General features: G+C 38.5%; 4 protein-coding genes, 3 long non-coding RNA genes and 1 pseudogene across 22 annotated transcripts; 1 reads left to right on the plus strand and 7 right to left on the minus strand.

The window, feature by feature from the left end:
• Positions 1-11,546: 11,546 nt before the first annotated feature.
• LOC147478539 (uncharacterized) lies at positions 11,547-14,008 on the plus strand. Its single transcript, XR_015208616.1, has 2 exons — positions 11,547-13,114; positions 13,147-14,008. It is a non-coding gene; the product is annotated as an uncharacterized LOC147478539 (long non-coding RNA).
• A 54-nt stretch (positions 14,009-14,062) lies between these two features.
• Positions 14,063-17,480, minus strand: LOC147478540 (uncharacterized). Of its 12 annotated transcripts, none has more exons than XM_086583888.1 (9): positions 16,843-17,480; positions 16,432-16,649; positions 16,263-16,320; positions 15,832-16,169; positions 15,631-15,713; positions 15,211-15,521; positions 14,976-15,108; positions 14,705-14,893; positions 14,063-14,501 (listed from the first exon to the last, which is right to left on the minus strand). In XM_086583888.1, exons 2-6 carry the CDS (start codon positions 16,549-16,551, stop codon positions 15,470-15,472), a joined length of 651 nt encoding a protein of 216 aa, XP_086440014.1. In that variant the 5' UTR covers positions 16,552-16,649; positions 16,843-17,480; the 3' UTR covers positions 14,063-14,501; positions 14,705-14,893; positions 14,976-15,108; positions 15,211-15,469. The 12 variants fall into 12 exon arrangements, with proteins under 12 accessions (XP_086440014.1, XP_086440013.1, XP_086440021.1 ...); XM_086583887.1 differs by having other exon boundaries at positions 16,432-16,736; positions 16,843-17,417; XM_086583895.1 differs by having other exon boundaries at positions 15,832-16,166; positions 16,266-16,320; positions 16,432-17,417.
• Positions 16,854-17,496, minus strand: LOC147478541 (uncharacterized). Its single transcript, XM_086586260.1, has 2 exons — positions 17,406-17,496; positions 16,854-17,305 (listed from the first exon to the last, which is right to left on the minus strand). Exons 1-2 carry the CDS (start codon positions 17,494-17,496, stop codon positions 16,854-16,856), a joined length of 543 nt encoding a protein of 180 aa, XP_086442386.1.
• A 101-nt stretch (positions 17,497-17,597) lies between these two features.
• Positions 17,598-19,976, minus strand: LOC147478542 (uncharacterized). Its single transcript, XM_086586261.1, has 4 exons — positions 19,583-19,976; positions 18,508-19,354; positions 17,766-18,027; positions 17,598-17,651 (listed from the first exon to the last, which is right to left on the minus strand). The coding sequence occupies exons 1-4, from the start codon at positions 19,974-19,976 to the stop codon at positions 17,598-17,600; spliced, it is 1,557 nt and encodes a 518-aa protein (XP_086442387.1).
• Positions 19,977-25,319: 5,343 nt separating this feature from the next.
• On the minus strand, positions 25,320-26,491 carry LOC147478543 (uncharacterized). 2 transcript variants are annotated; one of them, XR_015208873.1, is made up of 2 exons: positions 25,870-26,491; positions 25,320-25,607 (listed from the first exon to the last, which is right to left on the minus strand). It is a non-coding gene; the product is annotated as an uncharacterized LOC147478543 (long non-coding RNA). The 2 variants fall into 2 exon arrangements; XR_015208872.1 differs by having other exon boundaries at positions 25,320-25,615; positions 25,870-26,477.
• Positions 26,492-27,844: 1,353 nt separating this feature from the next.
• On the minus strand, positions 27,845-29,791 carry LOC147478544 (uncharacterized). The gene is made up of 2 exons (XR_015208520.1): positions 29,582-29,791; positions 27,845-28,562 (listed from the first exon to the last, which is right to left on the minus strand). It is a non-coding gene; the product is annotated as an uncharacterized LOC147478544 (long non-coding RNA).
• Positions 29,792-29,918: 127 nt separating this feature from the next.
• LOC147478545 (F-box/FBD/LRR-repeat protein At5g56420-like) lies at positions 29,919-33,032 on the minus strand. 3 transcript variants are annotated; one of them, XM_086582512.1, is made up of 4 exons: positions 32,809-33,032; positions 30,902-31,801; positions 30,591-30,743; positions 29,919-30,500 (listed from the first exon to the last, which is right to left on the minus strand). In XM_086582512.1, exons 2-4 carry the CDS (start codon positions 31,784-31,786, stop codon positions 30,465-30,467), a joined length of 1,074 nt encoding a protein of 357 aa, XP_086438638.1. In that variant the 5' UTR covers positions 31,787-31,801; positions 32,809-33,032; the 3' UTR covers positions 29,919-30,464. The 3 variants fall into 3 exon arrangements, with proteins under 3 accessions (XP_086438638.1, XP_086438637.1, XP_086438635.1); XM_086582511.1 differs by having other exon boundaries at positions 32,805-33,031; XM_086582509.1 differs by lacking the exon at positions 32,809-33,032 and adding an exon at positions 32,440-32,778.
• Positions 33,033-52,384: 19,352 nt separating this feature from the next.
• Positions 52,385-54,050, minus strand: LOC147478546 (GDSL esterase/lipase At4g10955-like; annotated as a pseudogene). The gene is made up of 2 exons (XR_015209880.1): positions 53,607-54,050; positions 52,385-52,772 (listed from the first exon to the last, which is right to left on the minus strand). The product of XR_015209880.1 is annotated as a GDSL esterase/lipase At4g10955-like (transcript).
• Positions 54,051-71,483: the final 17,433 nt, after the last annotated feature.

Below are 71,483 nucleotides of genomic sequence, written 5' to 3' on the forward strand. Positions count from 1 at the left end.
TGGTTAGTTTTCTTTTCACCTTACCGTAAATGGTCATCATGACACACAAACAATGAAGGGACAAGACCAAAATTAATTTAGAAAATGAAGTGAATTTTGACCCTTTGTCAAACCCAATGTAATTCATTTGTTGCCATATTAGAGGACATGCAAGTATGCAACTCGACTAAATTACCCCCGAATTAACCCATAAATGGACCCTAAATGGATTGAATGAATAATTTGGGTACCCATATATAATTATCAATGTACAAGAAAGTTACTTGATAGTCTTAAGGCCACAATATAGTTATTCATTGACGCATCTAATATGAATATCATTATTTTGGCGGAAATTTGAGGATTGACATGTGTCCCCAATTTAAAGGCAATCAAACCCTTTTTTTTTTTTTTTCAAATACCCATGTTTATTTCATGATATCTAGTGGCAAGCATGCTTCGCATGTTAAAAAAGCTTCATGTAGAATGTTAATCTTTATAATCGAATTTCTTCAATTTTTTTTTAACCTTATTAGAATTAATTATTTAGACAATGTATAGTAAAGTTGCCGATAGTTCTAGGGTAGTAATATGTTTGTTCATTAGATAGAGGAATCAACATGGACATCAAAAGATTTTAAGGGAAATAAAGTTGGGTACCTAATGAAGTCTGACACGTGGAGGGAAATGACCTTGGAACGTACGTGTTACATTAACCAAAACTTAAAGAAATCAATTGGGAATTAGGGAAAAACCGTCCCCATCAAGCTCAATTAAATTTGGAAACCCTAATTTTTAGTTTCACTTCAATCTCCGTGATTATAACCCCACCCTCATTTTATCTTTACGGTTCAATTATTGGTGGAGAAATGAGGAAGCTTAACCCGACATGTAGAATGTCATTAGATAAAATGCAGAAATTATTTGGTGGATTTAGTAAGGAAGAAATGGAGGATTTTGAGAATTCTGCTTTGGAAGCTTTTGCAAATCCAAAAATATGCACGCAACAACTACTCTAGTTTGTGCCATAGTTAGCCATAAAGTTGGTAGACTTTGCTATCGAATTGGTAACAAAGATTTGGTATTCAAGAAGAGTGATGTTGCATTGATTATGGGTCTTAGTGTAAACTCTTTTGCTAACTCATTCTACACCACCGACGGAAGAACAACACATCGAATTTCGTGCTAGGTTTTTAAAGGAAGCACCTTAGTGAGACGTAAATATTAGATGCTTTAGTGGTGGCAAAATCCAAGTGGTAGTGAAGATAAAAGTGATATATTTAGGCTCAATAGGTTGTATGTCTTTGCCCAAGTTGTGCTTCCTGGATCTTCTAGGACCTGTAGATGGAAGGTATGTTGATCTTGCAGAGGACCTAGTCGCTTTTGATCGGGCCTCCATGGGGCACACCTTGCTTTGAGATGTTGGAATACTTGTTTGGATGATATTTACAAAAATGTGTTAGATGAGAAGGACTCCTTTGCAGCTTTATGGTGTGTTATTTGTTTTGATATTTGGGCATACCTTCACATCCCTCTTGGGGCTCGTAGGGCATTGAATGGTAAATTCCCAAGAATACTAGATTAAGGTTCTGGTTGCCTCCCCAAGAACTTACATCTCCGACACACGAAGAAGAAGCTCGAGCCTCTTAAGGGTAAGGTTGTTGCCTTTGACACTTTGGATATCAAGAAGAAGAAATGAATGAAGATGTAATGAAGGTGGGTGGCTTTCCAACAACAGCCACACAAAGCCACCGCTCGGTTTCGGTTCGAGGAGATGCTTGAGAGACAGCACACCTACCGAAAGGCCTTGTAAGCATATGATTGAAACTCGCTGATTGTTGATTATAAACTCTACATTGTTGATTATAAACTCGCATTGCATTGTTGATTATAAACTCGCATTGTTAATTATATTCTCGAATCGATACATCAGCAAATGCATTTGACATCCGCATTGCATTTATAAGAGAGGTTCTTAAACCCAAAATATCGAAGTATATATTACATTTGTGTTGACTCACGTGGATGGGTTCTTAAACTTGATATATCGTAAACTCTATGGTAGTTTTATGTTAACCGATAAGATAGGTTCAGAACCGGATATATCGTGAACTTTATGTTAGTGCTCATAAGGTAGATAGGACTCATAAGATAGGACTCTATGATACACCGCAATGCTTACTTCAACTAACTTTTGAATACGTGTTAGGGTGGCTCTAATGACATCAAGTCTGAAATTAGGGACAGTATGGAGACAATACCGCAAAGGGGTTTTGCTGTGGTGGGAAGAAAAGTGGATTGGGTGAACCATCATCATCCCGGGGTTGTGAAGGGACCAAGAACAAAGAAAACAAGGGGAAGAAGCCGGTCTACACACCAATGCTAATGCCGTTGTCAAAAACCTACTACACGGTTTGTTAAGAATAAGGTTAAAGCCGTTGTGGAAGAAGTTTTTGCGTCTACCCCACCTTCTAAGAGGAAGTCATCATCCCCACCTTCTAAGAGGAAGTCATCATCCTCTAAGAAAGTTACATTTGATCTTTCACATGAGGTTGAAGAAAATAGAAAAGAGGAGTGAATGCGGGGTTTAAAATGGTAAGGAGGAGGAGGGTGAAGAGAAACATAGTATGCAAAGAAGTGAGAGTCCAAACCAAAGGTTAAGTAAAGTAGAGGTCAGTAAAGGCTAGCAAAAGGCAAACACTTTTGAAAAGAAATCAAGTCGATGAAAAAGAAAAGACATGGAGGCTAAGAGCAAGGAAGCTAACAAACCAAAAAGAAGAAGAAATTTGATTGGTTTAGGTGAGGAAGAAGAAGATGGAGAGGGAGAGGGTAGTGAAACCGATCTTGTTGCAAAGAAATGATATTTTGAGAGATATTAGTGAAGAGTTACCCAAGACTCCTCATGATGACCAGGTGATGGGGAAGACCATGTACATGGTTTTTCCCAAGAACCCGAACATGAACATGAAGGCCCTTATGATAATGATGAGGGTGCTCCAGAGTTTTAGTTGAGGAGGTTCAAGAGAGGGTTGTAAATACCTACAAATGTCAAGAGAATGTGGTTCAGAGTCTTTGAGCAATGAAGCAGCGAAAGAGGGTGTGAAAGAGCCCATTGATGAGAATGTGGTTGGCCAAAGTTCCCTAGTGGAAGTCTATAATATGGATGTTGTTGAGCATGTGCCATTTATTAGTCCCTTGGACATTGCTCCCGGTGATGGTCCCCGGGCTACACATAATGTTGATGTTCCCTCCAATGATGATGTTGATATTGATGGGGAAGAAGTCCCGAACTTCGAAATGGAGAAGGTCACATTTTCTCGCTTTTACTTTCTTGCAAGATCGACATAACCGACTTGCTCAGTATTGTCACCCACAACCGCCAAACCTTTGAGGTAGATAGTCACTAAAATCTATTGTTGTTATGAAATCTAAAAATGATAATGTGATGTTGGGAGAACGCGATAATGATGTAGATGATGATGATGCCGTGGAGGGGAAATGGTGGCCCCTCGATGTGAGCGATACAGAGTCAAATGGCAAGTGAAATGGAAAAAGAAAACTCAAGAAACACACCAAAGAAGAAAGAAGAGAAGGGGATGCAAGGTCACCATGGGAAGAAAACATTGGGACAGAATGTGATGAACTCGATCAAGTCCGCTCGCCAAAACATTTATCAAGAAAACCACCACCAAAGGTGACCTCCTCGCATTCAAGATTATTGGAAGATGTTCACAAGGTTGTATGCAGTCCGTAAAAAATTAGATGCTAGAGTGTTTGGATACAACCGATTATTTCAAGGCAAAGTTTCCATTCATTGCATGGAAGAGAGCAGGTAGATGGGGAGGTCGATACACAACTAACATATTATCTTACATATTAACTAGCAAAGAACTAACATATTAACCATCAAAGAACTACCATATTAACTAGCGTAAACTAACATATTAACCATCGAACTACCATATTAACTAGCAAAGAACTTACATATTAACCATCCATCAAAGAACTAACATATTAACCATCGCCAACTTCGCATAATAATTTTTAAAATTCTATGACTCGGTGATCACCATATATGTGAAGTCGCCGATCGTGGGTACATCCAACATTGTAAGGAAAATGGCATTCCGTAAGAAGAAAAACATATACTATCATTGAGGATGTATACTTTTCTCAGTAAGTTGTATCTCATTGGTTGATGGAATTTGTTTTGTATAGTTCACCTTATCGATGAAGTACTTTATGATTTTGTTGATGTAGAAATTCATGAACGAGAGTATACAAACTTTAAGAAGAAGATGGAAGACCAAACCTTCGCAGCAACTCCCCGATGACGAGTAGATAGTGTGGTGCGTATCATCCACATGAAGTTGTTAAAGAGTACTTAGACCCTTTATGAAGGAAGAATTAGAGATCAAGCACACCCATCCGTGGCAATGGGTCTTATCATTCCTCTTCAAGTTGAAGGTAGCCACCGGGTTCTTGAAGTCTACAATTTTGGAAAGAGAAAAAATCTACAACTATGATTCTCTTGGTCTCAAGAAAGTTTCGATGAAAGCAACTTGCTATAGAGACTTGTCTTACTTTATGTCATGAGGTGTGGCCGATCCATCGTCACCTCATGATTTGGGAGCCCCTTGGGCTCGTGAGTTTGTGCCTCGCTACTCAACAACCGTGATACAAATAGTTGTGGCCTATTTTGCCTAGCCTATCTAGGATCGCTTTCCGAGGGTGTACCCGAGGAAGTAAACAAAATAGATATGCAACCTCATCAAATGAGGAAGAGGATTGGAATGGATATAATTAATTGTGGGTTGAATCCAGATAATCGCTTCAAAAAGCGCATAAGAGCAATTGCAGAAGAGTTTGGAGGATGCTAAAGAAGTCGGTACGTGAGCAGGGGAATCACTATGAAACAGCTTGGTGGATGCTACTTCTTCTATTTTGTGTTTAGTTGTCTAATTTTAGTATGGTAATATCATTTTGTGGTGCCGTTAATATCATCAGCTACGAATTTGTGATGATGGAATTTGTCATTCATTGCTTCATGCTTTCATGGAGTGATGAGTTAAGTTTTTAGTGAAGCATTTTTTATGGAATTAGTTGCTGATAGGTCCTGCAATGCAATATGTTTTTAGTGAAGCATTTATTATGGAATTAGTTGCTGATAGGTCCTGCAATGCAATATGGTTATTGGAATATTTTGTTTCATCAAACATTTGTGTATAGTTTAGGCGGGAAATGTTCTGGGCGGGAATAGTTTGGCTTTGACACCACTCAAGGGGAAAATAGTGTGTTTTCCTTTATAAGTACAAACCTGGTTGCCTTTCTTGGTCCATCCCATTTCTTTTATTTTCTCGCTCAAAATGGGTGGGGGTGAGGATGGTGAGGATTCTACCAAGAATAATACAAATGTTGGTTCATCATCAACCAACTATAGCAAATGTTTTGAGTGTGGGGAAACCGGCAATCGAAGATCAACCGGCCCATGGGCAGCACGCACCGGTCCGCTATGCTTCAAGCACGAAATATGAGGTATGGTGTAAGTACAAAGCCACATAGTCTAGGAAGAAGGTTTCTCTCATGCAGGGCGGTCCATGCAAGGGTTTTGAATGGATAGATCTAGAAGGTGAAGGGGACACATAAGGCTAAAGCACCGCTAGTGAAGCAAAGGTAACAAAGGAAAACCAGTTGCAAATCACCATTGATGGTCCTATTAAAATGAAAATAGAGGGCGTTGTTGATGATGTTAGCCTACTTGTAAAGAAACTATCCATTAGAGACTCCACCATGTCCTTGTTATAGTTACCGATATTAATAGTACAAGAAGATGTCCGCTCAAACCAAATTAATTATGAAACCAAAATTGCCAACCAATACTATCCAAAATAAAGCCATTGGTAACAATTTACCACTAACATATATGCAACCTGCAAGTGCCAATTTCAAACAAACCAAAGCTACCAATCGAAAGATCATATGTACTCTTCATATGCAAAATCACGGTGGAATCCCAAATTGAAAAATCAATCCACTCAAAGATCATCACCGGCAACCGTGCAAGTTGCCTTATTGTGGTCCAAGACCACCACAACGCTGCATACACCTTCTTCTTTGCACCGACTCCTCTCCTTTAGAGCTTTTCTTTTTCGTGGTCTTCCGGCATCACCTCATCAACGGGTGGACGGACGATGATGCCATCATAAACCCAAACCCAATCGTTTTTTTCTCTTAATGGTGTCCAGCCTCTCTCTATATGTATCCATCATTTCTTTTGTGTACCAATGCAAGCAAAAGTCATATGCACATAGCTTACGGTGATCGATTGCCTTCATAGCATGGCTACAAGGGAAGACCAACCCGTTGAAAGAAACCGCGATGTGCAAGTCTTCTCCAAAAGGTCTACGGTGTCGACGGTCTAGTGATTGCACGTAATAAACGCGTTCACTTGCCTTTGTTGTTGCCGTGAAACGCCTACTCGAATATCTCGACGAGATGAGCACTTCCTCGCCTGATTTGGTCAGTTTTGTCTTCACTTTGACGCCATCACCCTAGGTAGTCATAAAAATGTTTCATTATGTTCAACCCGATACCATTGACAAGAGATGTCACCGCATAGCTCTCTCGAAGTATCATCTTGTTCCAGCTCTCTATGTGATTTGTGTAGCAAATGCCATACCTTCTCATTGGAGCAAAAGCACAACACCACGACTCTTTCGAATCTTTACAATCTTTGCATAACCTTTGTTTGTCGGCCTGATAAATTTGGCTCATAAGTCTTACAAATTCTACCCGCTCATAAGTTTCAAGTTTATTTCTCTCACCTTCCCTTTTGTCTCTTGCTTAGTCATACAATTTGAAATGTGTTGTGCACAAAAAGCAATGGACCGCATTAGGGAAGTATTTTAGGCACGGGCTTGAAGAATGCTTACATGCCTATCGAGAGAAGAACAAAGTTTTGTTCCGCCCCAACAACAAGGTCTCTTAACTTTTTCCGTAAAACCAATCCCGGTCATTATTTTTTCCTTTGGGACTATGGCAAATGCAATTGGAATACGTGGCTATCGCCATCAGCCGCGATAGCAGTTAGTATGATTGAGTTGTACCTACCTGTCATGAAAGTGCCATCAATCATAATCAATGGACGAAGACATCTTTTGTAAGCTCGGACAGTGACGCCGTAGCTCACAAACAAACGTTCAAACTTGTGCTCAGGGGCCGATGACGTTTGCAGCTCGGTGAAACAATCTGAATCCACTCTTTTAAGTTCTTTACAATAATTTGGCAACATTTGGTACGACTGACTAAAGCTTCCCCTTATCTGCAAGCAAAAAAGCGAAACAAACATAAGTTAGTTGTTGCTACTATTGCGTTAATTAGTTGCTGATATAACCAAGGCATTGCATTGCAATTTCTTTTGCTTTCCAAGCAACTTTATACGACACATTTGTCTGGTGTAAGGCCCTTAACCTCCAACCGCAATCGCTTTGAGCCATATCAATATTGTCCCTAAGTTTCGATTTCACAACTTCTGAAACCCATTTTGCATCAGCTTGTTTATTAGTTGCAATTGCTTTATCTTGTGAACATGTATGTGCTTCTCTAAAGGTTATAATAACCCATATATCAGAACCAGTGGTCGGCTTTGCAAACAAATGAAATGTGCAACCAGGAGACTTACATTTCATATAAATCATCTCATGAGAAGTGCTCGCGACGACGCAAATCAAACATGTTTGCTATTATGCATTTGACTTCATGTCTTTTATAAGATCATCCCGAGTAGGATAGTGTTGTCCTACTTTAGGAGGAACAAACTTCAGTTCACATGAGGAGGAGTTACATCCACTTTAGCCGGTGTTTCGGACTATGGGAGAGAGCGAAGAGGATCATATCCTTGATGTAAGTCTTCCGAATTGAGATCTTCGCACCGAATAAGCGTAGCATCAACCATTCCATCCGTTTCAATATCGGTTCACTTTGGCCTTCATCATCATTAATAAATCATATCGGTTCACTTTGTCCTTCCTCATCATTAACAAATCATAGGTGTGCCTCCCCAAAAAACTCTTGACTACGGTTAGAGTAGACCATACATCACAATCATCATCCAATAATTGAACTTCATCATCATCATCTTGATTACCACCATTTACTACTCTAACTTCATCATCATCACCCATCCTTTACTTGTACTACTTCTTCTTCTTCTTCAAAATTAACTTCATGTAGTATTTCAACTTCATCATCATCACCCCCTCATTATTGTCAATATTTTGATTCATGGAAATTCTATATTCCTGGGGGCGCCCTCTCAGATCACCATATGGATTTTGGGAATCAAAGTCATCATAATCGTTGATCGAGATCCGGGTACACCATCTTGCTCATCACCATCATTGACCGGCCCCTCAGATAATATCGAGAATTAGCTCTCCACTATCGAATCGAACTATATGTTACCTTGCAAGACTATAGTGTGTACCTTCCACAAACGGAGAAGGCGGTGGACCGTTTCTTTATCCTCAGATCGAAGGTTCAGTGTAACTTCGTGAGGAAACACCCTCGGCCAAATATCTATATTTCAATGAACACTCAAGAAGTTCCACACCACTATCAGTGACGATGTAAGCTATCATCTATCAACATATCCCATTGATATCGAAGACTTACCGCCATTACCTTTTTCGAACGTTGACAAGCCGTGAGGTTGAATGTGTTCTTCGACGCCGTGAATCTCCACATCTTCCCATTGATGAGTCCCCACTCTCCCACCCGTGGTTGGTCAAGGGGACTTTCCGAAAACCAAAGATTCATAACTATCGAAATAAAGCATGTACCCACCCTCACTAATAATGACCAAACCAAATGGAACTGCATTACTTACCAATTGCTTCATCGACAAGTTTAAATTGGTTAATAGGACGCCTCGACGAGCTAGCTCCTTCGCTTTTGAAAGAAAGTGTTTTGAGGAGAAACAATTAGCTTGACTCGCGTCTTTTGTTTTAAAAAGAGTGTTTGACAGAGAAACACCGCTTTGAGTCGCGTCTTTCTTAAACAACTCGGTAGCAACTTCTTTCTTCTTAGCATTAGGGTCAGTCCATTGCTTACCACTTCTACTTCGTTGATAACCCAAACCATCATTGTTTTTCTTGGAGACTTTCTTTGTTTCATAATCATGTTCAAATAACTGCTTTCTTCATCAATTCGACACGGGACTTCTTCGTCCAAGTATCTTATAGAAAAAGTAGATCTCTTTCTCGACAACACACCTTCCACGGTACTCATGAATCCTTCAAATGAAATACCCCCATCACAAACTCTCAATTTCACCTCGCCACCAACATACTTCATCCGCCATACTTGTCCGCTTTCATCTCCCCATTGTAGTGAATAAGAACATCAAAAGAAGTACCTAACCAAGTAAGTATAAAAAAAACAACCAAAAAGCAATGGTTACAAAAAGTATCTAACCATAAACCATAAAACCTGAAAAGTAAATTCAAACATTTAAGCACAAACTAGACCCAACTAGTTAAACTAACACTTTTAGGACATTTATGATTTAATCCATCTTAAATGCCTTAATATTAAACCCAACATTAAATATAGAATCAACATGGAAACCACAACATGCTACCACAACTATATAATCAACATGCATTTATGCATGGAGACGCCATAGTTTGTCTTCAAAACCCTCTTCCTTGAAAGATGAAACATCAAACAAACAAAACACTAAACTATTGGAACAAAACCGTGAGACCCAAGGCCCTAGATAGCTTAAAACAACAAACTATACCTTTATCATGTGAATGTGTCATGTTTTCCATGTCAAACCTTAAAAAATACAAAAAGCAGAGGGACAATGACGAGGAAGAAGAAGAAACAACCAAGAAAAAAAAAAAACTTTGAGCTTTTGTCCTTATTTTTTTAGGTTGGCTCAAAATACGAGGTAAAAGTTGTAAAGGTACTGACAACAAAAATCACTGAGAGTTGCTGATAGTTTATTAGTCAGTTGCTTCTTCATTATAGCAACCACAGATACTACAACATGTTTGATTAACGTGTTTTCTTGATCAAGATCCAACGGTTGTCCATCACTGTAAAGTCAAACTCATGAGGTACAATATGACAGAGTTATGCGCAGTAGGTAAAGAGGGGAGAGAGAGTGTTGCATGTCCACGTGGGCATTGTTTGAAAAAAGGGAGAAGGGCAAAAGTGTCAAAAGTGAGGTTGAAAAGTCAAAATTGAAGAGTGGTTACTACTTGGGAACAGATTGACATTATGGGTTACTAATTGGGAAATTACCCAAGTTACAATCTAATGTCAAGGATATAAGATTTTCAGCACATATCTTCATCTCACAATCATACTCATCTGGGAAAAAGTTATACGTATCATGTATGTGCAATCTCATAAGCAAAGGAGCAAACACAAGGATAATCATGTCCGACCATGAACATTTTTCAAAACGAAACTCTTGAAGGACCGGTAATTTAAAAGTGACTCGCTGAATTGATTCTACATCGCAAGTAAATGTTACATCCTCAAGATGAAGGACCTTAAGGCTTGAAAAGGTTACCAAAGGCGGAAGCTTATTTTCGACAATGGGGCAATGCCTTCACCAGATGAAGAAACTCAAGAAGAATTTGTGATGAATAGTTCATGAACTTTACGCCTTAATACTATAGAGATCCATGCATTAACATGAGACGACCAGTAGGCCGTTGTACATGTGAGGCGTAACATTTGTATATATCATATATGAGCCGTGGAAAAGCAGACCCTATACACAAAACTTATAAACTTCTCCCTAACAATTGGATCACTACTCTTTGCTTTCGAAAAATACAAGATGTTATCGAGAAATCGAGAATGGGAATTGAGGTCCAAAGGTACCTCCATTTCTTGATAATACACTTGTACCAACTGCAAATTTTGTGGGAAGAAGGGAGAGTATATCTTTGAAGAACGACTTCAAGTAAAGAACTTCACCTATCATTTCCACCTTTCACCACCTTTTGTTTACTCATCACAAATTCCTTGTGCATGCCCTATAGATTTTGTATAGAGACTAGAATTTAACCCGTATACATTCACTTTCGAGTCATAATTAAATGAATACATATAAATTGAACTTTTACAATAGAATTACAATTTTTTTTTTTTTTGACATTTAAATTGAACTTGTTAGTGTCATTGTGATACTCTTAACCTAATATGCCTTAGAAAATCATCTTGGTCGAGTATATGTATTGAGAGCAATTTGTTCATCTAGAAGCTTCATCAAGAAGCGGAGTGTACTTGCATAAAAAAAAAAGCAGAGTGTACGTAGACAACTTTCACTGTTCATTCATTGTGTAATCCATATTCAATTTATACACGTGTCTCAAACGGTGAGCAGTCCAAGTCATTCTAGCCTCTAAGCACCTTCAACCCTTCAAGTCTTCAACATTCAAACATTGGCAATGTGCAAGGTGGTTTGAGGACTACGGGTGCAATGTGGTTTCATTTGAGACTATGAGACACATACCAAATAAAATGAAAGAAATGAGGGGTTTTTTTTTTTTTTTTTTTTTCAATTAAATTTTTGTTATTTTAAATTACTCTTTTGACAAAGGAATGATAACAAAAATTTCTTTCTTTGGAGCAGTCTCATACTCTCATCCCCACATTGAACACTTCGGTTTGTTGTTGTTGTTGTTTTTTATTTATTTATTTATTGGTAAGTCTGTTTTTAAATGAGATCAGTAACTCTTTGATGCTGGTGGCATGGGCGGATCTAAAATTGCCACTCAAGAGGGACTGTTACAACTAACATACACAGCAAATATATATGATTGCCACTCATGGGGCTGCTACAACTAACATACACTACAAATATGTTTTTGGAGGAATTATATACACTATTATAATTAGCATTTTTTTTTCGGCAGAAAAGTTACACCCCCGCCCTTGGCTAGCTGGGCTTGACCCCATATCTCTGATATCACAGATAATAAGTACAATAAAAATAAAAACTTTGGTTTAATAAACAACAAAGTTTCACTATTAATTTATAAGTAAAAATAAGCACCTTATCCCAACATTTTTTAGTTTTCTTTCGACTTCTAATGTTTTGCAACACACTATCTTCATGGCGTAGCTTCTTGAACATTTACTCGCACTTAGAAAGAGTAAAAAACATTAGGGGAAGAATTTGACCTTAATATTTGAAATTAAATGATGAAAAATGGTGATAGTGGTTGAAGTTTATCAATATGAGGCCTACTGAGCATAGATGATGTCAAACTAAAAAGCAATCATCTAGCATAGATTGAATCTAAACGATGAAGATTGAACCAAAACAGAAATGAGACTCCATGACAAAAAAAAAAAGTTAGTGCTAGAGGAGGCCTTATGATGGCAGAGCCAAAGAGGCTGGGGGCTAAAGAAATGAGAGTATGCCCATCAGAAGTATAAGTGGACCAAATCGTCAAATCCTATTTATATATATCACCGAGGCTGCATAGTATAGTCGTACATGTTCATCAACATATGAAGTACGAATTTCTTTTTGTCATATCGGAAATTCGGAACATGATATGCAAGTTCATTTAAAGAAAAATTAATACAAATGTGAAGGGAGTCTTGGGGTTATCAGAACTTGTAATGGAGTGGCTTTCATATTAGTTATCCCAACACCCTCAGTCATGTTTACAGGCGCACCAGATGGAGTTTCAAATATGAACCCTTGCAACAAAGATGCAAGGGTCAAGTGCATCAGTTGAAGAGCAAATGAGATCCCTGGGCATGATCTTCGACCCGACCCAAAATGGAATGAGTTCGAAATGGTGACCCCTAACGTCCATATTTGCTTGGCTTGTCAGAAACCTTTCTGGTCGAAACTCAGAGGAGCATAAGCACAATTCCTAGGCAAAGAGGAAGACAAAAAAATAGGAGAAGCAAAATACAAAGTTACCAAAAATATCGGTCTTATGTCTTTCTCACTTTAAACTACCAAGCTCATGCAAACGTTATTAAAAAAAGTAACTTGAAATATGAAATGTTGCATTGCAATTTGATTGAAATATATAGTCAACGCCTAAAGTTCAAGAAGAAGGGAAGGATGCCTACTCTAAACAAACAGCAGGTGAATGGATGCCTACTCTAAACAAACAGCAGGTGAATGGATACACTTTAACAAACAGCAGACAAACTACCATATTGAAATATAGTTCTCCCACTGAAAAATCTATCATCTGCTTTGGAACCGAGACTGGTGAACACGTTAGCCAAATTATATCCTCGAAAGTGTGTTCTCTAAATGATCTGGCCTTTGCATCGTTTCCAACATATAAATCTTGAATGGCGGAAGGTAGGTGACTGAGCAAAGGGAGACTGATTTTTCCTTGCTTACAACATGACCCAAAAAGATAAAAAAGATATATGAACGTAACTGATATCTTAAGGATAATAGAATGAGAAGATACTATATAAGAGCACGCTCGATAAAGATTAAATAACTTACAAATGGTGAGGAAGCGTGAGTTGAGACAGCTCTACAGGTAGTTGCTGCCGAATGGGAATGGGGTTTAACCACCAATTATGATTAGCCACCTGATCTGACCCAAATTTTGCAAACTTGTCAGCCACAAAATTGCTCTCTCTATAGCTCCAGCTAAGTTGAAAACTTGTGTTTGCTGCTAGTAGCTCCTTGATGTCTGTGATAACTGATTGAATCTCCCAAGGGATTTGGTGAGAAACCCTCACAATGCAGTTATACAGATATTGCGAAGTCAGTCTCAAATATCACATTTGTCATGTTTAGCTTATGAGCTAAATATAAACCGGTTCTCAAGGCGGTCATTTCAGCTAGTAGAGTTGATCATCTAGATATTGGAGAACTTCCTACCTAAATCCAAAACCCTGCTCGAAATTCTGCAGATTTACTGGAACAATCACCCTTATCTTTAGGTCTTCAATAACTAAAAACCAAACGTTTGCTTAACATTTTGACCACTTCAATAAAATGTAAAAATAATCATCTCGACATCACTCTCCACCTTTTAGCTCAATTAACTTGAACATAAAACACATCAACTCAAATTCTCAAAATATCCCAATAAACAGTGACCTATCTTAACAATGTAGCAAAAAGTAAAATAATTAAAAGTCATGGTCCAACTAATTTATACAAAATTGCAGAAAATAAACAAAAAAATTGAGTACCTGTCCCTGATCATATCAAGTAAAACACCAGAATTCTCCTCCATTTGTTCATTTATAACTTTCAACTATAGTGCAATCCTCTATGGCCTCATGTTGTATAGACAATTCTACGCCGGTGGGTATATAAGCACAGTGTCTCCTTAACAATGGCTTGCAGGTACAGAAGTTTTTCTATGTTCGATTCTTCAACACGTTTATCTCTTCCCACTTGGATATCAATCTCATCTTGGGCCTTCTTCAAAATGTGCCTATTGTTAAGCAATAAAGAGAGTGCCCATAGTAGTATCCGTTGCAGCTAAGATCATAGCCTGCATCACAAGGGAGACACCGGTGAGTAGTCTTATCGATAAATAATTCAACTTAAATTAATAAATAAAACACTTGCATTCCTACAATAAAATCACTCAAATTCAACAAAACATGAATAAAATGTCCATTAACAAATAAAAATCATTCATAAAAACAATATAAATTCAAGAAAAAATTAAATGCGTGTTGGTTGGGTACTTACAGACATGTCAAAATCTCTCCCTCTATGGACAGGGTACACTGTCAGTAGTTTCTTCACATGGAAACTGGCGTCCTCTTTCATGTCTTCAAAACTTCATAAACACTTCTCTTGGCCCCTCTAAGCTCAGTTTCCAGTACGCTTCTCTTGGCCTGCTTTCGCCAAGGACTGAGTATTTTGATGTTTTGAAAACTGATAAAAGCAAAACCGTAGTCAGCCAAAGAATTAATCAAATTAGTCATAAGCTTGAAACGCATTGCACAAATTTACTTACATTCACAAACAACAGTGTTGGGCAGTAAAAGAACAAAAGGAAGAAAAAACCAAAAATAATTGAAAACTTCACCCTGTATGCTCAGAGCACAATTTAAATCCAGAATAGGCTGATTGTGTTCCACATCTGCAGGCTGCAGCAAGAGAGCCAGTTATGGGAGATTAGTTTATTCGTTAGTAACATTAGCATATAACACTACGTCCACCTCTGATCAATTACTGCAAAATGAGCATACCTCGTGTTGCAATGGCATGACGATGAATGGTTGGATCAGACCACGCAAGTGGACCAAGGAAACCTTAACACAGTTCACCTGGGTCGGCCGGATATATTCTTCAACGCACGTTCCACATTCTCATAATGGATATGTCAAAGATCTTCTGTCCCATGCTTCCAATGAATTTAACCATTGGGATCCAATCCATCTATACCCCCTAGTTCAGAGACACTACATTTTGCTGGGATGCCTCCTCCTAAAGTAAGATTCTTCACATCTAAAGAAGTAGAAGTCGACCTTGTAACCTGATTTTGTGTGAATCCATTGATCTCATGGAATAAAGTTTAAATGAATATTAATGCTTCGAAATGATGCAATTATATGGTCAGGCTTAACTGATTTTAATAATATGCAAAGATGCAATAGACAATAGCATACCTTGATCGCTCTCCTGTTCTCAAGCTGTTCAAGGAATTCCGCAGTTCCGAATTTTTGGATTGGAATAGATCTTGCTTGAATTCCTTCAGTCCATTTTTAGGATATTGTTTCAGAAAATGTATTTACTGAAAATATTGTGACAGATTTCTATGCGGGGTGAAGATCACTGAAGAAGGCTATAAAAAAGAAACAGATCTTCACCTCTCTTCCGAAGCTTTCAGAATCAAACAAAAAGTCTTCTTCGTAAACAAAGCAACCAATCTCCCTATTGCTTAGTGTCTGTTGGGAGAGAAGTTCTGAGGAACTGTTAGTGGGGGCAAAGCTGCAACGCCTAAGTGTTGGACAATCAAAAGTTGAAAGTGATGCAAGTCTAGGTCCTCCCTCCAAGTCCTTAACATTGGAGGCATGAAAATTGGGAGCCTCATCATGATTAATGGAACCCTCTGCTGCCACAGAAATAGCATGTGAGGCAGGAAGCTTGTCTTTTGGCTGCATGTTTACTTTGAGCCTAGGCTGGAATTTTCTTGCAGTGCTCACTGCTGATAACAAATATCATATGTTGAAAGTGGTATAAAGTTAGAATATATCTATATGTGTAAAGCTTCAAAATGGAAACTCGGTCCATGTCTTACCACCTGCAGCTCTGGATTCATGGATGAAGTCATCAAGCCCAAAAAAAATCTCTGCAGTCTGAGAGTAATTAAATTACCAAGAGTACATTAAAGTCGACACCAGAACAGGAAAAATTGGAAAAGACAATTATCGAAATTTGACACAGGAATGAGATTTATGAGTCCATACCTCTTTTCCTGATTTTGTGAAATTTGATTGCAAATCTCCATGAGAGATGGAGATTGTTGACTCTGAATGTAAAGTATCTCTGGAACCCAAATACTCTTTATCCGAGAGATGTTGGGACATAATGTCCAATTGATGAAAATGATGCTAAATTAAAAGGATTTAATTCATAATTTCATACCCAGCCTTCATACGGTTCTTTGGATCACCAGTGGAGTAACCTATGAAGTAGAAAATCCGACCCACGGTAAAAACCAATCCAAGAGCAGTAGGAACAGTAGGATGTATACACAACTTATTTGAGAACACTGGTAACATAGAAAAATAAATGCAAGAAAAGGAACACGTTATCTCAATTTGTTCCTAAGGAAAGGTTAATTGAGGAAGACGTGAATTTTTTTTTTATAACATTACCTTTAGAGAAATTAAAGTAGCACTTCCGGATAGACAACATTAGTTGTGTCGTCCATAGAATCTGGTGGAAGGATGACACTGATTCTGTTTGAAGAAGTACATCTAGAAAGGGCAACGTATAACTGGCCATGACTAAACACAGGGTTCCGCAAATCAATCCCGACATACTTAACAGATTGTCCTTGCGATTTGTTTATTGTCATTGCATATGAAAGGCGAACTGGAAATTGAAGTCTGGTCATTCGAAATGGCAATTCTTTTGATGATGGCGTCAAAGCTATTCTGGGGATACAGCGAAAATTCCCTGCCTTCTCTCCAGTTAGAATTCGAACTTGGATGACGCGTGGCTTGCAACTCACAACCATCAAGCGGGTGCCATTACAGAGACCATCTCTCGGTGCGATATTCCTTAGCAACATTATCGGGCATCCTTGTTTGATTTGAAGCGAAAATGGTGGCAACCCTGAAGGATCAAGAGAGTTGAGGTACTCATTTGGATAACGGTTTGCAGTAGCACCGTCGCTTAGGCTTTCAACCTCCAACTTGTCGATCAGGCTTTCAACCTCCAACTTGTCGATCAGCAGCCAAATAAACAATAGGTTCTCCACGAAATAAATCTAATGCGGCAGAATTAATCAACTGCGACATCATCATTGCGTCGCGTAAAGAATTGTTCGCTCGGTAAAAAAATTTTGGTCAGTTTTAGATCACGATTCAATTGTGGATAAACCAAGATATTAATTCTTGAATATCTCTCATTTCGAATTGCTGATGGCAATTGAACAACTTCTTCGCGTTCTTCCCCCAACCTAAAAAGTCGTAATAAAATGGAAACTCTTAGGTTAATGAATGCTTGAAAAAAAACATTTATAATGGACTATATAATGGACAACTAAAAAGAATTTGAGTAATTTATGCTTTACCTCTATTAAGTAATTGGCAAATGCCACATTTTCAGGTAACAAACTATCCAATCTCATATTCTGCACCAAAGTTAAAACCTTTACATGTTTCCAGAGCGATGACCTTATCAATGACGCCACTACAACCATTTCTCGGCTGCCTTTCGGTATCACTGGTAATATTTGGCGAAAGTCTTCACCTAGTACTACTGTGATCCCACCAAATGGTTTCTTATTGTTGCAAACATCTCTAAGCGTGCGATCAACTGCTTCAACACAGAACCTATGTTGCATTGGAACTTCATCCCAAATTATTAGATTCGTTTGTTTGAACAGTTTAGCTTGGAGTGAGTCCTTTTTAAACCCACATATAGAGTCTTCCAATACTTCAAACGGAATTGAAAAAGTAGAATGAGTCGCTTCTACCCCCGTAATAAAAGTGAAGCAATACCGGTTGAGGCAACCGCAATAACAATATGACCAAGAGTGCGACATTTGTCTGCGATTGTATTATACAAAAATGTTTTACCCAGGCTCGCCACTCCATTTAGAAAGAAAGCTTTCCCCTCGTTCAATCACAGAGTCAACTACAACGCCATAATGATTTCGTTGTTCATTGTTAAGGCATTCAATATTATGGTTTATACGCCTCCTTTACATCAAACCGAAGTTGGCGCTGCTCCCATATCAACCTATTCTTAGTCACTATTCCCCAATTTCCAGGTTGGTTGTGGCATTGGTGGAAAATTTTCTAGAGTTTTACCTGATTCCAAAAGATATTGTTCCAAAAGATGCAACCCAAAAATCTCTAACTTGCTCCTCTGTTGGATTGGGATATTGATTGGGGAAGATAGTCGATCTTGTTGTCAAATTGTCACATAGACTTGCTGAGAATTTTGCCCATAACTCATGAGGTTGTGTTGGGTTGCACTCTAGCAAAATAATACTGAATAGTCTTCTGAGCTGGTGTCCCATAGTCATTATAGATGCTTCCTCTAGACATTGTATCCACTCCTTATCATCTTCAAGAAGTCCACATGCAACACATGCTGACTTGAAAGTAGGGTGGGGAATACCATCAACCGTTCGCAGATTTTCAAATGATGTTGGCCCCTTCACAACAGATAAGAGTAAACGCAGATAGAACCTCTCCCCTTCGTTGGGTTTAGCAAAATACATTCGTCCAATTGCATATCCCTTATTTTGTTTCCGTTTGGTCCATATCTTGTCTTGTTTATGCCAAACAAAGTGCTGAGGAAATTCTTGGTAAGTATAAAGCCGGGCTTCAGGATTTGAAGCACAACACTCAAAGAATGCAGTTAGACTCGACTTTTGGTTTTTTGCTCTAGCGCGAATCTTCTCGAGTGGATCTTTTGGGTTATACACAACATGATGCATTCCTTCTAAATGAAGGGCTAGCCGTACAACAGTGGGGAACTCTTCATGTAATGAATATCCATATATCCTCCAAGCAGCTTCTGATGGTCCAATATATCTAGCATCAATGTATTGCTGAATCTCATCTCCACCAGCCAACACTAATGTTGTTCGATCATGACCTTTGTATATGTACTTATGGATATACTTCACACAATGCAAACCGGCACAAACTTCAACATTGATATGACAGTTAAACATTCTTGCTAATTGCGGATTATATGGGACGACGTCACCATTGTCAACTTTTTATCCTTCAATTTAGTAGACACGCTTTGTCATCACGACGCATATAGAGGGGATATCCATCTTCACTATAGTTGTCACATCGGCAAAGGCATGGGGGTAATGTTTTGTGCATTTGCCATTTTCCATACACGGTGAGCTCATGTTTCTCTCACCACATGGACCGTGTATCATGCAAGTTATTATCGTTTCAAAAAGCATTGGATCTGCATTTGGATCAGGAAGTTCCGCAGACACGACATTATCAATCTGGACTGGAGTGCGTATTTTGTCTTCGTGGTGAAGGAAAAAGAGCGCATGCATGTGTGGAAGACCACGCTTTTGAAATTCAATAGTGTAAACATGTGCTACTTCACGACCAAATACATTCTTATCTTTGATGAATTTCATTAAGGCTCTTCTCTTTAGTTCAAACACACGGGCAACCAGCTCAGGTCTGTCTGTTGCATTTTGATGTTTGTCGAGGGCATTTTGTATCTCGGGCCACCTAGGATTTGCCGTCATCGTAAGGAATATATCTGGATGCTTGTTGTAACGTGTTATGGCCATTGAATCTTGAAAAATCTCAAACATGTGTCTTGGACTTCCGGTAAACGATGAAGGCAAAATAAATCTCTGACCAATCTCATTTGGATCCACACCATCCTATACATCTGTTAATCCCATGTACACTTCCGCACGAAGTTTATCCTGATTCATTTTATAGTAATTCAAGCGATTTTGCTCAGTTGAAGCCCAAGCATCACACATAAATTCTTGGAATAGCTTTCCACCATGAAGTATTGGTGAGAACTTCGATTATTGGCTACTGAACAAACGATACGCATAAAATACCATCCGAAGTCATTCGCTTCGAAAGTTATCGTTTCCAACATCATATATTTTCATTTCACATGACCAGCCCAATTCCCCATGAGGGAAGAATAGAGGATAGTGTAGCGGAAGATAAGCAGGATTACATTCATCTATGCGGTTCAATGCATTGCCAGCTTTATAATGTAGTACAATATCTCTTGTACTACTCACTTCGGTTCCATCCCCAGGTAAAACAACTGCAATTTCATTTGCTGATGGAAGGTTGTATCGTCTCCGGTCAGTTGACGAATTGTAGTGCAAATACGCTGTGACACTATCATCCCCGACCTCATTTGCACTCAATATATCATGGGCTTGACGGAGGGTATCCGTAAATCTATTACACTCTAGTAATGTGGTCTGGATAATGTCTAGAACGTCACGCCTCAAATGGGGATTTCTGCGGTGACGAACATCAAGTGCTGATGCTGGGTCATAAATATAAAGCTGAGCATACGTAGGTTCCTTTCCCGGTTCTGGAAGTAAGGATCCAATTTGATGGCGCAACTCACCATGTACAGTGAATGGGATATGACCTGTCTCACTGAAAAATCTGTCATCTGCTTTGGAACCGAGACTGGTGAACGCATTAGCCAAATTATATCCCCGAGTGTGTTCTCTAAATGATCTAGCCTTTGCATTGTTTCCAACGTATAAATCTTGAATGGCGGAAGGCAGCGGATTGAGCAAAGGGAGACTGATTTTTCCTTGCTTACAACATGATCCAAAAGAGGACGCTTTAGGTGATGACCTTGCCGACCTCTCATCTATCCAATGAAGAGCTCCACAATAAGGACACTCCACATCCATTTTGCCAAGATAATGACGACCATCGGTATGCAAATCAATAGAAGGTTGTGCGACATCATCAATTTCCATAGGAGGTTGTTCATCATTAGTACCCATAGCACATTCTGGACTTATCGTGTTTGAGAATTCCTTGAAGAAGAAAAAAAAATGATATGTTAAGGATAATAGAATTAGAATATACTATATAAGAGTACTATGTAATGCGATAAATAAAAACTTACAAATGGTCGAAAAGTTTATTTTGGCTAGAAGAATCATTTCCAAGGTCGTGATTACCAATGATAGTGACCCAAAAAAACACACACCTTTAGTTCGCTTGGGTGGAGTGAGCAAGACTGCATCACTCGCTTTGTTCTTCGTATTTTGTCTGAAACCAACATTTGATGTAATTGGGGGATTTCTCACCTCAAAACTTCTTGTAAAATTTGGTGCCATTACTGTGTGTGGACCTGTTGGCATAAGTTGTTGCATTTGTTGCTCTCTCTCTCTTCGTGCACGTTGTGCCAATGAGCGTCGAGAAGGTACAGAGTTGATGGACACTGCAATGCGTTGTATATGTTCCTGTTGTCTTCTTGCACGCTGTCCCAATTGGCGTTTGGAAAGTAATTGAAGGTTAGAGGGATGAGCTGGTGGTTATTGTTCAGCTTGGTGTCTTCCATCTTGGGCAACAACCTATAGTTTATTGCAAAATTGAAATAATAATGCAACTTAGGCAAAGTATAAACAAATAGAAATTGTTAAAGCACGAAACAAACACATAGAATCAGGGACTTAAGTACCATGGCTTTGGCTTGAAGATTTTAGTGAAGTTTGTTTGAAGATTTCTCTTCTCTCAGAACCTCACTCCAATCCTACCTCGTCTTACACTCTAAAAGTCAAAAGTAATTAAACCTATCAAGCCAAGTACTCAAGACATTATCTCATGTATTCATTAGAAACTAATAATGCATATGCATAAAAGTTTCATTCAAGAGAACGTAACAATATGAAAAGTAAGAAGACTTACCCATGGGGATATGGCCCGGGGCTTCGTGAGCAGCCCGATTCTTTCATCCCTTTCACTACCTTCGGACACGCCAAACATCCACAACTTATAATCAATATAATCATCAATATAATCGGTAATTGTATACACAACTTATTTGGAGCGTAACTTCTACCGATTCTATAATGTAAAAGTGCAAATACCTCGATGGGGCGGCAGAAGTGGTTTTTATAGCGGTCGAGAAGACAAAGCTATAAGGAGGAGCAGAAAACTGCAAAGACATTATATTATTCACCGAAGCATGTGTAGTAACGCCATCCTTTGGTCTTCGTGAGTATACTGAAAGAGACCCCTTCGGACACATAAACGGAAACACTCTATGTTACATTGTGGACGCTTAACTTTACATCAATATAATCGAATTGTGTACACGGCTTATATGAAACGTAACTACGCCCGATTCCATAATGTAAAAGTGCAAATACCTCGATGGGGCGGTAGCGAGACCACAAGAAAGAAGAAAGGCAGGCAAAGCTTCAAAATAAACAGAGAAGAAGCAAAGAACACCAATAGCGGGAGAAGCGGTACTATCGGTTCTGCGGCTAAAGTTGATGAATAAATAAACAAAGGATTTAAGCAACAACACCAATAGCGGGAGAAGCAAGTACTAATAGTGGCGACTAAAGTTGATGAATGTGTGATATTTGGAGGTCTATATAGAAGATGAGTGGCAAGATAGGATTGTTTCATTGGGTGACAGTAGTAACTTTTCATACGACTCTCTATTTCCTGGGATTCTGTATTATCCTAGGACTATGTATTAATATATTACCTTGATTTTCTCCTAAATTCAAGGATAATGCTAAGAATTAGCATTAGATAGGAAGAAAATAATTACATTAAGAATTTAATTGGACTACGTTAGAATAAGAGTTGTCTGATCAAATTTAATTGGATTTAATGTCGCCAATTCCATTCGACCCCCCTTTAAAATAAGAGTTGGACATACCCAACAAAACACTCCTGTACCCCAACTTTAAAATAAATAAAAATAATAATTTTAGACACATTTAGCTTTCTAAATTACCCTTCTTTTTTATTAGACGTACCCAAGATATTTATTGACTAAAACAAGTCAGAAGAAAAAGACTGACGGAGGGTTTCTTCTTCCCTAATAACCTCTTATTCTTTTATCTCATCAATAAACATGCAAACCCCCACTTTTGATTTGAATCAATCATACTAAAGTAATGACGATGAATACCAACCGAATGAGGATGAAGAAAAAAAATTCAAAATCAAATACTTTAGATTACTACAATGTGTTATTCTGGTTATTGCTTCGCTGTTAATTTATGAGGCTGACCACGGATGTCTCAGTTTCTTATACACTGTTACTTGCATTACTTTTGGTAATTTTGAAATACTGCCTACCTAAGATTTTTTTTTACTATTGCAGTTTGCCACTTAAATTATGATTATAGTTAGGTTGACCAAGTGCATGTCTGCTTTCTAGTTTGTAACTTTCTATTGCTTTCTTAGCCCTTAGCTCAAGTGTTGTTTCTGTCTCTACTATTTTGTTTCTGAATTTGTTCACCTTCTGATTTTATCTATAGGTATAAGTTTGACTGCCGAACAATGGTCTACCTTTAGGAAAGATGTCCCTACAATAGAGGAATCCATCAAGAAGGTGAAGTCGAGGTTGAGATGAGGTTACAAATTTGGGTAGAAAGCCTGTGAGACATGAAGTCTTCAGCATTTTTGTTGTTTGAATTGGTATTGCTAAAATGTAACTACAATACCATGTTCACCTGAAAGTACCATGTTGTTTTGGATTGTGAATTATAGAAGGTTAGGGTTTTGGCTTTGATGAACAAGTTATTGTATGTAGATAGACTTTTGGACCTGGCGGAATGATTTTAGACATTTTCTAAAGTGCATGTCCTAAGAATGGGACCATGAGGTGGAGAGCAAGCACCAAGCTCCTGTTGCTATAATGTTTTAAACATTCCGAAGGGCATCTGTTAAGAATAGAACCATGATGTTCTATGCATCCAACAGTTAGACTAACTGGTAGGAGTGCATCCTTACCCCTCAAGAATGCTCTACCCCGATCAAAAAAAAAAAAAAAAAACTCTCAAGAACAGAACCCTGAGGTGACATCAAACACCAAGCTCATTGTCTTGTACTGTATAATGTTGTGCTTGCCATTATTGCTGACTTGCTGAGTCCACTCGTTGGTCAGAAGAGCTAGAATTAGATTCTTGGGATACCATCAAGAGTGCTCAAAGTTTGTTGAATACAACACCTAAGTCTCCTAAATGATTGGTTTCAATGGTTTTGTTAACAGTATATGAGTAAGAGATGTTTATGGCTTAAGCAGGTTTTGTAGCTCCTTCACCAAATATTGCACAAAAGATGCACGATGTGTACTGGTTGGTCTCTGATGAAGTAGAACTATACAGTCTACTTCCGTTGAAGGGGATCCTTGGAGTCTATACTCAGAAATAACATCCAGCCATCAGAGCTAATGCCCAAAAACTTAAAAAGTAAATCTACTGTGTGTTCTGATGTGAAGACGAAGGAACACACTCTTTCTATAGCAGGGGGATGGTAAGAACGAGGCGGCACAAAGAAGTGGGGAAGAACCTGGTGAAGAGCTTTAAACCCTGTTTGTTACCTTAGTTTTGGTGGTACTTACCTCTGGCATTTTGAAACCATATACATTGCCTGGAAAGAAATAATTTATTTACTTCTCTGGGAATTTTGCCAACTTCAGGTGGTTCAGTTTTGAGTTTAAAAATAATATTTAAGAATGGATATTCATGTTTTCCTTCTGTATTCGTTTCTTCACCATCATCTTCCATTCAGAGAGAGAGAGAGAGAGTTACGTTTCTATGGGTTTTGCGTTGTAAACAGTTCAAAGGTTAGTGGGGGATTGCTGAAGGCCTCGTTGAGATCCTATTCACACCGATCAGGAGGGATTTCGCCTCAAAGACTTGGAGAGTTCCCACAGGGTTCAGATCCTTACTGTTTCTTGAAACAAAAAACTCATCTTGATAAGTCGTTGATACATATTTACGTGACTTCCTGCTGTTGGACAGTGGCTTGCATGTATCAGCTAGTCCTAGAAAATTTAAAATAGAGGTAATATACTACTTGTTGTTCCAAGATTTTGTTCTTACTCCAAAGGACACTAAGAAGATAACGTAAATCAGAAAAAGCACACTGCTTCAGAGAACTTGAGAAAAATGAAGAATTTTGCATTAATACTATTTTCAAGATATTTGTCTTTAACATTTCACATGCATTTTTCCTTCGAAAAATTTACATGTCCATTTGAAGAACAGGGCGAAGATTGCCATAATCTGAGTATGACCTATGCATCTTCCCAGTCAAACAAATTGAATTTACAGCTTTCAACATCCGATGGCAAAGAATCCACTTCTCCAGCAACAAAATGCAATCCTCTTCTGGAGATAATTCTTTCAGAGTAAGTCGGGATGAAAACTGTCCGAAGCTTCTTCAATCTGCAATCCTATGTGACAAAATTACGAAATAATAGAAGATACATTGATGTAAAACAAATATAAGAAATCTGACACAACTAAGTGATATAAATTGCCAACAGAATTTTGTAGGGTGGCCAATCATTGCTAGCCAAGAAGACCAAAAGAATTATAAGGACTTGCCAACAGATTTTTAATGTTAAACACTTGAAGCTAAGAATATTTTCCCTAGCAATATAGATAGCAGCCACACTCAAAAGAACAATGAATGCCTACTGCTTACCTGATTTATGTATCCTGAGCTTTGAGCAATGAACTTCAGACACTCTTCCTTTTGGCACTTAAAGTTTTAGCTTGCATGGTTCAATAACGCTTCTTCTCTCTGTATATCCTCAGCAATTCTTTCTTTTTCCCATTTCATCATCTTGATTCGTTCCTCAATCCACCTTGTTTTTTTACTCAGAGAGGATAACGACGTGGTATTTATATGAAGAAAATTGAATTCAGGATTGAGACATGAACGGGGACAACACTAGAAAACCCACTAACTTTAGCCACAACGTACACCTCTACAACTGGGTTACAGGACTCCCTGTATTTGGAGAAAAAATATTTAGAACCCCATACTAGTCCTTATTCCTTTATTTTCCTTCTTTTCAATATATATTTTTTGTTTTTTGCTAATTTGCACCCAATTCATGAAAACAACATATTGTAATTGTTGAAAAATACTGGTTAACAATCCCCTGAAAATATATATGAAGCTCACTTCAAACAACCATTCACCATTCGCCAAAATGACTACGCCCAATTCATACAACAGACCCAATTCCTTTTTCAAGGCTCGAAAGGTTTTCTTTTTTCTTTTTTGTTTTTCACTTTGTGTAGAAATTACAGCGAAGGATGAAAAAGAATGCGAAAAGAAACTTTCACTAATAAAAAGGTATAAATAGACGTGTCATTATTTTGTTTTTTTGTTTTTTTTAATCATTTTGCCATTATGGAAAATACCCCAAAAATATATGGGAGATATTATTGGATTTAGGCAGTTATTGGGGTATGACAAAAATTTATGTTAGTTATGGCCTTATGGGGTATGGGAGTGTTTTGTTGGGTATGTCCAAGATCACCCTTTTTAATAGCAATCTTCAGACGATCAGAATCTAATAGATATTAGGAAACTCTAACTACACATATTTCTCCTAAATTCAAGGATAATGCTAAGAAGGGTCCTAAGTTATGAAACACCCCATCTTGATGTTTATCAAAACATGTTCAGGTAAATGCATGGAATGAAACTAAGCTGATTCAGGTTCCTTAAGAATGTTACATAAGCAAAACCTGTTCGTTGAGTCGGTTAAAATTTCTAAAAAAACAATACATATGCCCTCAAACTGTCACGGTGTGTCCTGATATTTCATCAAGATCAATACTTCCTCCTGGCTATGCAAACTTTAGACCAACTATTTGGTAAAACTTTAGACCAAGCAGTTTGTCTACCATGACTATTTTCTTTGATTTGCTACATGTGTTTCATATAGGTATGGTCATGTAGTAGTAGTGCAATGACACCTGCTTCCCCTGTGTTTAGGGTTTAGGGTTCTGCATTAGACATGGATCATTTCCTTTTTCTTTTTATATTGGCAATGCATGGATCGTATCATTTCATCCCACATGGATCATTTCATCCCCGTTATAAGAATACAATTCAATAATGTGGGATATATTTTAACATCTTGAAGATGACCTTTTTTTTCTTTTATTCTAATGTCAGGCGGCAGGTGTAAAGAGGCTTCTCTTCTGTGGTGTAGGGTGCCAAGTGCAAGGTTCTGGGTTATGTTCCCAACATTCCTTTGTATGTTCAAATTTTTGTGTTACAAACTTCACAATTTTAATGCAGAGTGGTTTCTTTATGACTGCAGCATTAAGAGCAGTAGAGCAACATTTAAATTTGGAAAAACTGTACGTTCTTCTTTCGACTGAAAAATCTGAGTACGTAAATATGCAATTTAGTAGTATCTGTACATACATCTTTTTAAGAGATGATCAAAGCATTTTCAGTGGACAATGGATTTATAGATCTATTCAGAAATCTTTTAGAACACATACATGAAAATAGGCCTCCGCCTCAGCCGACTGAAACGCAAGGAAGCTGAAACTCCCGTTACAAATACAATGTTTTTAGATAATTAACTATAGGGCCTACAGGCTACAGCACCACAACGATACCTAAGAGATGGGTGCAGGAGTCGCAGAACTTTGACACATGCCAACACAAATATGCAATTTGGAAAACAACCCATAATCTTTAGCAAACAGTTGCACTCAGAAAATTTGCTAATAATACAACACGATAGATAAGACTGATTCCCTCAGCCAAACAAATTCTCTGATGATGGCAGAAACAATATCACCATCAGCGGCCTTGAGCGCCTTCACTGCCTTTGACACTGATTATGTTGGGAGAAATGTTGACACAAAAGGCCTTAAAAGGCTCATAGCACCATTGGCAGTAGCTACACAACCTGATATTTTCCCAGCAAACTTGAACTCTCGGCTTCATCTTCAACTTGAAAATTACTAAAAAATAGCAGAAGAGAACATCCTGCAATTTCTTTTTAACTCACATGTGTTAATGATTGATTATAACAATATGAATAGACCTAAGTATATCTAACCACAAATAAAAGGTTCTCAAGAATCAACAAATTTTCTTATCTTTTGACACTGATTCTTCTTCGCTTAGATACAATTTTTTGCTATTTTAAGTTTCTACTGTTGAAGTGAGAAACCAGGAACAAATGTATAACGAATGCTTCGATGTTGCCTCTGTCTGCTTTAAGTTCTGGAGGACGCAATATCAGAACATGGAATGCCTGATCCAGTTGATCCGCCATATAGGCTGGATCGCCTGATGGAGTCTATTTGATAGTGATTATCAGGCATTCGTTATGGACGCCTGCTTTTACGATTACTCTGTTAAAAAAAAAACGATAAGATTAGGAGATTTGCATGCTGTGAAGCTGAAGAACAACGAACTACTACTGAAAAACTAAATGCAGCTAATAGATTAGAATAGAACAGTAACCTGTCGAAGATAATAGGGAAGTTGTAGTTAAGAAAATATATTTTCAGCAAAACAAAAACCAATGAAACAGAGAACCATTGTTAACCAACAACAACACAAAGAAATTGCAAGAAAGTGTTGCTGAGCTCAAGACTAACGGAAGTAGAACTCAAGTGCCAACACCTTCTGAAACTTTGCAGTACGGTATCTTAAGAGACTGAGTTATTATTTGATTTGCCAGTTACCTTAATTTAACATATGCTATTGGCAGAAAACTCCTCTTAAGAACACCTAGTATGAAACTCTTTGTAAAGCACATAGAAAAATGATATAACACAAATATGGAGAACAACTTGATTACTTGACAACTACATTATACTTCTACTGACTATTCAGGGTATATTCAAATGAGTCACAGCTTCCCACAACTAACAGAGCATACCAAAGAATAAATTCTCTTGCAATATAGAAAATTTTAATGGATCCCGCCCTAACATATAATGCAAAAATTATGTAATTGACAATATTGACAACTTAAAAAGATGGACGGATAGTCCTATACTCTATGGTAATGAACATATATGTTGGTATTGATGAACAACCAAAAGAACGTCCCTTAAGTTTCTATGTCAGAAGTACTGATCAGAGGCAGAATGAAGTCTTGATGTTGGAATATCATCTGAACACTGTTATTTGGAATCCTTACACATTTTTCTTATACTCGTCTCTTCACCCAACACATTACCAACTTTTCAGTCATCAAAGACAAAGTACATAAATTCATAATTCAACAGTAATTAGCACCATGAAAACACAGGGGAAGCAGGTGTCATTGCACTACTACTACATGACCATACCTATATGAAACACATGTAGCAAATCAAAGAAAATAGTCATGGTAGACAAACTGCTTGGTCTAAAGTTTTACCAAATAGTTGGTCTAAAGTTTGCATAGCCAGGAGGAAGTATTGATCTTGATGTCTGAAAGCTTTATATTCTTAACTGAGAATCAACTGTTGTAGCTTCTATTTGTTCATCAACTGCTGGATCCCCCCACCTTTAGTACTTTTGTTAATAGTTTCGGAAGAAAAAAACTTGCCGTGAAGAGAAATAGGTACTTTTGTGAAATAAACGAAAGTTGGAAAGTACTAATCAAGTAGGACTCTTAAAAAAAATTAACCTGTGAATGACTAAACCTAACTAATTAAGGTTTATTATAACACATATCCCGAGGAAATCAGGACCACCAGTTAAGCTCTCATAACTCTGCTTAAAAACTGAGTTGTTTTGTATTATAGATTTTGTTTACTCATCACAAATTCAGCTAGCTCAGTTGGTGAAATAACAAAAGCCATTACAAACATAACCATTCAGTAGGTGAAAATAACAGAAGAAATTAGACTTTGCTACATAAATCGTTCTTGGACATCAAAAGTATTTAAGAATGCCCTAAACCATGTCTACAAAGCAAGATTTAGCAGAGGTTTAATTGTAAGTACAAACTTTCCAATTGCCTACACATCATTTTGCTACAGTCACCAGATGAAGTGCCAAGCCATCAACCATTTAGGAAAAGTCGATTACACTGCAACCTGAAGTTCTAGGAAGCATTAGTAGTCTTTTACTAATTTTCATTTGCTTTTCTGGATCCGCAGATAACATCGAAACAGAAATGATAGTCATTTTCTCCAAAACTCTTGCGTTCTTCAGCAAAAACATGATAACACTTATCTCATTCTCCCCGCCTCGAAAAGCACCTTACTTCAACTGTCTTCAGATGTGGCAAAAATCCAGGTCAAGTATTGTAAGTGTCAGAACATGTTCTCCACTAGACCAAGAGTGAGTCCCTACATAAATCAAAACTTAAAACTTGAGCATGTTAATGGCACTAATATTATTCTGTTAAGAAATAAAAGAACAGCGTGAGAATGACTTACATCAGGAAAGACAAGGGATTCAATATTAGGCACTTGGCAGAGCAAGTTTACAAAATGATTACCGTCAAGTGTATGATATCCATTAATCACTCCAAGGTTGGTCACCTTAAATAGTTTAGGCACAATTAATGCGAGCTCTGGCTTTAGGATATCCTATAAATATCAGATACAACTGCATTAGCCAGTATGAATCGGCTAAGTTTCAACAACAGAATGAATGTGTTAATCATCCATGGATTTTTGTCTTAGTCTACGAGCTTTATAAATAAATGAATTAAACTGGGGAAAAAATGAAGAAGAAGGAAACTTACCTCAACGATGTCACTAGACACCACTAAGTCCTTAACATTAAAAAGCTCTCGAGTGCCAACTAAATATTTTGATGCATCAACTAATGTGGGTAGGCAGTTGATATAATAAGCACGAAGACATCTAGATATCATTGTCAAGGATATAAGATTCTCTGCACATATCTTCATATTCCAAAAACAATCCCTAAAATCATATTCCTTCTCATATATGTATAAGCTCATAAGCAAAGGAGCAAATACAATTATATTCACATTCCACAAAACAGAATTTTCCATTCGGAACTCTTCAAGGACTGGGAGATTAAAAGTCACTTGCTCAACTGATCCGTCCCAGTAAAATCTTGTTAAGTACAGATGCAGAACCTTAAGGCTTGAAAAGGATATCAATGCGGGAAGTTTCTCTCTTACGCCTTTAATATGTAATATAGCTAGTGAACCACACCTAAATAAGTAATTGTGTAATCCGATGGAATGAAGTCCTGAAGGCATTTTAATAACGAGTTCCTTAACTTTACGCTTCAACACAGCAGATACCCACGCATTAAAGTGAGACGCATGGTAGGTATGTGAACATGTTAAGCAAAACCTATGTATATCAGAATCATGGAGAAGCAGCACCCTATAAACAAAACTCGTGAATTTGTCTTTAAGAAGTGGATCCTTATAACTTCTTGTAGTAGAACGCAAGAGATCATCAGAAAAATCTAGAATGGGAACTGAAGTCCAATGGTACCTCCATCTTGTCGCTAATATGCTTGTACCAACGGCACATTTGGTTGGAAGAAAGGAGAGTATATGATGAAGAATGCTCTCAGGTAAAAAGCTCAGCCTATCTTCACATTTACCACTACTTTGTCTTAAAAACTGCAAATTACTTCCTTCCATAGCAGCAAAATTTCTCTGAAAATTTAAAATCCATGCCACCATAGTTAGATAAAAGTGAAAAGAATATAGAAATTACTGTGTTTATGTATTGAGTAGTAAGCAAGCTGCAAACCTTATACAGCCTTAAAAGTAAACGATGCACACAGTTTTTGTGACAAACTACTCAATGAGCCTTTTTTATTCTCATTCGTTTAGTAACAACTTTTGAATTGGCGCATAAAGTAACATTTGTTAACAGAAAACCTGGTCTAGATCATATCCATTCTCATGTGAGGGATTACTAGAAGAAAAATTCCTAGAAAAATGAGAAGAAGATGTGGTCTTAAAAGCAAGGTTCTCATCCTTCTTAGGATTTTCCAACTCACATTCAAGCTCAAATGTTCTCAGCTTTCCAGCAAGGGTCTCAATGGACATGGTCTTACGAACAATCTGCACATCAGGGTAATGCAAACCAAGGGCATGACTAGAATTTATATCATCCATCCTACCTTGATTAATTTGATTTACAAACAACAACAATGATTCTCAGACAATTAAGGCCACAATAACAAACAAAGTAAAACAGTAAAGAGAGAATTTTTTTAACGTCCACGTCACTACATATCCCAAAATCCACCATGTCGATCAAAAGTACAAGAGTCAGAGACGCTTACAAACGATAACCAACTCTCTCCCCAGCAAGAACACGTAGCATATTTCTCAACACGTCAAATTTCCCTCACTTGCTTCTTGGTTTTTCCTTCTCTCAAACACTCAAGGTCCACCTATGTCTGATCTACCGTGTTATGTTGGGAGATTTCACTAGAGAGTCACACTTCAATCTAGTTATTTTCTATCTCAAATGATTTTAACTTGGAGCTCACACCAATGAAATCACCACCTAAGACTTTGGTAGTTATCACAACAAACTCAACAAAACAAAACTACTAATATATCATCACAATTCATAGCAACAATAAATATGGAAGAAAATAATGCAAAGAAACACAAAGATTTAAGGTGGTTCAATAAATATTACCTACATCCACACAAGAGCCGAGTTTCCTTTATAGCAAAGATTGAAGAGTTTACAAGAGATATCAAGAATCAAGAACAAGAGGCCTCACTCAAACCCTAGCTCAATAGAGCTCCCACAGTACCCAAGAAATGAATCTTTCAAAGTTGTCTCAAAACCCTAATCTATTTTCTTTATATAAATACACATAGAAAATGGTGAGAAAATGGGCTTTGGGCCGAAATTTCATAAAGCTAGCGAAATTCCAGAGAGAATGATGAGCTTGTGGTGTGTCCTCGACCAAGGCATGGTCGAAAGCCAGAGTCGCCCTCCTTCATTGTCGACTTCCAAGAAGTTGAGCCTTGAGTGGTGCTCTTCCCAAAGCCAACCGTAGCATAGGTTGCCCACCTTCTCCAAGCCGAAAAAAATCGAGATCAAGCATCGCACACCGAGCAAAGCTCGACGGTTCCACAAACCTAACACACTGGGCCTTTTTTATGCTGGATTAACTTGGAAGCCACATTCTCGCTATCTATCTATCTTTTTTTTTTGGTAATTGCTATCTATCTATCTAATATCTAAATTGAATTTCAAATGCACAAGTTATTGATCAATGTGCAAACTCATTTCTTGTCCCACTACATTCACACAGTGATGTTTAGCTACCAGCCCTCGGAGAACTCTTATAAATCATACTAAATCTTAAATGGTTCATCTCCACAAGAAATTTAGTATTCCCAAGATTTCCTCGTGATATTTTTAGTACCGCTCCCTCCAAGATCAATATGACGAATTTATGATCGTGGAGAAATCTCTGCTCTTAAGTGCCTTGGAGCAAATTCTCACTTCCGTAGATTTTCCAACGAAGTTGAGCTTTTAGTCCAAAGTCTTACTTCACTATACTAATTACTAGCTTTAAACCCGGCCCTATTTAACGGGTGTCATTATATTAAATTATTCTAAAAAATATTAGCAATTATTCATAGCTATGAGATCTGGAAATTATATTAATCACTTGTTTAAATTTCTTGCACCACTCTATATCAAAAGAAAACACCAAATCTTGGTAAAACCCATCGATTTATTTTTTTTGTTATGTTTAATAATAGAAGTTTGATTGAAATTTTGTGAGAATGCTCAATGTAGCGAAGATGATATTGAAGCTACTTAAATAGCAAGATATTCCCAATCATAATAAAATAATTATAATAAACACTATTAAAAATGCAAAACTATACTTGTCGAGATATTATATTCTCCCTATATATAATACAACTATGTTTCGAGGTTAGTTCAATACATTTGCATAAAGTTTCAAATTTTACGTTAATTATTCTTTGAGGCTAGTTCAATGTATGTAGTTGGATCTAGTTTTCGATTTCTCATTAATTATTCTTTGAGGTTAATTCAATGTAGTTGTATCAAGTTTTTGATTTTTCGTTAATTATTATTTGAGGTTAGTTTAGTACAGTTGCACCAAATTTATGATTTTCCGTTAGTTATTCATTAAAGTTAATTCAGTGTAGTTCCATCTAGTTTTCAATGTTTCATTAATTACTCTTTGAGATTAGTTAATTGCATTTGAATCAAGGTTCCAATTTTCCGTTAATTACTCTTTGAGGTTAGTTTAATACATCTGCATCCAGTTTCTAATTTCCCGTTAATTATTTTTCGAAGTTAGTTCGCATCTAGCTTCCAATCAATTTTCGGTTATTTATGCTTCGAGGGTATTTCGATGTAGTTACATCCGGTTTCCGATTTCTAGTTAACTATTCTTTAAGGTTATTTCAATGCATTTGCATCTAGTTTCTGATTTTTCGTTAAATATTCATCAAGAATATTGCATCCAATTTTTGATTTCCCGGCCTGTTAGTTAATATATGATTTTAGTTTAATGCAGTTACATCCAGTTTTCGATTTTCCGTTAATTATTCTTTGAGGTTAGTTCAATGCAGTTGCATCCAATTTCTGATTTTTCATTAATTGTTTTTTTAGGTTAGTTTAATGCATTTGTAGCAAGTTTTCGATTTCCCATTAATTATTTTTTGAGGTTTGTTCAATGCAGTTGCATCAAATTTATGATTTTCCGTTAATTATTCATTGAGGTTAGTTTAGTGTATTTGCATCCATTTTTTTATGTTTCTATATTCGTTAATTAGTCTTTAGATTAGTTCATTACATTTGCATCCAGTTTTCGATTTTTCATTAATAACTATTTGAGATTAGTTTAATACATCTGCATCTAGTTTATGATTTATGATTATTTATGCTTTGAGGTTTTAATTAGTTCGATGCAATTTCATCCGGTTTCTGATTTTCCGTTAACTATTCTTTGAAGTTATTTTAATGCATTTGCATGTAGTTTATGATTTTCCGTCAATTATTCTATGAGGTTAGTTCAATGCAGTTGCATTTGGTTTTTGATTTCCTATTAATTATATTTTGAGGTTAGTTCAATGTATTTGCATCCAGTTTCTGATTCATCGTTAATTATTATTTGAGGTTTGTTTGATGCATTTTTGCATATTGTTTCCGATTTACCGTTAAATATTTTTCAAGGATTTGCATCCAATTTCTAATTTCCCATTAGTTATTCTCTGATGTTAGTTTAATACAGTTGCATCAAGTTTCCGATTTCTAGTTAATTACTTTTTGAGTTTAGTTTATTGCATTTGCATAAAGTTTTCGATTTTCCGTTAATTACTCTTTGAGCTCAGTTCAATGTATTTGAATCCAGTTTTCAATCTCCTTTTAATTATCCAATGTAGTGTGTAATACCAACTTTCTACTTATCCATCTGTAGTATCATTGCAAACATGACATAAAAATAAATTATGCTTGATTTACTATATTGGATCATCAAAGATTATCCAGTTCCCGATTTTTCGTTAATTATTCTTTAAATTATATACCTGACTCACTATGTAGGATCTTCAAAGATTATCTACGAACGGGTCCTGTCATATTAATTATTCTAAAAAATATATGCAACTATATATGCATAACTATTATATACATGTACATATATTATATTGCTCACTCATCCAAATTTCTTCTAACATGAAAACCTCATGTACTCTCTATTAAAAAAAAAACTCACCATTGATAAAACCCTTCAACTTCATTTGTTGTTTAATAATAGAAGTTTGATTGAAGTTTTGTGAAATTGTCTAATAAGATGAAGTTCATATTGAAGCTACTTGAATAGCAAGGTGTTCCCAATTATACGAAAAAAGATAAGATAAACACCGTTTTAAATACAAAATTATACTTATCGAGACATTTTCACAACATATAACACAACTATATTTTGAGATTAGTTCAATGTATTTGCATCCAGTTTCTGATTTTCTGTTATTTATTTTTTGAGGTTAGTTCAATGCAGTTGCATCTAGTTTCAGATTTCTTGTTAATTATTCTTTGCTGTAGTTTAATAATGCATTTGCATTCAATTTCCAATTTCATGCTAATTATTCTTCGAGCTCAGTTCAATCCATTTGCATCCAATTTCCAATTTCCCGTTAATCATTTTTTGAAATTAGTTTAATACATTTGCATCTGCCCAGTTTCCGATTTCTCGTTTATTATTCGATGAGGTTGTATTTACATATAGTTTCTGATTTCCCGTTAATTATTGTTTGAGGTTAGTTCAGTGAATTTGCATCCAATTTCCGATTTTCCGTTAATTATTTCTTGAGGTTAGTTCAATGCATTTGCATCAAATTTATTTTTTGAAATTAGTTCAGTGTAGTTGCATCCGGTTTCCGATTTCCAGTTAATTATTTGTAAAGATTAGTTTCACGCATTTGCATCCTGTTTCCAATTTATAGTTATTTTTTTTAAGGTTAGTTCAATACAGTTGCATCTAGTTTCCGATTTCCCAGTAATTTAATCTCTGAGAGTTAGTTCAATGCATTTGCATCAAGTTTCCGATTTCCCGACAATTATTTGTTGGTGTTAGTTTGATGTATTTTCATTCAAGTTTTGATTTCCCATTAATTATTCTTTTGAAGTTAGTTTAATGCAGTTGTATCAATATTCTGATTATCCATTAATTAATTTTTAAGATTAGTTGAATGCTTGCATGTGCATCCAATTTCCAATTTCCAATTTCCAATTTCCCTTTAAATATTATTTGACGTTAGTTCGATGCATTTGCATCTAGTTTTTTATTTCTCGTTAATTGTTCTTTGACATTAGTTTCATGCAGTATTATATATATTTGAAAATATTTGTTATTATTGGGTTTTTTTTTTTTTTTTTTTTTTTTTGTGATGTTATTTTTTGTATGTTATTTTTTGTATAATTTAATTTTTCATATGTAATTTGGTTTGGTTTGGTTTGGTATATAATTTATTTAAGCACAACGTCTACTTTAACTAAATCAATAGTTATATAATTTATTTAAGCTAACGTCCGTTTTAACTGAATCTCATAAATTTAATTAGAATATGTCGTAATTATTGTGGCCTGTGGTTTTTGAAATCCTTAACTATGACTAAATTTTACACCTCAAATTGATTCAACTTTATTTGTTAGGCCCATATATATAGTGCATACAATACAATTTTATTTGTTTTTGGTGTACACTATTACTTATTTTTTGATTAGTTTACTTTTTTTTCCTTTTTTCCCAGTCACATGTGTGGTTAATAAATGCATAAAGTAAATGTTCAAGCAACTCAATTCATTTTTTCATTTGTTCCTTCGTAGTTTCATTATCATTTTCTAGAAAGAAACTTTGTTATGTTAAACTTCACATGAGATTAGTGTGGAAACTATTCTTTGTGGCGTAAGGGTTTTAGGAAAATTGTTTTTGGTTAAAAATATTGTTTTTTGCAATTTAGTTATTTTTTTTAGGTTAGTTTAATACAGTTGCATCCAGTTTCCGATTTTCCAGTAATTTAATCTCTAAGGGTTAGTTCAATGCATTTGCATCCAGTTTTCGATTTCCCGACAATTATTTGTTGGTATTAGTTTGATGTATTTGCATCCAAGTTTTGATTTCCCGTTAATTATTTTTTAAGGTTAGTTTAATGCAGTTGTATCAATATTCTGATTGTCTATTAATTAATTTTTAAGATTAGTTTATTAGTTTAATACTTGCATGTGCATCCAATTTCCGATTTCCTGTTAAATATAATTTGAGGTTAGTTCAATGCATTTGCATTTAGTTTTCTGTTTCTCATTAATTGTTTTTTGACGTTAGTTTCCTGTTAAATATATATTTGAAAATATTTGTTATTATTGTTTTTTTTTTTCCAATTGCTAGTATATATTTTGTGATGTTATTTTTTGTATAATTTAATTTTCCACATGTAATTTGTTTTGGTTTGGTTTGATATATAATTTATTTAAGTCCAACGTCTATTTTAACTAAATCAATAGTTATATAATTTATTTAAGCCAACGTCCGTTTTAACTGAATCTCGTTATTCCGCTAAAATTGGAAATTATAAAATTCATAAATTTAATTAGAATATGTCGTAATTATTGTGGCCTGTAGTTTTTGAAATCCTTAACTATGAATAAATTTTACACCTCAAATTGATTCAATTTTATTTGTTATGCCCATATATATAGTGCATACAATACAATTTTATTTGTTTTTGGTGTACAATATTACTTATTTTATGATTAGTTTACTTTTTTTCCCCCTTTCCCCAGTCACATGTGTGGTTAACAAATGCATAAAGTAAATGTTCAAGCAACTCAATTTATTTTTTCTTTTGATCTTTTATAGTTTTATTATCATTTTATAAAAAGAAACTTTGTTATGTTAAATTTCGTCTGAGATTAGTATGGAAACTATTCTTTGTGGCGTAAGGGTTTTAGGAAAATCGTTTTTGGTTGAAAATATTGTTTTTTACAATTTATTTTTTTTTTCCCGTAATTAGCTATATTATTTAGGAAAAGTTGGACACTTTGTGAAACTCTAGATGAGATTGTTTATTTATTTATATCATACTTTTTCATAATTAGTAATAGAGTTTAGAAAAAATTTGAGTCTCTGGAGTGCTCCAAAAAATAGATTGGTCAGAGTATAACTATAATATATATCTAAATATTTGGATTTTTTTTTCGTAATTAGTATTAGAGTTTAAAAAAAGTTGGAGACTCTGTGAAGCCTTGAAAAATAGAGCCAAGAGGGTATAGCTATAATATATATCTAAGGATTGGCGACTAATTAAAATCCAATTTTACCAAGAACAAATCTATACTAGTAATCTACCTCATGTCATTATTTCCAAACACAAGTTATCAAAGACGCCGACTTCCTCGACCGTGAGACATACAAACCAAAAGCCATTATTTCCTTACAGATACAATTGCCTAATACTCTTACCAAAAATTCTATATGAACAAACTATTTTGAACAAACTGACATGATACAAAATTGTATATGAACAAACTATTTTGAACAAACTGACATGGCAAGTATCATGTTCCTTACTTAGTTACAACACTCCTCAAGTTGCAAAAAATTTTTTTTTTTTTTTGATCCCTTCTTCAGAAGGCCAGAACCCCATTCTCTTTTCTACCTTCAACCCTCTATTTTCATCCATCTATGTGTATCTCCAAAGCTTAAAAATTCAAACTCTGATCAACTATTAAAAGAACATAACACTACTATTTCAAAACATATAAGTATACTCAACATCTAAAAAATTGAATATTATTTTAACAATTGAGTACAAGTTCAATTGATGAGGGAATTGATTGAATTTCAAAACATTGTTCAAAGAAGACGAACAATAGTAGTAGTCTTTTTTTTTTTGTTGTTGGGTTGTTTTAGAATACGAGAAAGTCGAGAAGTGTTGGTTTGAAAAACTCTACTCTTATTGCGCCTACTAGCCAATATCAATTATTCTTTTATATCAATTTAAGCATGCCCTACAACATTTCAATAACAAAAGATTCAACCACGCATGTGTCCAACAAGAAGTAAACTAAGTATATACTTTTTGATCATTTGCAATCTGAAGTCACAATACCCCTCGCCAAATTCTACTATTTAGGAGAACTCTATCACACTACAATCTCAAGCTCTAGGAAGCCTTAGTAGTTTAACTTCTAGTTGTTTTCTTGGATCAAAGATATAAAGCAGAACAAGAAATGACTGTCATTTTCTTCAATACTCTTGCATTTTTCAGCAAATACTCGACAACACGTATCTCATTCTCATCCTCATCCGCATAAAAGCACCTCAATTCGATTGATTCGAGACATTGCAAATAACGCACGGGAAGTGTTGGTAGCATCTGCAAATTTACTCCAAAAGTCCAATGTGTCTACATAAATCAAAACTAAACGCTTTAGCACTAGTGTAAGGCCAATAAAAGATAAGAGGGAAGTACTGTTGAATTACTTACATAAGAAAAAACAAGAGATTCAATATTGGGCATGTCAGAGAGTAAGCATATCAGATTACTACCGTCAAGTCCATCATATGTTTTATTAACTTCCAGGTTGATCACCTTGAGAAGGTTAGGCAAAATGGATGAGATCTCTGGACGAAAGAGAACCTAGATTTACCAAGTACCAATGCATTAGCCTGTTAATTGAGTCATAAGAAATAGAAAGAATTGTAACCTGAAAAAGTTGAAGACTTACCTCAACAACCGAACTAGATATTTCTAAATCATTTACGTCACAAAACTCACGGAAGACTTGATGAACTGCATTGTTCCCCATAAATTTGGTACCAACAAAATTCATTGATGGATCGACCAATGAGGGTAGCTTATGCAAAGAATACACGTGTAAAAAGTTGCAATCAAATGTCAAGGATTTAAGATCCCCAACACATAATATCTTCATCTCACAATTATAGCATTCATCATCAAGACAGTCAAGAGTGTCGAAAGTATCAACTACGCATAAGCTCTTAAGAACAGGAGCAACTATAGTTATAATCATGTGAAGCCATAGACACGCCTTAATTTGGAACTCTTCAAGGACCGTAAGCTAAAAGTGACTTGCTGAGCCGGCTGAGATTCGTCCCAAGAAAATGTTACATCCTTAAAATGCAGGACCTTAAGGTTTGAAAAGGTGATCAAAGAAGGAAGTTTGTGTTCAAGTGACTTAATTTTTAGAATATTTAGCGATTCACAACTAAAAAGACAGTAGGGCAATCCCTTTGACTCTGATGATGATGAAAGTTTAATAACGAGTTCACAAACTTTTACTTTAATACGATTGGATCCATGCACTAATGTGAGTCGCATTGTAATCCTTTGTGCATGTTAGGCAGACCTTTTGTAGATTTGAATCATGGAGAAGCAGCACCATATAAACAAAATTCACAAATTTCTCCGTAACTATTGAATCTTCTTCCTTGCTTTTAGTAGAATACAAGAGATTATCAGAGAAGTCGAGAACTGGAATTGAAGTCCAAAGGTACCTCCATTTTGTTGATAATATACTTGCACTAACTGCATATTTTATTGGGAGAAAGAAGAGTATATGTTGAAGAATGACTTCAGATAAAAAAGTCAGCCTATCTTCACGTTTCACCACCTTTTGTTTACTCATCATGAATTTCTCTGTGATCAAAGCTAATCAGATTAGAACTGTAGTAATCCTTGTGCGCTAATTTATAGGATGAATGTGTTCATTGGGAAGCGTCAAGATTTCTATTTGCAAGAATACCATATGATGTGCATTGGGAACTAAGGGTGCAGAAAATATACCGAAACGAACAGCCACATTCTGCTGTCTAAAGATTATCGGAAAAAAAAACAAAAAACGTTCTGCTGTCTAAATTGAATGTCAAATGCACAACTTATTGATAAATGTGCAAACTCTTTCTTTGAGCCACTCTATGCACACTCAACGGTATGTAATTCTCCACTAGAAAATTAGTATTCCCAAAATTTCTAGATATTAAGTACCCTGCGTCAACGGTCAGCATGACTTAGGCCCAATTCCAGAGATTTTTCCCATGGAAGTTGAGCTTTATCATGTCTAGTGCTCTTACTTTGAGTCTTTGACTATAGTAGTAATCTACGTTATTGGCGACCAATATCCTATTTTACCAAGAGCACGACATAGTTTTAATTCAAAGCTAGTATATTTTAGATCAAACTTACATAGGGAATTTTGCAATAAGAACACAATTGCACAACCTTCAATGTCTATTTTTTAGCGGGAAGTAAATCATATGCAACAAACTCGTAACTTTTAGGTGAAGTGGACTTGTCCACATATGTCATTTGTACTTTGTTATCATCTTAGGTGGAATAACCACGCTAGAATGCTAGATGATCCAATTAAAGACAGAAATCTCAAATCAAGAGCCCTGTGGATCCACTGAATAGAAGAAAATTCAACCAATTCTTCATGGGCTTCTTTCAAAAAGTCCGTATAATTTACATTCGGGCCCAATTTAGCAATGTTTAGACTTCATAGATTTATGCCCAAACACATAAATTGACCAATAATTTCGGTTTTAGGCCTCGTTGATCAATAATTACGGTTTTATGAAAAACGGGTCGACATCAAAGATCTATCATTAATAATTTCGCTTATAAGAACATTTTCGGCTGACGCCAACAAGTTATTTTTATTAATACCAATTATGACATTCTCTGATATACATGCAAACACTACTATGCATGTATGATATGTACTACATGTGTATACCATCATACACACATCATTATGCATGTGTATAATACACATGCAAACATCATTATACATGTGTCTATATGTGCATAGCACACATGCAAACACTACTATGCATGCGCATACCACACATACACACATCATTATGCATATGTGCAACAAACATGCAAACACTACTGCCACATATGTGTACATGTGTTCAACAAACATGTAAACACCACTATGCATATATGATATGCATTGTATATGTATATCAACATGCACACATCATTATACTTCATGCGTATAGCACACATGCAAACACAACTATCTATACATGTGTATATATGTGCATAACACACATGCAAACACGCTACTACCACACCTGCACACACCAATATGCATGTGTCCAACAAACATGCAAACACCACGCACTATACATATATGATATGCACCGTATGTGTATATCAACATGCACACACATTATGCATGTGTATATCACACATGCAAACATCATTATGCATGCATATAACACACATACAAACACTATTATACATGTGTATAACACACATGCAAACATCGTGATTACTATGCATGTGTATACCACACATGAACACACCACTATGCATGTGTGCAACAAACATGCAAACACTACTACCACATGTCTACACATACACACATCAATATGCATGTGTACAACAAACATGCAAACACCACTATATATGCATGTGTACAACATGAAATAAATGAAATTTCTCGTGTTAGTCCTAACATAAAATGTGAGTGTGCTGAGGGTCAAAAACAAAATTGAAAAGTCACATGGGATTTTGATTTAACTGATAAAAACTTAAATGATGATAATATTGTCTTTCAGCAGTGGTCAATCCGGTTTGTACTTAAGTCATAATTATCTACCGACCCAAATTAGAAACTAAATTAATCCCCAATTCTGTCTTATGAGCCTGTTCTCTATTTAGACTTTAGACTTTCAAAAGACCGACCAAAGTCAACGCACACAAACCCCCTAACTTGAATTGACGTTATTTATTGTACATAGGGTGTGCCCGTGCTGTACGACACTGATAACCCAACACCTCTCATTCGCGGTAGCACTGTAGGCGCTACTTTAAATGCGAAATAACACCGGGCGTCTATTGACACAATCAGTACTTAAATTTCAGAAAACATAAAAAATAAAAAATAAAGAAAATGTGAAGGTGCACCGAAATGTGTTGAATGTATTTAGTCCAACACTTATGTAAAATTCTTAGATACTAAATATCTCCCTCAAGATATGTTCGGGAGTAATATCATATCGATGTATTCTTCGATCTTCTTTTTATGTGTTGTGGAAAAGAAAAATCTCATATATACTGTAAACTTGAGTCCATTCAGTTATTTTTATATCTAACAATATATTTGTGAAATTGGTTTTTGAAGTTAATTAACCCCTAACAAGATTATACCAGTGGGTTCACGCAAAATTTAACTAATAAATAAATTTAAACTCTGCGCACGTGAATAAGTTTTTCTCCTAACAAAATACATTTGCCTCCTGTAACTATTATTATTTCTCGTGTAACTACTTCAAATTTAATAATTTATGCGGAAAATGGATTTTATTAACAAGATGAGAACGATCAAATGAAAGAGTGTAGCCAACAACAAAACACACACACACACTTTAAATAGGCAAATTAAAATTATTTAATTAATGGCCAAGCCCACGAGATTATTTGTTGGTGGTTATTATTGTTTAGTAAACAATAAGTTAATGTTTTTTGATGTTGGATCCTTATCCTCTTAACTTGCATGACTTAAATATTGTGTCCACAATCGAGAATACTAACTGGGAAAGGGAAAGCTGAGACCGTTTAAAATATGAATATTATTTTACTATATATATTCGATCAATAGTACAAAAGTGGAATTACATCATCAAAAAATTCCGTCGTAATTATGAGGATGGTGGGAATGAAGGAGAGCCAAGTGGTGCAGAGTTTTTGTTGTTAATGTTTACGATAACAACACATTGGTTCCAAAAATTATGTGCCCACTTAATATTTTCTTCATTCTTAGTACGTTCCAAATAGTTAACAAGGTTGCCCCAACATTTCTCTGGATTGGAAACTACAATTTCCCCGCAACAACTAAGACTACCTTTCAAACTCCTCTCAGCCAAATGTATGTCTAGTTCATCTCCACATTGGTCACTAATCCAACATTCTTTATCTGTAGCTGATGTGATTGTCAACCCTACCATAACAAACAGTAGTCCAAAAATTAATTTTGTACTTGAGAACATTTCCATGATGTATCTCTACGTCGTCTAAGTCTTTTGTTTTACTGGTTATGTTGATGTATTATATTGCGGTGGTACAATAAGTAGAGTTTGTGAACAATATATATAGAGGAGAAATATATGCAATAAGACATAGGAAGAGTTTCGTAATAAGTTACGTTAGTAATTTAGTATGATAATTAATAATTAATTTTCTTATAATGCTATTAATATCCATCTCTACAATTACTCCATTTGTTTGGATTTTAATTTGTAGTTTATAAAAACAATTAATTTTATGGAACGGTCCATCTTCAATTCGATGACTTCACAAAAAAAGTTTGACCGTTTGAAAATAAAATAAAAATATTTGTCTCGACATCTCACATCCTTACATTGGTGTATCGGTTCATTTAATTTAAGATAATTTACAAGCGAAAAATTCAGATTATATGATTAGGAAGTTTAATTAGAAACACACATTAAATTAGGAAAACAAAATTTATGAATTTTAGACGATAAACTTATGCATTATCATTTTGTTATCTATGAATTTACTTGTTATACGCTAAAAAAGTTGTGCGGTGATAGTTTCCTAATGTTTTATAAGGTTGACACTAAATGAAGTTTTCAATATTTTGACTCTCAAAATTCGGTTGCAACTTTCCATTTTACTTGTAGAAAAAAAAGATATTGATATTCAAAGGACCCTCTTTATTATATTGGTTTGAAATTTTAAACTTTGTTGAGAGAAATTTACCAAAGTATGGTGATAACAATCTATTATAACTTTGCCGATGGAATGAATCCTGGAATAAATTCTGAAACTCAAACTCTGCAAGTAGAGCACTGTCCTTTGGCATTGAATTAAAATAATCCTAAACAATCCTCTGACATTGAATTAAATCGTATTTCATAATAAGTGTGTCAAATATGCAATTTTTATACAAAAAGAATAACCTTGTTTGCCAGTTCATTGTCCTGCTTGAAGCCTAGGTTTTGCACAAGTAAGAAGTAGCAACCCCGGATTAGGCAATTATGCATAACGGAACTTTCCTAGTTAGCTGCAAGGATTGTCTACTCTTAAGTTGGTTGAACAGTTGAACTCTTACTGAAGCATAATGTCCAGTCAGGTTCTTCAAGATACCCCTTTCAATCTAAAAAAACCAATATAATCAAGAAGAGTACATAAAAAACTTGGGATTTAAGTAAATCTGAACTGAAAATATAAAGTCTATCTGAATATCTAATATAGTAATATGTATATATTAAAAACATTTAAATAAGACAAATGTACATATATAGGCAGTACAAAGTACTATACCTCTTGAATGTGACTTCAAGTTCTAGACCAAAAAGTTTGAAATACTACATACATCCAGTCAACAATCAATATATATCTGTGCATAATCACGGCAAACGATTCACAAAAATGATATTTCCACATCAGGAGAAACTTTGATGAAAGCCAGTACCATGTCATTTAAAAACGTTCGGGTTGCTTTATCCGCTCGCTTGTGTCGTGAGTAGGTAATATCCATTTCCTTCATCGCACTCCCATTCCCAAGCAAAAATCTCACAAGGTCTTCCTCCAAAGTACTTAACTTCAACATGCTCTGACTATTCAACTCTTCTAATGGTATTTGTCCTCCCATGTTGCCCATTCGTAAGACTAATATAACGAACCAAATAACCAATGCATTATTCATAGACGTAAACAACTTGGTGAAATTAACAATGCCTAATTAGATGGAGTCATGGAGACAGGTTCTGGGAGTGGATTTTTTTCTTGGGTAATTAAGTCAAGGCCCGATACTTTGCAAGTCTAATTTGAGTACCCAGCCCAAAATTGAAAATTCAAAACAATTGGCTGCACCATTATAAAAGTAAAATCAGAATACTCTCACCATCTGAAAGCAGGACAACAAGCGACTTCAGAACAATATAGAGATGGTCAAAATGCTATTCAGATAAATGCATTCAAGATGTACAAGAAGACCAAAAAGAATGTTAAAAAATTAATGAAATCGAATTTGATGCCTGCATAGCCTTGAGCTTCTCAGGACATCAACAGAAAAGAAGAAGAAAAAGAAAAAACACGATATAAAGGAACAGATTGTTGAGAGATTTCACTAGAAAGTCACACCTCAATCTAGTTACTTTCTATCCCAAATGATTTCAACTTGGAGCTCACACCAAGGAAATCACCCACCCAAGACTTTGGTAGTTATCACAACAAACTCAAACAAGCAAAGCCACTAATTTATCATCACTCATAGCAAGCAAACAATAAATAAGAAAGTAAATATGCAAAGAGACACAAAGATTTAGGTGGTTCGGTAAATATTACATACATCCACACAAGAGCCGAGTTTCCTTTATAGCAAAGATTGGAGAGTTTACAAGAGATATCAAGAATCAAGAACAAGAGGCCTCACTCAAACCTTAGCTCAATAGAGCTCCCACAATACCCAAGAAATGAATCTCTCAAAGTTGTCTCAACCCTAATCTATTTCCTTTATATAGGTGTACATAGAAAAAAGGGGAGAAAATGGGCTTGGGGTGAAACAGTGAAAAAATTTCGGTAGGCATGAGCGCAGGGTGCGCTCTCTTCATCAGACTGAAAAAATGTGAACGTGGCATACGGACACCGGAGCAAAGCTCGACGGTTCCAACAACCCAACAATCTCCCACTTGGAACCTTCGAGATTATTCATGCACATCACATCTCAATTGTAACAACTTAATCCAAATCCAATTTACTAATGAAACACTTGGCTCATCCATCATGGTCTTCAAGCAAGAAGACCCACCGAAGTTGAACACAACTTCAACTTCTCAGTAGGCACGGTCTTGGTCAACATATCTGCCGGATTCTCACTCCCTCGGATCTTCTCAAGTGCGAAACCTCATCCTCCAACGGATCGGATAAAATGATACCGAGACCAATGTGCTTGGTCCTAGAATGAAAGGCGGAATTCTTAGCAAGATGTATAGCACTCGACCGCCAATGTATAACACATTTCTCTCTTTGCTTCATCCCAAGCTCTTCCATCAATCCTTGTAACTAGATCATCTCTTTGCTTGCCTCCTAAACGCCACATACTCGCCTTACGTGGTAGACAAAGCAACAATCTTCAGAATCGAAAATCCAACTCAATCAGAAGTAGCACCCATCGTAAAGACATAACCAAGTGCTTCTTCTTCAAGGATCTACTTCTCTGCCGCAAAATCGACATCCACATACCCTTGCGGGTTCACAACACCCTTCCATAACATAGACATTTCCCAGTAGTACCTCCTCGATATATCTCAATATCCACTTCACGACTTCCCAATGTTGCTTGCCAGATTAGACATAAATCTACCGACGACCCTCCTTTGCTGGCTATATCCGACGCGTGCAAACCATGGCATACATAAGACTTCCAATGGCAGAGGCGTATGGTACCTTAGCCATGAAGTTTCTTTCCTCAACAGTCTTGGGAGAGTGTTCCTTGGACAACTTGAAGTGGACTGCCAAAGGTGTACAAACTGGTTTCGCACTACCCATGTTGAACCTCTTCAATACCTTCTCAATATACTCAGCCTGAGACAACTCCAGAATACCTTTCTGCCTATCTCTTCTGATCCTCATCCCTAGAATCTGTTTCGCTGCACCCAAGTCCTTCATAGAGAACTCACTTACTAACTTCTCTTTCAATCTCCCAATTTCTGACATATCAGAACTCGCTACTAACATATCATCAACATATATAGCAACAGGATGACGTAGCTGGAGTCGAACCTCTTGAAGTAGCAACAATGGTCAGCGTTGCACTTATAGTAGCCATTTCCTTGCATGAAGTTATCAAACTTCCTATACCACTGCCTAGGGGCTTGTTTCAAACCATACAAGCTCTTTTCGAAATTGCGATACCATATTCTCTTTACCCTTCTTGATGAAACCCTCCGGTTCTTTGCATGTAAATTTCCTCAACTAGGTCACTATGGAGGAAGGCGCTTTTAACATCCAACCGCCAAGATACAAATCTTCCACTGCAACAATACTCAACACCGACCGAATAGTATTCAGTTTCACCACCGGGAGAATATCTCGTGAAGTCAACCTTTTGCTTTTCTGAAAACCCTTGACTACTAGCCTGCGCTTTTGCATCTCTGGAACCATCATGTTCCTCTTTGACTCTAAACACCCATTTGTTCTAGAGCCTTCTTGCCCATGGGTAGTTTGGCTAACTCCCACGTGCCACTAGAGATGAGGGACTTCATCTCATCTTGCATAGCAAGCTCCCACTTGCTTGCATCATCACTCGCCCAATGCTTCATCATAGCATTGAGGCTGCTCGCCACCATCGATAGAAGTAGCAAGTAATTCACATAGGTGGAGGGTGGATATCTCGTTACTTTCGGTACATGTGCCTGGATGTCTTCCTCGGGGCACGAGGTGGAGATGGACTTCGGTGGTGTAGTATTCTCATTATTCTCGAGTCACTACTACCGTCATCCTCCTCGATTTATGGGGCTCCCACTATACCACGACTTACATCGAAGTTTTCCAACTCAACATACTCTGTGCCGCTCTCTGTACCCAATTCCTTGGTTTGTGCTTCATCTCTGTCCTTGTACATCACCTTCTCATTAAACACAACATCTCTACTATGAATGATTTTCTGATTTTGATCATCCCAAAAGCGATACCCAAAATCATCACCGCCATAGCCGATGAAGGTGCACTTTAGTGACTTAGCATCAAGCTTGCTTCTAGCTTGGTCACTAATGTGGACATAGGACACACAACCAAACACCTTCAAATGGGAAAGGTTCACATCCTTCCCGGCTCCACACTCCTCTCGGAATCTTAAAATCCAAAGGTACCGATGGTCCTCTATTGATCGTAAGTCAGCGTGTATAACACTTTCTCGCCTTAATCGCTGGGCAAGCCTCAAGTGTGTGCGCGTACACCTAGCTCTCTCTGTCAAGTGTTCTATTCATCCGCTTCTGCAACCCCATTCTGGCGAGGTGTCCCCGCAAAGTCTTTTCCATCTTAATGCCATTGTCAGCACAGTACTTCTTAAAACCTGAATCCTCATACTCTCCACCGTTATCGGATCTCAGCTTCTTTACTTTCAAGCTTGTCTCATTATCAACCATGGCCTTCCAAGTCTTGAACACTTCAAATACTTCTGACTTGTGTCTCAAGAAATAGACCCACACCTTCCTAGTATGGTCATCAATGAAAGTCACAAAATATGACTTTCCGCCAAGTGAAGAGACATTAGCTGGCCCCCAGATATTTGTATGAATCAACTCAAGCCTTCTAGCTTTCGGAGTCTGACCCATTCTCTGAAAACTCACCCGCTTCTGCTTACCAAATACGCAGTTCTCACATAAGTCAATTTCAGTCGACTATAACTTTGGGAGTTTACCAGAAGAGTGAAGGATTTTCATTCCTTTCTCACTCATGTGACCAAGTCTGCGGTGCCAAACATTTGGATCCTCTTTGCCATGTGCCACGACAATCGACTCACAACCATGTGCAGTCATGTAGAGAGTACCATCTTTCTTGCCATTTGCAACAACCATTGAACCCTTCGAGACCTTCCAAGGATCACCGGTGAAGACTGTAACAAATCCTTCACTTGCCAATTGCCCCACATAAATCAAATTCTTCCTCAAATTCGGAACGTGTCTGACGTCCCTCAATAACCATGATGAGCCATTCATCTTGACATGCACGTCACCCTTGCCGACAATGTCACACGGTTGGTCATCACCGAGAAAGACCGTTCCAAGGTCACCTCCGGTGTAGTTCTCAAGAAACTCTCGATGTGAGGTAACATGGAAAGATGTGCCGGAATCAAGGGGGCCCAAGACTCCTTCTTGTGCTCCATCGAACATATCAAAGCGTCATCTACCATCTCAACAATATTAGCTTCTTGATTTTTTTTCTTGTTCTTATTAATGTTGTTGTTTCTTGGTGCCGGGCAATTGGGGCTATAGTGGCCAGGCCTACCACAATTATAGCACACCACTTCACTTATGTCTCGAGGTTTGTGTTCAACGCTTTGCAATCGGGGGGCTTGAGATTTCGATCTCCCCCTCCACTTCTTCTTACCACAATTCCTGTTTGAATTTCTCCCTCTACTTTCAGTGCTCAATGCCGACCCCGAAGTTGACCCCGAAGATGAAGGACAATCTTGTCTCCGGATTTCCTCGGTTAGTACCATACTAACAACGTGCTCAAACTTCAACTTGGTCATTCCCGCAGAGCCACTAATAGCCGCAACTGTAGCCTTCCAACTTGGAGGCATTTGTCCAAGTATCGCCAAATAAAGCTAGCACCTCATCACTAAATGTAATCTCAACCGACTCCAATTGGTCCTTAGTTTGGTTGAATTCATTTAGGTGATCCTTGAAGGATGTCCCCTCCGACATTCTCATACTAAATAGCTTGGTGATCAAATAGACTTTGTTCGCGACCGAGGGTTGTTCATACATCGTAGTAAGTGCCTCCATGAGAGACTTAGCCTTCTTCTCGCCTTAATATTGAAGGCTACCGACTTGAAATACTAATCGGATTGTGGCCAAGGCCTTTCTATCTTGCAAATCCCATTTGTCTTGCGGAATCTCCTCGGGCTTCTCACTTATCAACGTTTCCATCAAATCCTTTTGATAGAGAACGTCCCTCAATTTGCATCTTCCAATAGCCGGGTTTGTTTCACAAACTTCTATCCTCAGAAGCTTTCTTTTGTTGGTCGTCATGACTTTTTGAATCAAAACCAACGGTGGAGAACCTCTCAGAGGAATTTCCTCAAACACCTAGCCTCCAATGCTAAAGGTGGAGTCTTTTCCTCACACACCCTGTAGCTCTGATACAGTCTTGTAGCTTCGATACCACTTGTTGGGAGATTTCACTAGAAAGTCACACCTCAATCTAGTTACTTTCTATCCCAAATGATTTCAACTTGGACCTCACACTAAGGAAATCACCCACCCAAGACTTTGGTAGTACGTTATCACAACAAACTCAAACAAGCAAAGCCACTAATTTATCATCACCTATAGCAAACAAACAATAAATAAGGAAGTAAATATGCAAAGAGACACAAAGATTTAGGTGGTTCGGTAAATATTACCTACATCCACACAAGAGCCGAGTTTCCTTTATAGCAAAGATTGGAGAGTTTACAAGAGATATCAAGAATCAAGAACAAGAGGCCTCACTCAAACCCTAGCTCAATAGAGCTCCCACAATACCCAAGAAATGAATCTCTCAAAGTTGTCTCAAAACCCTAATCTATTTCCTTTATATAGGTGTACATAGAAAAAAGGGGAGAAAATGGGCTTGGGGCGAAACAGTGAAAAACTTTCGGTAGGCATGAACGCAGGGTGCACTCTCTTCATCAGACTGAAAAAACGTGAACGTGGAATACGGACACCGGAGCAAAGCTTGACGGTTCCAACAACCCAACACAGACTCCAGTAAATTGAGAGTTTACACTTCAATGGTAACAAAGTAAAACAAATTAGCAAAGGGTGCAGGCACTTATTGTTATTGAACCTTTCCTTGAGTTGGTGTCGGCGGCGGGAGGGTATACAATGACTTCAGCTGGCTGCTTATGAGCTTGCTATTGTGAGAGTCAACTGAAGCTCCACATCATCGGACCACCACTACACCAACCCACGAGCCTCAAGAAACTTCTATTTTCCCTTGACATCACAAAAACTTTGCAAAAGGAGGATTGGTGTTTTCCTTATTAGAGTCATCGGCTGCTTTGGCATGGACATTAGGATTCCCTGCTGGTTCATTATAGTAGCAACATATATATGTAGTCGCTGTTATTGACATATAGATGTGGAACCCATTTTCCACACATCTTGGCTAGAATTGCAGGCTTCTCCTCATAGTTGGTTCGACTCTCAAAGACTTTGGAGGAAGAATAGATTTGAATCTTTTCCAAGCAACGCCGGCTTTCTCTCCAATAGATCTTAGGCTCATAGCTAAGGAAACAGAAGGTGGGTTGAACAAGTGTGTCTCCACGAATACTCCTTGTTTGGCTAGCATCTTACCTACTTGGAGAGCAAAGCCAGCCCCTAATGAATGTCTTGCATGTTAGAGTGTGTGGACCGAAAAGATAAATAGTCCCACATTGAACAAGAAAAGAGTTCATCATTGGTTGATAAAGTGGGAAGTTCACTAACTAGTACCGAGGCCTTTTAAGATAAAACCCCACACCCATGGCCAAGATGTGGCCCAAGCCCAATGGGTGGTTAAGTGGGGGACAATATCGGTACTAGTTATCCCATGGGCGCGGATATCCAGGCCTGGCGGGTGTACCCAGGTCCTAACAACTGGTATCAGAGCCGATGGTTCGGCAGGGACAAAGGCACTGATCATGCAGAATCAAGAGACGAAATCATTCAAGCTGGAGCGCCAGGGAAGGCCGCAACTCAGGTGGAGTTGCTTAACGAAGTGTGCCCGTTACACCAAAGATTGGTGCCCTTGATGTTGTAAAGATTCGGTAGGGTGTAACTCGAGTTGGATCTAACAACATGGAATGATGTTCGAGGTGGAGTAGGCTCTGGGGTTGAGAAAAAGCCACCTCCCTCAGAGGCCTAGACACACCAGAGCTTTGGCATTGGATCGTGCTCGAAGATGAATGAATGGAGTCCCTCGAGTTCGGGTCCAAGGTGGAGATTGTTAGAGTGTGTGGACCGAAAAAGATAAATAGTCCCACATTGAACAAGAAAAGAGTTCATCATTGGTTGATAAAGTGGGAAGTTCACTAACTAGTATCGAGGTCTTTTAAGATAAAACCCCACACCCATGGCCAAGATGTGGCCCAAGCCCAATGGGTGGTTAAGTGGGGGACAATATCGGTACTAGTTATCCCATGGGCGCGGAGGCCCAGGCCTGGCGGGTGTGCCTAGGTCCTAACACTGCAATGCATACATTAGTACTTCCATACTTTTCTACTATCAATTTGAGAGCTTCAAGTGCTGTGCTAAATCTTACAGAACTTTTCAAGCTTTCCCAAGCTAGGAAACGAAGGTCATCCTCGATATCTCTTCTAATGGTTGGGCTCTTCAGTAACGTTCCTCTGAGAGCTAGAACAACCCTTGGTGCACCACTGGGTCATTAGGATGAAATCAGACAGAGCAGCAGAGCGGTCCCATTCTAACACTGCTCCGAAGATGGATCCATCTCGCTAGTCAACTAAAGTTTGGTTCAACTTATATTTGAAAGGTTTCCACCAATTCAGAGCAAGTGAAGCCTCTTCCTTCTTGTTTTCCTGCCTGTCAAGTTCGAGAAGGTAAACCGCTTGGATGAAGCATGCTATAACTGTTCTTCTGTAATTCCCGTCCTTCCTACGATCAGAGATGATTTATATGAGGTAAGATGCTTCGCCATCAATTCACCCACCACCACTTCTCTTCTTTATATGCCTTGCATGTCTGTGTGAGAGAGAGATAGATAGCGTTTTGAGATTAAGGAATCTTCTTTTAGTTGTTCTCTTTCTCCACTTGGTAGAAAAAGTTGAGAAATTTTGATTCCCCTCAAATATCAAGTTGTGGTTTCCATGTTTTTCCAACGGTCAAATTTATATTTCTGTTTATGGGCTGGATCCAGTTGGGCAATTGAAACTCAAATTTGGCCCATGTCATACTTCTTTTGTTGAAGACACAATGTCTCTCTGTGCCCAGTGCCTAGACCTTTTTTTAGGTGAAATAATGCTTCAATCTTTGTTGTCAAAACAAATGGATTTTGTCATCTAGTCCACGTTGTTATTTGACCAGTATCTCAGCACATATAATAAGACAAAATATATGAATGATTCAAAATTTATAATCCAGATACATCGGAGTACATGATATTTTATTTAGGATTTATTTATTTTTTCTAATTGGTAATACAAAAGAAATGAGCAATACACCATGCTGAAAAGATAGACCAAACTGGTCAGCTAAACTAATATGTATCAAGTATCAACAATCGTAGCCATATATTTTTGGGTAAATTCAACAATAAATCACAGAAATTGATCAGGGAAAAAGTGAAGAAAGTGGTTTTCATTTCCAAGGCTGGGAAACTTTTTGGGTTTGCTCTGAATCCTCTCATTACTATTTTGTTATTCATTTTTTGAGCCATTGCAATAAGTCAATAGATATATACTTGTAGCAATTGTAGAACTATGCAAGGGCTCAACGCTCAAAGTACCCCCGTTTGCCTGTCACACCTAGGACACCCGGAAAATGATAGCTTCTACTACTAGTTGCAGGCCTTAGTACTTTCATAGGTTATGATATCTGCACCAAACCTAGACGTACAAGTAATACAGACTATAGAGAAATGTTTCAACTATGTGCTGTAAATTTGTAAATAGTGGTAGTTGAACGGCTAATACAGAGACACTTAAATATAGCAGTATACAAAGAGAGTTATAGAAGTGATGAGAAATAGAAGTGATGAGAAGAGAAGTGAGTAGAAGTGAGTAGAAATGGATGTTATGACAATCTTTCTCATGACACCTTTCTCTGAATTGCTCCATAATATGTTTAGGGTGGATCGATCAACCATTATGTTCGATTCTGACTGCATAGGTTTTAAAATCAGTGTAAAGGCATCTTTCTTGTCAAGATGTTGATTCCAGACTAACCTTCTTTTCCTCACTGTTTTCATCTTCTTGTAGACACATTTTATTCTCCCGAGTATCTGATGCAAAAAGACTAGAAATTGAACCCGGAAGAAACTGTGGACACTCTGAAACGTCTTTGGGGTTCCCCGAAGACGAAATGGCATCTCTAGAAAGGCAATTTGCTCCAGAATCCAATAACACAAAGATCCAAAGATGGCAGAGGAAACTAGGGTTTGTGAGTGCTAGAGTGGAATCTCAAACGGGGTGATAATGAACACCGGATGGTGGAAGGAAAGTTAACGGTCAATGTTGAAGACATTGATTTGCCTGAAGGTAGTGATGGCGCAGGATGATGACAAAATTGAAATTGCGCACAAAGATGTTCTTGCTGCGGTGTTTGGCGACTTTGGCTAACAAGGTGGAAGAAAACAATAAGGATGGAGATGAAGAAACTAATAGTAAGCTTGGTGCCCTTGAAAGAATCAAGAGGCAGAGACAAGGTTAGTTCGTCTATAATGCGAAAGTGTTACTGCAAATTTTGGCCTTATCTTGTCGAACTACTTGGTCTCATCACTGATATGTTTGTATTTCATGGTCGAGTATGTTTTCTCCTCAGTATATTAAGAACTTTGTCTTGTACATGATCTTGCAAAGATTTCAGTTGTTTTCTGATTTAAAATGAATGTCATAATGATTGACCATTGCTTTACGCTTTAAACTCGAGCTTCTTGTATTTCGTTGCATAGCTGAAGGAGTTGATATCCGCTTCTATGTATCAACCATCGGGGTTTGTAATTTTTATATGCACGGTGAAATGCCACAGCACCTTCGCGTCTTTTGTTTGCTAAGAAAAGGGTCTCCCACTAACAATGTACTTCTTCAGCTCATCCATTTATTCAAAATTTCAAAGGGGTATGGTCGATAGACGATACATGTAGAGCTCCTTTTAGTTGAAAATGCGAAGTCTTGCCGGGCACTTATATTGCATCTTGGCTTTACCAAATAATAATAAGAAGGGTTTGGACCCGGGATCTTTTATAATAATATAAGAAGGGTTTAAAGTTTTCCATCTTTTCCACAATTGTATTATATTTTAGCATGGAAACTTATTCGGGGGTATATAGAATAGATGACATGTTGCAAAAATGGAAGACACAGCTGGCCTCTCGATGTTGTATATGTAAGCAGGAGACAGAAAATCTTGAGCACATCCTCTATCACTGGGAATTGGCCAAGAGAGTTTGGGATCATGCTCGAAATATCTTCAGCATTACATCACACATTGAATCCTTCAATGACATCATGCAACAGGCCAAACACCATAGCTCTTTGATTCTGGATATGTGGAAAGCTTGCTCGCTGACAAGTATGGTAAGCTTATGGAAAAATAGAAACCGGTGCTCTATGATCGAAAAAAACTCCAAATTCTCTAATATTTGCTTTCTCGACTAGAAGAGCCATCATCGAGCATACCAAAAATCGACAAAATACCATGAACAACACAAAGACCGATATGAAAATTCTTCACACCCTTAATCTCCAACACAAACCGAGAAGAGCACCCAAAATTCGAATGTTACCGGCTTCTACCACCTCCCTACATCATAAAAATTAATGTTGATGGAAGTTCACGAGGGAACCTGGCAGGGCTGGTTGGGGAGTGATTCTCGATATGACATGGGTAACTTTTTGGGGCAGCAGCCAGAGGACTTGAGGTATGTACTAACTATATGGCAGAAACTTATGCTATTATAGAAGGGATTCGAGAGGGCACCGGATCGGACCGGAGATATATATGGGTGGAATCCACTCTGCATCGGTAGTCAAAGCCTTCGAGGAAGACACGGTGCATTGGAGGGGTTAGAACAAAATGGATGCAACTCAAGGAGAAAGCATCATGGATCAATGTTACAGCTACATGGAGGGAGACAAACAAAGGTGCGGATAGCTATGCGAGACATGGAGCAGCATTGCAAAATGGAGAAAGTAAATGGTGGGACAACAAACCTAGCTCCTTTTGTGAGAGATATGGAGAACCACTTTACTACTTACTTCCGTTTCATAAGTTATATGTAAGATGTAATAGGTGGGTACACAACTGATGATACTCATACTATACAGTTCTTAACACTTCTTATTTTTTTTCCTTGTAACCCTTTATTCTTTTAATCAATTACCTTTAAGCAAAAAAAGTATTATATTTTAGCCAGAGGAAGTTTCGTTCTGTTTAGGTAAGTGTTATACACTTATACTAAATTAGTTTGGATGTTAAATCAATTTTCTCTTGAAAAATAAATAAAAAAGGACAACAAATGTGTCACATCACACGTGCTTAGGTAGGTACCCGCCCAATGCAACCTTTGTTTGGGTACAAAAACTAAAAGTGGCTGTTGAAATTACAATTGTTTCGACTTTCTATAGGGAACCAAGCTTGTAAGGATTTAGGACTTAATAACCGCATATATATATAATGGTCTTTTGAGATCACACTAGTACTTTACACTTATATATTGAAAAAGAAAAAGTTGTATAAAAGAATGAAATAATGAAAAGAGTATTCACCGTTGTATGCCGGTAATTAATGGCACGTGAGAAACCTAGCTAGCTAGTTGACAACCATGCAGCTCTTCCTAATCTCCCCTTTCGCCTATGACAACATCAATGGTCCCCATGTGTACCATGGCCGACGAAACTTGGCAGCCCATGCCGAGGGACGAGCATATTATTCCTCACCATCCCTCTTGGCCAAGGACCGAAAAGAGTGTATGGTCTGAAGTCAATAAACCTCGATGTTTTTCAATTCCTTGTAGTACGAAGTTATCCAATCAGTAAGGAGTTGCAGATCAAGTGGCGGCGCAAGGGATCACGGTTGTCACCATTGCTTGAAGGTGGAGGACACCTAGTTTTCAAAAAAAAGCGCGTGACTTACCGTAAAGGTGTGATTTAGCTTTCCCTTACACGCAGCTTGATTGGGACCTGAATGGGTTATTGGATGGACCGAAGTTCGCCTTTGGGGCGCTTAACTACGTATCTTTCTCTTGGTTTTTTGTGGGGGAGAGAAGAATCAGGTCTGGCGTAGTTCACAGGAGAGGTATTTATAGATGTATGGATTGCATCCTTGCCCACCACGTGTAAAGGATGTCACAAACGTGGGGTGGAGATCAGGAGAGCATGTGAGAACTGTCTTCATAGGTCTGCTGTGATGATGAAGAGTGGCGCCTAGGCCAAGAAACTTATGGCGGCAAGTCGGTCAATTTAACAAGATTTGTGCAAATGTACCTTTAGTCATGATTGCTTCGAAGGGTCTCGGTCACTTCATCGGCGTAGTTTTGCGTGATAATCGCTAACCGTCCGCAAGCCGCTTTTATTAGCTCGTGGATGCGACCTGGTTCCATAGGTCGATGCGTTACTTCCCCCATGTTAGGCACGTGCTGGATAGAGAGTACCACTCCCCTACACAGCCCCCTCTCAGTAGGTTGTGAAAACGATCTGCTGAGAGAGATCGGTAGTGTGTGTGGAACATAATAGAGGTGGAAATTCGCAGCGATCTGTGGGTAGCGGGCCGAGTTAACCATGTGAAGTGATGGGTCCAGACGTTTGACGCGTGTTCGCACGTGACAGGATCTGAGCAGTTCCAGAGAAAACGTGCCGCCCCGTTTATTTGGGATTTGAAAAGACAGGACAGCCTGTTGGAAGCCGTGCGCGGGCAGGGCTAGGGTGTAATCATGACACATTAGAAACTGGAGGGGCGGTTGTTCAAAGATCTCACTTGGTCTTCGAAGCGTCATTTTGCTGCTTCGCCTTGCAGAAACCACTTCACGAAAGCAACATCCTTCAGGTTAGTTTTCTGCCATTGTTGAACTCCTATTTCTTGCCCCGTGCTTAGTCTTTAGTCTAGAGCTTGTTAGGACGTTCAACTAGTCAGTGTTTGTTAGGTTTGTAAGATATAAAAGAGAGATGTCTGACTCAGATGACACGCAATCTGACGAGGTTCGCGAAGTTTCTCTTGGTTGGGAAAATGAGGAAGATGAAGATGAGTCGGTTTGTAGGGTGAGTGAGGGTGATGATGGTGACGATGGTGTTGATAGGGCTGAAAGTGGGGAAGATGACGCTCAAACTGCGTCTGTGGCTGCTGCCCCCCAGCACTTTAGGTCGCGGTGATGGGTCGTCGTCTAGTGGGCTACCCCCTAGAGTTGTAGACCGAAGTGCGTTGGTGGCGTTCCCACACTTGAGGGAAAAGTACGGTATAACCGTGGACGGTCTGGAGATCCACGAGCCGGATCGATCGATACGTGTTTTAGCGACCAGATACCCTCTGAACTATGGGGTCATAATCTGTGAGGGGCAGCTAAGAGCGCACCTGACGATCCCCTTTTCTAAGTTGGTCTGCCAGTACCTGAACCGCTGTGGCAAGACGCCTGTTCAGTTTGTAGGTGACACCTGGCGCTTGTTTAAGGTGTTCGACCTGTTAAACGCAAGCGGTGAATACCGAATAGAGGTCGACAATGTTATCGAGCACTACTTGTTAAAGCGGTCCCGGTCGTATAACTTTAGCTTGCAAACGCGACCTACACTTTTGAGTATTATGACCGGTGTGAGTAACGAGTCTTGGGATAAAAGACCGTTGCTGCTGGTTGGGAACTTCTGTGCTAGGGGGTTCAGTGTGGATAACACGAAATGTGATTTCACCGGTGCGTGTCCGTTCTGTACTTGGATATTCTGATCCTCCGTTGGGCAAATTTGTATTAACGTCTTTATTTTGTCGTGTCTACAGATCTCTCTCTGGACAAGGAAACTGATCGTCGAGATCGGTGGTTCGCGGTTGAGTCGAAATGGTGAAACAAGCCAAATTGCCTGAGATCGCGCACTTCTTTGAGGAACGGGGAGGCGCCGCCATCAGGGAGAAAAGGGTGGCTCAGAAGGCGATAGCTCGAAGTAAGGTGAAGAAGGGTGTGCCAAGGAGGCCTTCTATAGACAAACGTAAGAGTGACTTGGTGACCAGGGAAGATAGAAACTGAGGCCGTGATGGGCCGAAGCGACCTGCTGGGGGTGCTGGGTCGTCCGGAGCTGGGTTGGGGAGAGGTGAGGAGGACGCTCCCTACGATCTGGATGACAGCATCTTCGAGATCCCCACGAGGAGCCGCCTGCCAAAGAGGAAGGGCAGAGATGCTGAGGCCCGGCCTGCTAAGGTCCCTCTGATTGGGGGTGGTTCTGGAGCTGGTGGTGAGGGACGAACTGCGGGGAGGGCGGCTCGCAGCTCAGGGCGAGGCCGATGCCTGACTTCAGCGTTATGGGTGAGGAGACAATGGGGGTCGCTTCGACCGAGGTCGTTGAAGATGTTCCTGGTAAGACAAGGGGGAAGGCTGTGGTAAAAGGTGCTGGGCAGGGTCACTCCAGTGGTGAGAGAGATGAACTGGAGCGCAACTTGATGTACGTGGATGACGTGACTGGTAAGAAGCGCTATGTGAGGAGGTCAGACTGTAGCTATAAGTCCGCACTGATAGCTGCTTGTTTGTTAGAGGGGGTGATGCTGGACGGTGATAGGAAGGACCTGGATTCAAAGGAACTGGAGTCGAATCTGAGGGGGATGGATAAGTCGAATCATGGCCTCGGTTTCTATCTTCCCTGGTCACCAAGTCACTCTTACTTTTGTCCATAGCAGGCCTCCTTGGCACACCCTTCTTCACCTTACTTCGAGCTCTCGCCTTCTGAGCTACCCTTTTCTCCCTGATGGCGGCGCCTCCCCGTTCCTCAAAGAAGTGCGCAATCTCAGGCAATTTGGCTTGTTTCTCAGCTCGACTCAACCGCGCGAACCTCTCGATCTCCTGACGATCAGTTTCCTTGTCCAGAGAGAGATCTGCAGACACGACAAAATAAAGACGTTAATACAAATTTGCCCAACGGAGGATCAGAATATCCAAGTACAGAACGGACACGCACCGGTGAAATCACATTTCGTGTTATCCACACTGAACCCCCTAGCACAGAAGTTCCCAACCAGCAGCAACGGTCTTTTATCCCAAGACTCGTTACTCACACCGGTCATAACACTCGAAAGTGTAGGTCGCGTTTGCAAGCTAAAGTTATACGACCGGGACCGCTTTAACAAGTAGTGCTCGATAACATCGTCGACCTCTATTCGGTATTCACCGCCATGCTTAATCGTGTCGAACACCTTGAACAAGCGCCGTGTTTACCTACAAACCGAACAAGCGCCTTTGCCACACGGCTCGTTCGCAATCGGCACCAACTTAGAAAAGGGGATCGTCAAAGGCGCTTAGCGAATTCCTCACGATTATAACCCCATAGTTCGAGGGGTATACGATCGCTAAAAACACGTATGCATCGATAAGCACCCAAAACCGTAATATTAAACCTCGAGACATAGCATTTTGGTCAATTATGTGTTTAATAATTATGTAATAATTATATTTTAGTACTTTTGCGTTTCCGCAATTAAAATGAAGATAGCGATAAAACATGCATCAAAGTACGTGAATACGAATATTTGAGTTTCCCACTCGACTCGTGAAAGTCGGGTTTCCAAAAGAACGTAACCCGCAAAGCGTAACGGGCCCACATATGAAGAAGCAGAAACTTCCGATGCTCGATTGATAAATCTAGGTGCCGACGCCGGCTAGTGAAGCCGCCAAGTACAAGAATACGGAATATTGGAATTCCCGCCAATCCCCGTAAAAGCCCAAACAAAGCCCGACTAGAGCCGGGTTTCCAAAAGAACGTAACCGGTCGTAACGGGCCCACATATAAAGAGGCGGAAACTTCCGGCTCAAATCGATAAATCTAGGTGCCGACGCTGGCTAGTGAAGTTGCCATAATACCGGCTTAATTTAACTCGCTAGGACAAAAAAAGTCGTGAAAACGCCAATTTTGATACCCCAATCGACACACTAAGTGGACACATTATGCGGGCCCGTAAGACATGATGAGTCAAAGATAGGCAGGTGGCAAATGATGGTTTCAAATTGATGCCACCTTGCAATGAGAGAAGACACGCACTGCTCAATATGGAAATGAAATAAAGCAAAAGGACAATTATAAGGCGCAAGCGCATTAAAACAAGAAATAAGTTTTGTTTCAGAAACAAAACTTTGTCACGCGAAAAACAAAACCCCGACATTCAAAGTTTTGAATGTCTCAATTGAGTAAACAACCAAAACCAAATTTAATGATCCTCCGCACATCCGGCCTATATATATGAGGGCTTCACTTTATTAGAAGGTCTTCAAAGATATTAATGCTTTAGCTACGCTTAGTTTTCTTTCTTCAAGACTTACCTTCCGCCATTTTTATTTCAAAGCAGCCTTAATACGTAAGTTATTTTACCCTTAATAACAGTTCATTTCTTTTCTTGTTAATTTCTGTCCCCGCATTTATTTACTTAATGTATACAAAGAAATTTTATTATTCCTCGCTATGATGATGAAGCTAATTCCCCTCGGGAGTGGTTATGTCGCCGTGTGAAAATCCCGATTGACTCGTTAATATTCTAGAATCACTACTTAGGAATTAGGCATAGAATTAACATCCGTCCCCAAAATGATCGAGATCGCATAAAGTTGAGTGCGATGTTCCAGAACAGCTTCGCTAAAAATGTCTCAATACGACTTTCTCTCGTGTGTCGACAAACCTCCCAATTCGGCCCAAATGATGTGAACTTGGCCAGAGCGAGATAATATACCGTAGATGTGGTATTATTAAAACTCCTTATGCTAGTGAAATGCTACCTAGAGATGTGGGCATGCACTAGGGATCAATATTTCACGCCGCCTCCTAAACGAGACGAACTAGAGATGTAGTGATTTGGTAATAAAACCGTTGAAAAATGATTCTTGCATGAGCATGATTAACTCTCCCCCCCTTCTTACATTTCGTTTACCTATATTTAATCACCGTAGTAATTTACATTACCGCTAATTTAATTAAAACCAACTAAAAAGAAACCTAAAATCCTACTCACTTAAAGTTGTAATTCCAGCCAGGAACCTATCCGAGCCCTAAGGTTTCGACGATCCCTTTACTCGACCTATCCTACCAATCCCACGGAGTAAGGTAACTTGACTAAAACGCATTTACTATACGGACGCTGGACTTTGACTTTGACTTGACTGACCGGGACCTCGGACTTTGGACTGTGGACCCTGGACTTAAGAAATAAGTAACTAAAAATCAATAAACGCGAGTAAAATAAATATTTTTATCAAATGGCGCCACCGACGCCGGGGACTCGGGCTTAACGTAATAACCGGAATACATCCATAAAACCCTCCCTTTACCTCATCATCTTTTTAATTTTCATTTCTGCTACAATACTAACTCTTTACCGTAATTTTTTTTCTACTAACAAATAATAACCGTGGAGCCAAGTTGTTTATTTTCATTAGCACAGCCTTTTAAGTACTTCGTAGGGAATTTGAAGTACTAAACAGACAAAAGAGTCTCCGGACGACGACCTAATTAGTAAGCAAGTTTAAACTAACCCGAGTATCAACACTCGGGTTTTCAGGTACAGCCACTTTCCTTTTCAAGACTTTTTTGGGCTCTTTGGTCCTGCTTTTTTAGTAGCATAAGCTCTGAGTAGTCGATCGCTATACGAGGAATCGACGGACCTGTGTTTCAAACTCTTAAACTCCTCAAACTTTGTCGAGGATATTATTCGCTATAACCTGCTTTTACCTCGTGATATTTGTATGTTAACATGAGAACTCAGGCATGTAAAGGTGGTTCGCCATCACATATTTCACGTAACACAATTAATATGATTCAGATATATTTTGATATATGCGTAGCACCAAACCACTTGCTTAGAATATTTTTGTATGTGTATGTTACATCAATTCACATACGCGTATTCAATTGCATGAGTTCGCTCTTGACATTCCCTAACTCACGATAACTTACACATAGTTGCATGTATAGGTAATATAGATTTGCATGGGTAGACTTTTCTCAAGGTAAACTAGTATATGTTAGTTAGTTTCTATTTTGGCATCTATCGCTTTTAATTGCATATTTCGTAATCAAGTCTCCATAATACACTAATCACGAAATTAAAATAAAAAAAAAAAAAAAAAAAAAAAAAAAAAATTAAAAATTATTAAAAAAAAAAAAAAATTAAAAATTAAAAATCATAGTAATTAAAAATTTTCATCTAAATCATCTTAATAACACCCCGCATAATACACCATCATAAATCATCCTATTCCATCGCTGCTAGAAACTTGAAAAAATGAGGTTGCCTAATTAAGGAACGCTTAGCACGAAACAACCTCCCCTCAATTCTCTCGTAGACTCGGGTCACGGAATATTCACACGCTATCCTAGCTTCCCCGCCGAAGTTAGCAATGTACCGAAGGCGGTTTCAACTCCCCTTCCTAAAAAAAAAACCAGTCATTATTCGCTCCTTATGAGCACTAAATTAAAATTTATATTTGTATGAGACTACGGTCCGTAAACATAAGGAATTAGAACTTACATATCATCGCCGAAAATACAAGAAACAACTGCTTATGTTATCTCCTAGGCATAGTTCCTCCTCCTCCGAATCAACCTCGCCAAACATCTCCGCTTCCATTATCTCCTTTAATTATGGTCAAGAAAACCTCACAAATGAAAACCCCTTTCGATTTCTATATCGCCTCTACAGAAGGACTCGCTTCCTCGCATTAAACTCGACGCGATTGTAGGTGATTTTCAGATTCCGCCAAACATTTTCGGTTTGTTACCCGCTTACCATGGTTTAGACCATGAAAACCGTATTAATCATCTTCGCCGGATGCAACAAGTAGTCACCACTTTCCGCCATCCGACCGCTACCAACTAACAAGTCTTACTTAGGTTGTTTCCCTTCACCCTAGTCGACAAAGCTTCAGCTTTGGCTCACGGACAAGCCCGCAATCCATTGACACATGGGCCAAACTAGTTCAAGCATTCATGATAAAGTTCTATACTCAAAAGAAAACTACGTAAATGCTTCAAAAGATTCAATTCTTTTCGCCAAAGACTTCTGTGAATCCTTTTCGAAGCGTGGAGCAGATTTATCGATCTACTTCTCGAATGTCCCCATCATCAACTCGACACCGGCCAGATAGTCCGTTTCATTTTTAATGGTCTCTCCGACCATCAAAAGGAAACATTAGACATCATGAACGGCGGTTGTTTCATGGACAAGGGCGCCATCAAGCATACACTTTTTTCTTGAGAAACAGCCTCAATGGCACCCATCGGGGAAACACCGATTCTTCTAGATCTTCTAAAGACACTCCTACCAAAGTTACGCCTATGTTCGAGGTCAAACCCGATCCGAATTAAAACTCTAATCGAGACCTTAAACAAAAAGGTCGATGCTCTTTCGGTACAAGTAAATGAACAAAACCCAAACAGTCATGGCTGCCAACGCTTCCCCATGCCCTCTTTGCTTAAGTCCCGAAAGCACGATTCTTATTGTCCTTTGGTATACGAGTGTCCTCCCCAACCTTCAAGAGGCTTGTGGCTTTCAACATCCCTAACGCACCTTTGGCGACAACATCCGAATTTAGCTTGGGCACCCCCGCCCAACAACAAGCTCCTCCGTGGGCAACAACGCTCCTCAGACGACCACCCACCCTAATTACAATTCCTATCGCCAAGGAAATCCTCCACAATTTCAGCAAGGGCAAAGTAATTTTCCCAACAACGCAAATATGGGATACCAAAACAACCGCGAACCTTGTTCCCGCTTAACCAAGGATATGGCTACCAAAATCAACCCAGAATAATAACCGAACTAGTTCCCCGCCGCCCCTTTGGTATATAATCCACACCGATAAAACGGCTGAAACTTTCCCCGACATACATGAATCAACAGAATCAAATCCTAGCTTCTATCCAATGCCTTTCAAATTGTTAGCTCAGATAAAAAATCAAAAGGCGGTTCCCCGCCAAGCAGCTTCCAAACCCTAAGCCTACAAACACCGCCTTTGAACTCAACAATGCACCAGACCTAGTAATCCAAGCCGTGGTGAGGTAAATGCCATTACCACTCTTCGCTCCGGGCCGAACCATCGACAATAATATACGATGCCGACGAGGAATCGACGGAAGCTACGACCGCCGCCCCGCCAACTCCTACCTCGCGAACCTATAACGGACGGTTGTTGTACCTTTAAAATCTACACCCACGCCCCTAGAAAAGATACCATCGATCCTTATACGCCGATTCCGTCCAAAAGCTCCGCTTCCCCGCCCGCTTGGTAAAGAACAAACGCGACGAACATTTTGATGAGATCCGCGGAAACCTTCAAAAATTTGACCATAAACTTACCTTTCCTAGATGCTTAAAGCATTTGCCCAAGCATGCCAAGTTTCAAGGACATGTGCACCACCAAACGACGCATTTAATGTACCTCAACAAGCCGCTCCTCACCGAAAGCAGCTTCCCCTCGACAACCACTACCAATGGTGTGGTAAAGTACAGGACCCGTGTCGATTAACCGCACTCTTGCACGCCATTACAAGTATACCGCCATCGCGACTTTTAGACCTAGGTGCCGTTGTCAACCTACTTCCCTACTACTTATTTAAGCAGCTTAGGTCTTCATGAACTAAAACCTACCAACATGACTTTGCAACTCGCGGATCGCTCCATCAAATACCCAAAAGGCATAGTAGAGAACGCTATAGTAAAGGTCCAAGATTTTTACTACCCAAATGGATTTTGTCATTCTAGATAATCGGCGTAGCCTCGTGACTCCATCCCTATCATCTTGGGACGCCCTTTCCTTGCAACCGCCAACGCCTCATAAAATTGTCGGACGGTTCAATGACATTGTCTTTCGAAACCTTCATTTAACTCAATGTGTTCAAATTAATGAAACAGCTTTCCGATCCTATAATGGAGGGCTTAGATTAGCTTGGTTGATAGTCCGAACATGATTATTTCACAAACTCTTTTCCCCGCATCGAGATACACCAATTTCTTTCTTTTGATAATCCGAGTTTGACGATGACTCGCACATAAGGGATGTCCATGCATTATTAGAGTCCGTACCACTATTTGACCCTAATGCTTCGCAAACTAATTCGTAAGAACCGATTCGCTTTTTCCATTGAAGAGATGATCCCTCACGAAATCCTTGATCCCCAATCCTCCAACTCCGGATTTGAAACCTCTACCCCCGATTTGAAGTACGCATATCTCGATCCCGATGGTAGTCATCCTATAATAATTTCTGCTCACTTAACTACGCATCGGAAGAGACACGGTTGATCCATGTCATTCGTGAACACCGCCCCGCTTATCGGATGGTCCTTGGATGATATCAAGGAATAGACCCTAGCATATGCACGATCGTGATACATCTTGATGACGCACAAAGACATCACGAGAACCACAACGCCTTTAATCCCGCCATGAAGGAAGTAGTGAGAGAGGAAGTTCTACGCTTACTTGATGCGGTATCATATACCCTATCTCGATAGTGATCGGTTAGTCCCGGCCCACGTTGTTCCCAAAAAGTCCGCATTCAAGTTGTGCAAAATGAAAATGGTGAATGCATCTCCACTCGCATTCCTTTGAAATGGAGAATTTGCATCGACTATCGCAAACTTAATGCCGTAACCCGTGAAAGATCATTTTCCTCTCCCATTCATCGACCGATGCTAGAACGCTTTAAATGCCGGTCATGCTTACTACTGTTTTCTTGATGGCTATTCCGATACTTCCAAATTGTCATCGATCCCACCGATCAAGAAAAAGACAACTTTCACGGTCCCTTTGAACCTTTGCTTACGCATCTAATGCCTTTTGGTCTTTGTAATGCCCTGTGCACTTTCCAACGCCGCATGCTTCACATTTTAGTGATATGGTGGAACGTTATATGGAAGTCTTCATGGACGACTAATTTTTCCATTTACGGAAATTCCTTTAACGATTGTTTATCCAACCTTTCCAAAGTCTTAACGCCATGAGGAGAAAAAATCCGTGCTCAATCGGGAGAAGTGTCATTTCATGGTTACCAAAGGACTTGTTCTAGGTCATATTGTTTCAAAAAGACGGATAGAGGTTGATAAAGCTAAAATTGTTAAGATTTCTTCGCTACCCTTCCCACGCATTCGATATCCGCGCCTTTTAGGCCACGGTTTTACAGAGATTCATTCAGATTTCTAAAGTTGCTCGACCCTTAACCAATCTCCCCGCTTAAGGATGCAGATTCGACTTCAATTTCAATTGCAAACAAGCTTTTGATACACTAAAACCGCCTCGACTACCGCCCTATTATTCAACCCCCGATTGGTCTCAACCATTCGAATCGATGTGTGACGACGCTTAGCGACTTTGCTATTGGTGCCGCATAGGCCAACGACGCGGACGACAAACCCGGTTGTCATTTTATTACGCTTAGTAAAACTCTTAACGACGCCAACGTAATTATACCACAACCGAGAAAGAGTTCCTAGCTGTTGTCTATGCTTTGATAAGTTTCACCTCTACCTAGTTGGAACATCGACCATAGTATATAATCGACCATGCCGCAATTCGGGTACTTACTCGCGAAAAGGACGAAAAACAACGATTGTTACTGATCCTTCTCTTACAAGAATTCACCCCGAAATCAAAGACAAGAAAGGAACCGAAAATGTCGAGTCGACCATTTATCAAGACCGGTTGGTGACATCGATAGTGATTCCGCTATCGCTGACTCCTTCCCGCATCTAATACTTTGTACTCTATTTTCTCATCTCCATGGTACGCCGGATATCGTTAACTACCTAGTTACCGAGGAAGTCCCTCCTTTTGGTCACGCCCCGATCATAAAAAGTTCTTATCCATCAGAAAATATTATTTCGATGAACCCTACCTCTTTAAGTATTGTTCGACTATTTACTTCATTCGCCGCCGTGATTCCCGACCGGGAACACACCGACGATTATCCTTTTGCCATGAACAATCTTTATGGAGGTCATTTCAGTGGAAAGAAAACTGCGCCAAGGTGTTACAATGTGGTTTTTATCGGCCTACCCTTTTCGCGATGCATGCACCTAACATTGTGTAGCTTGCATTCGCTGTCAACACTTAGGTCGAATTACCAAACGAAATATGATGCCCCTAAATCCTATATTGATTGTGGAAATTTTTGATGTTTGGGGCATTGATTTTATGGGACCCTTCCCTATTTCTCAAGGTTTTCTATACATTTTAGTCGCTAGACTATGTGTCCAAATGGATTGAGGCACTCGCGATGTCCGCCGAATGACCATAAGATCTGCCGTGAGATTTGTAAAGAAAACATTTTCTCTCGCTTTGGTGTTCCCAAAGCTATCATCACGATGGGGTACACATTTTTTTGTAACAAAATTTTTGGGTTTTAATGAAGAAATATGGAGTTACTCACAAGGTTGTTACTCCATACCACCCACAAACGAGTGGCTGGAAGTCTCCAAATGAGAGATAAAGTCTATTCGAGAAAACCGCCAACCCATCAAGAAAGGATCGGTCTCCGCTTTATCGGATGCCTTGTGGGCATACCGAATAAAGATTTAAGACACCTATAGGGATGTCTCCTTACCGCATTGTTTTTGAAAACCTTTGTCATCCGCCAAATGAACTTGAGCATCGTGGCCTTTTGGGCCATCAAAAGCCTCAATTACAATATCATCGAGGCAGGTGAGAAGCGAAAACCGCAATTAAAATGAGCCGGAGGAGATTCGAGTGATGCTTATGATCTCTCAATCCTACAAAGCTAATATGAAAAGAGTGCACGACAAGCACATTTTGGCGTAAGGATTTCAAAATTGGCCAAAAAGTTTTATCAGATAACCTGTTACACATCTTTCCCCGGTAAATTGAAAACACGATGGTCCGGTCCTTTCATCAGGTCACCGTGAAACATTATGGGGCAATCTCTTTGCTTAATCCAAAAGATAACAGTGAATTTCAAGTCAATGGACAACGCCTAAAACATTACCACCTAATTACGCCACCGATGTTGAATGCACTCTTCTTCGTAATCCAAAGATACATGACTAGATGTTTCGTTTGGCGTACTCAATCTTGTTTCTATAGAGAGTACGCCATTTTGGTAGCCGGGCCATCTTCTATCCTATGATCTCCAAAGTTCTTTGAAGTGTGTGGTTGCAAGCGCCGGAACCTTAGTCCACGAAAACTCTTTTACAGAACGGAGTATAAATGTATTCTGCAACACGAGCAAACGTGCTTTTCGGTAAACGATGGGTACCTAAAATTTCACCTCCTTCCTTTTCTTCCCTTTTCTACTCTCTACCTCGCGAACTTCAGCTAATCATTTGGTGTAAGTCTCACTCATCACTTAATAGGGAATGGTCGTAGTTCTTTTGCTCGTAAAACGACGCGGCGCCAAGGATGGGCCGGTGTATGCATTGCCAAACACCCTTCCTCGCCTCAGGCTCGACTTCCTATCCGATACTAGCCAGTTTAAGGTATACTTTTGTCTAACACCACCGCAAGCAGATAATCTCCGCCGCCGCCGCCGCTTTCTCCCACAGTTCGATTCGCCTTGAGAATCGACGATAAAAGACTTTCGCCTTGAGAATCTGACGTTAAAAGACTCGATTCGCCTTTGAGAATCTGACGTTAAAAGACTCAATTCGCCTTGAGGATCCGACGCTAAAAGACTCACCTTGTAAATATGTTTATTTTGTTACCTTTTTCCCTTTGCATTAAGTTTTGCACAAGGGATTCGTGTCAAACCTCGATGTTGCATACTTGGAACACAAACGGGCAATGGATTCCACCGCACCAACCCTAGAATTGGTTACTTTGAGTCCCTTTGGGCGGTTTGAGGATAGCCGTGATGTAAAAGGGCAATTTTATTAGACCAGAAGGCCAAGACGGTCCAGATGGTACCGCCCCGCCCCTAACCCCATAATACATAGAGGTGAAGCCACACCGGGTCGGATTGGGTTCGCCCAGAGCCGATATGACAGTTGTCTATGATTTAAGATGGTGACTCCCGACATTCGTTTTTTCACGATATCTCCCTTTGTATGTAAATAAAACCCTTACACTTTCCTTCTAAAAAAAAAAAAAAAAAAAAAAAAATGACTTTCAAGAATGACTCATACAATTGATAGAATTTTTCGTGCCGATCGCTTCGATATCTCATTCGGCCCAATTCGAGCCCAAACGAAGTCATGGGTAATGCG

Source organism: Coptis chinensis, chromosome 9, assembly GCF_015680905.1.
Source record: "Coptis chinensis isolate HL-2020 chromosome 9, ASM1568090v1, whole genome shotgun sequence".
NCBI lineage: Eukaryota > Viridiplantae > Streptophyta > Magnoliopsida > Ranunculales > Ranunculaceae > Coptis > Coptis chinensis.

Excerpts from the sequence above, each read along its gene's own strand:
- LOC147478540 (XM_086583888.1), bottom strand. The coding sequence starts at position 16,551 with ATGTCCCAACATCTCTCGGATAAAGAGTATTTGGGTTCCAGAGATACT. Across the intron at positions 16,321-16,431 it reads TCACAAAATCAGGAAAAGAG|ACTGCAGAGATTTTTTTTGG; the intron begins GTATGGACTCAT and ends AATTACTCTCAG. Across the intron at positions 15,522-15,630 it reads AGAACAGGAGAGCGATCAAG|ATCAATGGATTCACACAAAA; the intron begins GTATGCTATTGT and ends TTATTCCATGAG.
- LOC147478541 (XM_086586260.1), bottom strand. The coding sequence starts at position 17,496 with ATGATGATGTCGCAGTTGATTAATTCTGCCGCATTAGATTTATTTCGT. Across the intron at positions 17,306-17,405 it reads TGCTGATCGACAAGTTGGAG|GGTTGCCACCATTTTCGCTT; the intron begins GTTGAAAGCCTG and ends TTGATCCTTCAG.
- LOC147478542 (XM_086586261.1), bottom strand. The coding sequence starts at position 19,976 with ATGGCCATAACACGTTACAACAAGCATCCAGATATATTCCTTACGATG. Across the intron at positions 19,355-19,582 it reads CATGATACACGGTCCATGTG|TTTGTGCCGGTTTGCATTGT; the intron begins GTGAGAGAAACA and ends TCAATGTTGAAG. Across the intron at positions 18,028-18,507 it reads ACAATATCTTTTGGAATCAG|GTTCTGTGTTGAAGCAGTTG; the intron begins GTAAAACTCTAG and ends AATGCAACATAG.
- LOC147478545 (XM_086582512.1), bottom strand. The coding sequence starts at position 31,786 with ATGGAAGGAAGTAATTTGCAGTTTTTAAGACAAAGTAGTGGTAAATGT. Across the intron at positions 30,744-30,901 it reads TGTCTAGTGACATCGTTGAG|GATATCCTAAAGCCAGAGCT; the intron begins GTAAGTTTCCTT and ends TGATATTTATAG. Across the intron at positions 30,501-30,590 it reads AATCCCTTGTCTTTCCTGAT|GGACTCACTCTTGGTCTAGT; the intron begins GTAAGTCATTCT and ends TGATTTATGTAG.